This window comes from Gavia stellata, unplaced genomic scaffold, assembly GCF_030936135.1.
Source record: "Gavia stellata isolate bGavSte3 unplaced genomic scaffold, bGavSte3.hap2 HAP2_SCAFFOLD_200, whole genome shotgun sequence".
NCBI classification, from domain to species: domain Eukaryota; kingdom Metazoa; phylum Chordata; class Aves; order Gaviiformes; family Gaviidae; genus Gavia; species Gavia stellata.
In genome coordinates, this window is record NW_026776480.1 from 31835 (window position 1) to 102054 (window position 70220).

Here is a 70220-nt window from a genome sequence, read left to right on the forward strand (position 1 = left end):
TTGGTCGCCTTCAGTGAGAACCATTATGGCTAGATTAATGAAAAGTGTAGTTTACTAAAGGAACAGATGCACAAGTTCTTTTGGATTGCTGAAGATGAGCCAGCAGTGTGCCCAGGTGGCCAAGAAGGCCAACGGCACCCTGGCCTGGATCAGAAATGGTGTGGCCAGCAGGAGTAGGGAAGTGATCGTGCCCCTGTACTCGGCGCTGGTGAGGCCGCACCTCGAATCCTGTGTTCAGTTTTGGGCCCCTCACTACAAGAAAGATATTAAGGTGCTGGAGTGTGTCCAGAGAAGGGCGACGAAGCTGGTGAGGACAATCCACCTCTCTGCCTTCCAGGAGCTGCTGTGCCCTTCAGAGGGGATGGGGCTGTGATGTGAGTGCCCAGAGCTTTGCAGCACCCTGGGGTGGGCATTGCCATGGGGCCAGCCCACACTGGGCTGCTGGGCTGGGCTGGGCTGGGGAGAGGTTGGTGGGGAGAGCCATGGGGGAGCAGGGCTGGGCTAGAAAGTGCTCGGGAGAGGAATATGCCAAAGCTAATGGGTGAGTTTTGTCTGTGCAGCCATCTCCATCCTCCTGCTGGCTCGGTGTCTGTATCGGGGGAACGGCCAGGCCTCCCGGCTTCTCTCCTGTCCCAGGCCCCAGCAGATCCCGGAGCTGACTGTCTGCCAAGCCCCATGTGGGGCATGTCCTGGGGAAGGCAGGGACCGGGAGCTGGGAGAGGCTGCCTAACAGGAGATCCATGGGGAACGGGGCATTGAGGGCTGTCCTGGGCATCGTGCAGGGGGGACCGTTCCCCACCCCAAACACACCCTGTCCCATGCTGGGCCTGCACAGCGGGGCCGTGGGACCATGCGTAGGGCAGCGGGGCTGGGCCAGCACAGGGACAGGGCAATGAGAGGGGCCATGAAGCAGCTGCCAGGGAGTGACGGCAAAGACAGGTACAAAGAAGGGATTTATCTGCATTGCATTTGTTGTGCGGCTACGATATTGGGAAAGCTTGAGATTGCTGCTGGTTGCAAGGGGAGTCAAGAGCAAAAAGGATTCTTGATCGTTGTGTCAGAGACCAAGGCTGAAGAAGGAAAATGCAGGGCTGCTGCTGAATGGGGAGGGTCATTTAGATGGGGCTGAGGGACTCAATTCCTTCTTTGCTTGAGTCTTTACTGAAAAGGTCGCCAGGACTCTGTGCTCAGGGAGCGGGTTCAAGGAGGAGGAGGGCACGTATTGGCAGGAACCTCTTGAGGCCCTGCATCAAATCCGCTTCAATAAAGGAAAAAAAGATGGGTCACTGTCATAGGAGACTCTTTCTTTCTTTCTTAGGGCAGCCTGCTGCCTCCCTGGGGCCGGGTTAAAGATGTGAAGAGAAAACTCCCTAACCTGGTATGGCCCTCAGATTATTCTCCATTATTGACTTTTTCAGGCAGGCAGCGGTGAAGTTGCAATAAGAAGTCCAAGGGCAATCAATAGAGACTTCAGGACCTTGGGACAATGGATTAAGATCTCAGGAGCATAAGTAGTGTTCTCCTCTACCCTTCCAGTTACAGGGAATGATGAGGGAAGGAACAGGAAGAGCCAGCAGATCAATCCCTGGCTCCAAGCCTGGTGTCCCTGGCAGAATTTTGGGGGTTTCGCTCATGGGTCAGTCTACACGACACCAGGCCTGCTGGCGACAGACGGGGTACACCTGTCTCAAAGGGGGAAAGGGATCTTTGCGCAGGAGTTAGCAGGGCTCGTTGAAAGAGCTTTAAACCAGATTTGAAGGGGGAAAGGGATAAAACCAGGCTCGCTAGAGATAAGCCTGGGGGCAGCATGCCAATGCTTGAGGGACGGCGAGCAACCGAGGTCCTTCAGTCTGCCATCTCAATGGAGGTACGGAATGGAGATCCATGTGACAGCAAAGACGCAAGGGTTGTTGAAGTATTAGAAGCCACGGGAGTGCCTGAGAACAGTTATAGAGGAATTAGGGCTTCTCCCCAAAAAATGGCGGCAGGATCGATAGCCCAACTGAAGTGCTTCTATACCAATGCACATGGAATGGGCAACAAACAGGAGGAGTTGGAAGCCATTGCGCAGCTGGAAAGCTATGATATAGTTGCAATCACGGAAGCATGGTGGGATGACTCACACAACTGGAGTGCTGCAATGGAAGGGTAGAAACCCTTCAGAAGGGACAGGCAAGGAAGGAGAGGTGGTGGGGTAGCCCTGTACGTTAGGGAGTGTTTTGACTGTCTAGAGCCTGTTCATGGTGATGAAAGGCTCGAGTGTTTATGGATAAGAATCAGGGGAAAGGCCAACAAGGCAGATATCATGGTGGGAGTCTGTTATAGACCACCCAACCAGGATGAAGAGACAGATGAAATATTCTACAAGCTGCTGGGAGAAGTCTCACGATCACTAGCCCTTGTTCTCGTGGTGGACTTCAGCTTACCAGATGTCTGCTGGAAATATAATAGAGCGGAGAGGAAACAGTCTGGGAGGTTCCTGGAGTGTGTGGAAGAGAACTTCCTGACACAGCTGGTGAGTGAGCCAACTAGGGAAGGCGCCCCGCTGGACCTGTTGTTTGCGAACAGAGAAGGACTGGTGGGGGATGTGACGGTGGGAGGCCGTCTTGGGCAGCGCAATCATGAAATGACAGTTTTCAGTTCTCAGAGAAGTAAGGAGGGGAGTTAGCAGAACTGCTACCTTGGACTTCCGGAGGGCAGACTTTGGCCTGTTTAGGGTCCTGGTTGACAGAGTCCTTTGGGAGGCAGTTCTGAAGGGCAAAGGAGTCCAGGAAGGCTGGACATTCTTCAAGAAGGAAATCTTAAGGCTGGCCCTACGTGCTGAAAGACGAGCCGGCGGGGAAGAAGACTGGTCTGGATGAACAGAGAGCTTTGGATGGAAGTCAGGAAAAAGAAAAGAGTTTATGACCTTTGGAAGAAGGGGCAGGCAACTCAGGAGGACTACAAAGATGTCATGAGGTTATGCAGGGAGAAAACTAGAAGGGCCAAAGTTAGAACTTAATCTGGCTTTTACTTCCGTAAAAGACAATTAAAAAATGTTTCTATAAATACATTAGCAACAAAAGGAGGACTAAGGAGAATCTCCATCCTGTATTGGGTGCGGGAGGAAACGTAGTGACAAAGGATGACGAAAAAGCTAAGGTACTTAATGCCTTCTTTGCCTCAGTCTTTAGTAGTAAGACCAGTTGTTTTTGGGGTACCCAGCCCCCTGAGCTGGAAGGCAGAGATGGAGAGCGTTTCCTCACAATCCAAGGGGAAATGGTTAGTCGCCTGCTGCACCACTTAGACACCCACAAGTCTATGGGGCTGGATGGGATTCACCCAAGAGTACTGAGGGAGCTGGCAGAAATGCTCACCAAGCCATGTTCAATCATTTATCAGCAGTCCTGGCTAACCAAGGAGGTCCCAGTTGATTGGAGGCTGGTAAATATGACGCCCATCTACAAGAAGGGATGGAAGGAGGATCTGGGGAACTACAGGCCTGTCAGCCTGACCTCAGTGCCAGGGAAGGTTATGGAGCAGATGATCTTGAGTGCCATCACACAACACGTACAGGACAAACAGGTGATCGGCCCAGTCAGCGTGGGTTTATGAAAGGCAGGTCCTGCTTGACCAACCTGATCTCCTTCTATGACCAGGTGACCCACCTAGTGGATGAGGGAAAGGCTGTGCATGTTGTCTACCTGGACTTTAGTAAAGCCTTCGACTCTGTCTCCCACAGCATTCTCCTGGAGAAACTGGCTGCTCATGGCTTTGATGTAATCATTGCTGGGTAAAAAAGTGTCTGGGCCGCCTAGCCCAGAGAGTTGTGGTGAATGGAGTTAAATCCAGTTGGTGGCCAGTTACAAGCGGAGTCCCCCAGGGCTCAGTTTTGGGACTGATCTTGTTTAATACCTTTAAAGGTGATCTGGATGAGCGGTTTCAGTGCTCCCTCAGTAAGTTTGGAGATGACACCAAGTTGGGCGGGAGTGTTGATCTGCTCGAGGGTAGGAAGGCTCTGCAGAGGGATCTGGACAGGCTGGATCGATGGGCCCAGGCCAATTGTATGAGGTTCAACAAGGCCAAGTGCCAGGTCCTGCACTTGGGTCGCAACAACCCCATGCAATGCTACAGGCTTGGGGACGAGTGGCTGGAACGCTGCCCGGCAGAAAAGGCCCTGGGGGTGTTAGTCGACAGCCAGCTGAATATGAGCCAGCAGTGTGCCCAGGTGGCCAAGAAGGCCAACAGCATCCTGGCCTGTATCAGAAATAGTGTGGCCAGCGGGAGTAGGTACTTGATCGTGCCCCTGTACTCGGCCCTGGTGAGGCCGCACCTCAAATATCATGTTCACTTTTGAGCTCCTCACTGCAAGAAGGACATTGAGGTGCTGGAGCGTGTCCAGAGAAGGGCGACGAAGCTGGTGAGGGGTCTGGAGCCCAAGCCTTATGAAGAGCGGCTGAGGGAACTGGGGTTGTTTAGGCTGGAGAAGAGGAAGCTGAGGGGAGACCTTATGGCTCTCTACAATTACCAAAAAGGAAGTTGTAAAAAGCTGGGTGTCGGTCTCCTCTCCCAAGTAACAAGTGATAGGACGAGAGGAAATGACCTCAAGTTGTGACAGGGGAGATTTAGACTGGATATTAGGAAAAACTTCTTCACTGAAAGTGTTGTGAATACGTAGGTTGGTAAAAAGTGGTTAGAGAGTTGTGCTCAGAAAGTCAGTTAATGGGAAATATTCCACCTGGAGGCTGGTGACAAAGGGAGTCCTGAAGGGTCCTGGGACCGGTCCTGTTTAACATCTTTCTAATGGCCTGGGGGAGCCGGTGGAGGACTTGTTTGTGAAGTTTGAAGATGCTACCCAGTTGGTGGGACTGGATGGCACACAAGGGCAAGGCTGCCATGCAGAGGGACCTAGGTAGGCTCGAAGGAATGGGCCAACAGGAGCCTCGTGAAAATGTGCGGTCCTGCACCTGGAATGGACTAAGTCCCTGCTGGAGACTGCCTGGCTTGGGAGCAGCTCTGCAGAAAAGGTCCTGGAGCTCCTGAGTGCCATTAGCAAAACACAAGTCAACAGTGAGGAAGACTAGCAGCATGGTACGCTGTGTGAAGAAGGGCATAAACAGGACATTAGGGATGTGTTGATCCTCCTCCACTCAGCCCTCATTAGACTCCTTTTAGGGACTGCATCCAGTTTTGTGGCCCTTGATAAAAGAGAGAGAGAGGTCAGAAAAGGGGAGTGGGGTCAGCAGAGGCTCACCAAGGTGGTCTAGGGCTGGAGAGACCAGGCGAGGGCTGTGCTCTGCCGCAGCTGGGCACCATCTCCCCAGCCAGGCTAGCCCAGGACGAGTGGAGATGGCCACTCACACAGAGCTTCCTCTCAGGGAAGCTGCTGTCCAGGTGGAAGGCTGTAAGGTCTGCAGCCCACAGTCCTGGGTGGAGGAGGGTGCAAGCTCCACCTGCGCAAGGTGTGTGCAAGGCGGGTGGAGGAGCTGCAGGAGGAAGTCAGCAGGTGACCCTGTATTAGATAGAGATGGGGAACAAGAAATAGATAAAGTGTTATTGGAGGCATTGCAAGAAGAACAACTCCTCCTGGCTGTGCGCATTTAGGCTTCAGCACCTCAGCTGTGGCAAGAGATGGTGCTGGCTGCCCAAAGCACCTCTCACAGCACTAGTGGCCTTTGTTAGGCATTAAAATGAGAGCCTGGAATTACAGAATCACAGAATGACAGGGGTTGGAAGGGACTTCTGGAGGTCACCTAGACCAACCCCCCCCCCACCACCACCAGAGCAGGTTCACCTAGAAGAGATTGCATAGGAATGCATCCAGGAGAGTTTTGAATATCTCCAGAGAAGGAGACTCCACAGCCTCTCTGGGCAGCTTATTCCAGTGCTCTGCCACCAGCAAAGTAAAGAGCTTCCTCCTCATTTTGAGGTGGAACTTCCTATGATCAAGCTTGTGCCCATTATCTCTTGTCCTATCATTGGGCACCACTAAAAAAAGACTGGCCCCCATCCTCCTGGCACCCACCCCTTAACTATTTATAAGCATTAAGAAGATCCCCCCTCAGTCTTCTCTTCTCCAGGCTAAAGAGGCCCAAGTCCCTCAGCCTTTCCTCATAAGAAAGAGGTTCCAGTGCCCTACTCATCTTTGTAGCCCTTTGCTGCACCCTCTCCTCAGTTTAGGGATTTGGACACGTCGATGTTTTGCAGTGACTGGTGCTCTCATAAACACACTGGATGGAGCCTAGAGAGAGACTGTGCGTGGTATTGATGTTCAGGCGATGGCACACAGGCACCAGACCCCTTTGGCAGGCCCTGGGCTGTCTGCCCCACACCAGCTCCAACAGGGCATGGCTCTCCTGGGGGTCCTGTGCTGTCTTTGCCTGCTGAGGGCAGCTGTATTTGGCACTCCAGGCATGTGGCATGGCTTTTTTGTAATGCTGTTAAAGAAGTGAAAATAAATAAGGTGTCTCCAGTGCAGGGCTGTGGACATGTCTCAGCCTTGCAGTGTCTGGGGCTGTAGTAAATGCAGTGGAGAGAGAGAGACGCCGTTCTCCTTCTGGGGCACTCCTCTGCTTGGTCATCTCCAGAGCTCTGCGTGCTCCAGAGCTGTATGTGACAAGGTGCATTCGGGTGCCCTAAACATACAGGTCCGGTGTCACTTAGGATGGCCAAGGAAATCCCCTTCCCCCTCTGGAGCTCAGCTGATGCTTGGGAAGGATGTGGGTATTCTCAGGGATTTTCCATCGGAGCTTGCAAACCCTTGCGCACGTCTCGGACCACCGCTGGCCCCTCAGTCATCACCAAGTGTCTGTGGGTGAGCAATGAGAGCCCACAGAACACAGACCAGGGGCTCAGAGCAGGGCCTCACCTCCAGGCAACGCTTGTGTGCAGCCCTGAACTGAAGCAAGAGGAATCCCAGGTCCTGTGGCTGTGTGGGGAGCATGGGGGGAGCTGAATCCTGCTTCTTCCAGCTGGGAATGACACGCCTGCATTGCCTCAGCCGAAGCGCTGCCAGGCACAGGGGAGGGCAACCCCTCCCTGTCCCTGTCCGTGTGTCCTTTCTGTTATGGGACAGGAACGGTGGTGTCCAGAGGGGAACAATTACACCTCTCACGGACAACCACGCTCTGGTAGGACAACTGCTGCTGCAGGAATCACTCCCTCTCCGCTGCTTAGAGAGGGACCATTAGTGATGACTTTTGTGGACTCCAAGCACATTCCCCAGGGCTGACCACGCTGCCTTCCAGGAGCTGTCAACATCCCAAGGGAGCCCCGAGGGGGCAGAGAAAGAGACGCCTCGGGCTGGTCCTCTGCTGCTGAGCTGGGCTGGGCTCTGGGACAGAGGGAGCTCATGGGAAGTGGGCAGTGCTTGGGAGAGACAGCTCTGCCCAGGAGCAGCTCCTCTGCAAGGCGCAGCACTGCCTGCAGGCAGTGAGGGGAGAGGAGAGAAGCAAGAGAGGTTAGAGGCAGCGTAGGCTGGGAGGATGCTGAGAGCTCGCTGGAGGAGAAATCGCTGCAGTCCTTCATGAAGTAAGTCTGTGGATACAGGGCAATGTCCATGAGTGTGCTGGAGGGGTCTCCTAGAGCTGGCACATCCCAGAGCAGATAGGATCGGGCAGGCTGGCTCTCAGGGTTTCTTCCCCATGGAGAAGGTCATGCTGCAGAGCAGGGCTTCCCTGCTGCAGCCTCAGAGGGACAGGGCATCACAGCTCCTGTGTTCCAGGGATGGATGCAGGGGTGTGAAGCCGGCTGTGCACCCCGGGGTGCCCAGGGCTGTCCTTCCGAGAAGGGTCCCTGCACCCCAGGGGGCTGTGTGCCAGAGCAGGGACTCTGCCGCCTGCCAGGCTCAGCACTCAGCCTGCCCGGGGAGCTCCCCACAGCGCTGTGGGGAGAAGCTGTGGGTGGAAGGGGAGACCCCCAGCAGGGCAGGGTCCTTCTGCTGCTGAGAGGGTGCGGTGTGGTTCAGGGCTGTTCACAGCTCCACATCCCCCCCAGGACATTTCTGAGGGCAGTTTTGAAGCGGAAGATCAAGGTGGGGGTTACCTGAAAGGGAAGGTGTCTGTGCTTTGAGGTTTTTCCTCTTGGTTGTCTGGTTGGGCAGTGGGAGATGGGGATTTATTTCTCTATACTGGAGAGGGCAGAGACGGCCCTGGGCAGTGCCCTGCTGCCAGGAGGTGTCTGCAGCGCAGAGCTGAGTACCCAGTGGGAGGGATGGAGTCTGTGAGCATGGGAATGGAGGAGACCCGGTGTCATAGAAGCAGCTGCTGGCAGGTACAGCTCCAGGTAGATGAGACATGGGCAGGCAAAGGGAGGACAGTGCTAACAGAATAGCCTGGTAGGGCAATGGGAGTACCTCCCTGAACAGCTTTTTCATGCCATGTTTTCAGGCCATGTGTCCCCCCTTGTCAGCCAGACCTCCAGCAGAGCAGATGCTCCTCAGTGTCCGTCTCTCCCTCCCTGGCCATCCCACCCCTGGCAGAAGCACTGACCTATTTCTCCTTGTGTCTCCACCGGTCTGTGCTGCTGCTGTTCTGGTTTTGAGGCTCACTGGGGCTGGGGGTTTCAGCTGCAGCTCAGACACTTGCCCTGTGGGTCCTGCCATCCCTTGTAGGAAGATGTCCAAGCCCCCTTCTAACCAGTGGGGCTCTGGGCAATGCAGTGCATGGGGTGGGAAAAAGCGGAGTCTCCCTTGAGGACACCCCACCCTTTAGGACATCCTAATGGAAGCTCAAAGCTCTCCATCAAGGTCTTTGTTGTATCTGGGAAGCTAACAGAGAAAACGGGGAGTTCTTAGCTGAATAAAGGCTTTAATTTTGTTCAGAGAAGTCTCCCCTAATTTGTCACTGCCTTTTCCTCCTTGGACAGGTGTCCTTGCCCTGAGGCAGCAAATGTCCAACAGCAGCTCCATCACCCAGTTCCTCCTCCTGGCGTTCGCAGACACGCGGGAGCTGCAGCTCTTGCACTTCTGGCTCTTCCTGGGCATCTACCTGGCTGCCCTCCTGGGCAATGGCCTCATCATCACCGCCGTAGCCTGCGACCACCACCTCCACACCCCCATGTACTTCTTCCTCCTCAACCTCTCCCTCCTCGACCTGGGCTCCATCTCCACCACTCTCCCCAAATCCATGGCCAATTCCCTCTGGGACACCAGGGATATTTCCTACAACGGATGTGCTGCCCAGGTCTCTATGTTTGTCTTGTTTGTTACAGGAGAGTTCTATCTTCTCACCATCATGGCCTATGACCGCTACGTTGCCATCTGTAAACCCCTGCAGTATGTGACCGTCATGGACAGCAGAGCTTGTGTCCACATGGCAGCAGCTGCCTGGGGCAGTGGGTTTCTCAGTGCTGTGCTGCACACTGCCAATACATTTTCACTACCCCTCTGCCAAGGCAATGCTCTGGATCAGTTCTTCTGTGAACTTCCCCAAATCCTCAAGCTCACCTGCTCCAATTCCTACCTCAGGGAAGTTGGGCTTCTTGTGTTTGGCGTTTGTTCCGGTATTGCTTGTTTTGTTTTCATTGTGCTGTCCTATGTGCAGATCTTCAGGGCCGTGCTGAGGATCCCCTCTGAGCAAGGACGCCACAAAGCCTTTTCCACATGCCTCCCTCACCTGGCCGTGGTCTCCCTGTTTCTCAGCACTGTCATGTTTGCCTACCTGAAGCCCCCTTCCATCTCTTCCCCATCCCTGGATCTGGTGGTGGCAGTTCTGTACTCGGTGGTGCCCCCAGCAGTGAACCCCCTCATCTACAGCATGAGGAACCAGGAGCTCAAGGATGCCCTGAGGAAAATTCTTTCATGGACATTTTGCTGCAGTCATAAAGTTCCCATTACTCTCCACAAATGACCCCCAATGCATCCTATTCCAGGCTTGTGTTTTCATTGTCATGATACTTTTTGATGGAATTATTTTATTGTTTGTGTTCCTTATGTGCCTACAGAAATATTTGGATTCACCCACTGCTAATGAGGAATGAACCTTTTCTGTCTCACATGGGGCCCCTGTAAATCTACGTCTGAGAGTGGGTCAGCGCAGACTCTCTTATAGCATCTCTGCAATAAAATGCGATCTCCGCAGTGCCCTGCCTGAAGGCTGGGCTCTTCTTCCAAATCTGGTGCCTACAAGAGTCCCAAAGAACTGCTCCCCACGAGGGACTGTTTCTCCTTGGTTTCAGGAGCAAAAAGCTCATTGTGACAGTGTGACCTGTCAGAGAGCAAGGCCTGGCTGGTCAATGGTCACTCCATTCCATACCCAGGGCTGTCCCACAGGTGACATGCAGATGACGTCCATAAGGAGGTGAATGTCAAGCTGCCTGGAGAGCTTAGGGGATCTGCAGGGACAGCATGTGCTTGGGCTGTGAAGGGACTGGAGCCCTACAGAGTGAGAGCCCTCTCCAGATGGAATCCCCCAAAGGAAAAGCATTAAATCCAGGTACCTGCAGGCAAACAAGCACTCTGCAATACCAGGGGAGGCAGTGGGAACCTGTGTGGCACAGCGAAGGGAAGCTGGGGAGTGATTCATGTCCCCGTTAGTGAAGTTAGCTGGATCTAGAGGTACACCTGGACACATCTACAGTCCCGGGAAATGCACCACCATCCCTTCCAACACCTGCCACATCCACAGACCCCGGGGAGGGCGATTAGCAGCAGTGATCCCCAGCTGTCTGGGTCCACTTCCCACCCTGACCAGTATGGCCACGTGGAGTCACCCCACGGGCACCACAGCCCACTGCTCTGCAGAGCAGCACCACCAGCTCAGGGCCTGTGGGGAGCACAGGGAGGGCCATTCAGCACTGTCTAGGTGGGAGCTGACCTTTGAAATTCCACCAGCTCTATCCTCCTGTCGTGGTTTGACCCCAGCCAGACACTAAGCACCCCACAGCCACTCACTCACTCCCCCCATGGTGGGATGGGGGAGACAATTGGAAGAGTAAAAGTGAGAATACTCATGGGTTGTGTTAAAGACAGTTTAACAGGTAAAGCAAAACCCATGTGCGCAAGCAAAGGAAAACAAGGAATTCATTCACCACTTCCCATTGGCAGGCAGGTGTTCAGCCATCTCCAGGAAAGAAGGGCTCCCTCACGCACAACGGTTACTTGGGAAGACAAATGCCATAAATCCAAATGTCCCCCATTTCCTTCTTCTTACCCCACCCTTATATGCTGAAGCATGACATCATATGGTTTGGGATACCCCTTTGGTCAATTGGAGTCAGCTGTCCCAGCTGTGTCCTCTCCCAACTTCTCATGCACCCTCAGCCTACTTGCTGGTAGGGTGGGGTGAGAAGCAGAAAAGGCCCTGGCTCTGTGTAAGCACTGCTCAGCGATACAGAAAACAGCCCTGTATCATCAACACTGTTTCCACACAAATCCAAAATGTAGCCCCAGACTCACTACTATGGAGAAAATCAACTCTAGCCCAGCCAAAACCAGCACACGTCCTGCTGGAATCAGTGTCTATACTGGGGGAATCACAGAATCATGGAATTTTGTGGCTTGGAAAGCACCTTTAAAGATCATCTAGTTCCATCACTCCTGCCATGGGCACGGACATCTCTCACCAGATCAGGTGCCCAAGGCCCCATCCAACCTCAGCTTGAACACTTCCAGGGACAGCGTGTCCACAGTTTCTGTGGGTAACCTGTTCCCGTTTCTCACCACCCTCATCGTAAAGGATTTCCTCCTTATGTCCAATCTAAAGCGACCCTCTTTCAGTTTAAAACTATTGCCCCTTGTCCTGTCACTACAGGCCTTGGTAAAAAGTCTCTTTCCTTCTTTTTTATAAGCCCCCTTTATGCATTGAAAGATTGCAAAAACGTCTCCCTGGAGCCTCCACTATTGCAGGCTGAGCAACCCCAACTCTCTCAGCCTTTCTCCACAGGAGAGGTGCTCCAGCCCTCGGATCATTTTCATGGCCCTCCTCTGGACCCGCTCCAACAGGTCCACATCTTTCTTGTGCTGGGGGCCAACAGGTGGAAGCAGTGCTCCAGCTGGGGTCTCTTGAGGGTGGAGTAGAGGGCGAGAATCACCTTCCTCAACCCGCTGGTTGGATGCAGCCCAGGATACGATTGGCTTTCTGGACTGCGAGCTCACATTGTCAGCTCATGTCCAATTTTTCATCCACCAGCACCCTCAAGTCTTTCTCCACAGGGCTGTTCTCCATCCATTCATCCCCCAATCTTCATTTATATTAGGGACTGCCCCGACCCAGGTGCAGGTCCTCACACGTGGCCTTGTTGAACTTCAGGAGGTCCACACCAGCCAGACCCAAGCAGACCCCAGCGCAGGGCTCTCTGCGAACCCCTGCGTGGACAAAGCCAGGGCTGGTAAGGGGCCGTGTTCTGGGGGGTGCCAAGGCAGGAGGGCTGTGGGAGGATGGGGCATCAAGGCCTGTGATGGGGACGGTGCCAGGGGGACTTTTCCCCACCCCTCAGTCACAGCGATGTCTCTGGGGACCCAAGAGACGCCTGGGGTAGGATTTGCCAGCTGGACAGCTGTGGTGGCTTGACCTTGGCTGGCTGCAGGTACCACCCAGCGTCTCTGTCACTATTACCAATGGCACTGACGAGCCATCTGCCAGACCAATGTGGGCACCCAACGAGCTCCACCCACCCGAGCCTTGCACAAGGACCTGGATTCAAGGAGGACGGCTGTGCCTCAGGGACGCCTTCCCCTCACATACAAGTATTTCCTAAATTGGAATTTTGGGGTCCATGAATGCTGAATGGAGAGACACGGCCATTTCTGGAAAGGGGGGATGGAAAGCTCTGCTGGGAAACCTGGCTGCTGCCTGGTGCAGGTCAGGGAGTAATCCTCCACGGATGTACGTGCTGTTCAGGAAGCTGTCCCAAACCAGATAGTAACCCCGAGAACTTGGGGTATATTTCACGCAGGAACCCAACCTTTCCTTTTTGCTCTTCCCAAGAAGTTCTCAGTCCATACCCTTGGCTTTCCTCATTGGTCTCCATTGGGTTCCATTTTCGTTATTAAAGGCATCACCCATCCATCTGGAAGTTGTATTTAGGTGGCCTTGCTCCTCTTGTGGGATTCATCATGCAGACCTAAGACATTATAACAGCTTTTCACAGAATCCCAGAATGACCTTTGGGACCTTTCAAGATCATCTGGTCCAACCCCCTGCTCAGGCAAGGCCACCTAGAGCGCTTGCCCAGGACCATGTCCAGATGACTTTCAAATATCTCCAAGGGTGAAGACTCCACAACGTCCTGGGGAAACCTGTGCCAGTGCTCGGTCACCATCAGCATCACAGCCCAGAAATGGACTCCAGCCGTGGCCTCACCAGCACTGAGGAGAGGGGAAGGATCACCTCCTTTGACCTGCTGACAATACTTTACTTACTGCAGCCCAGGGTAACAGTCACCGTCTTTCCCACAAGGGCACATTGCTGCCTCATGTTCAACGTGGTGTCCACCAGGACCCCCAGGGCCTTTTCTGCCAAGCTGCTTTCCAGACAGGAGACCCAGCACAGACTGCTGCATGGGGTTGTTCCTCCCCAGGGGCAGGACTTGGCAATTGTCCTTGTTGAACTCCATGAGGTTCCTGGCAGCCCATTTCTCCAGCCTGTTATGGTCCCTCTGGATGGCAGCAGAACCCGATGGTGTATCAGCCACTCCTCCCAGTTTGGTATCATCAACTAACCTGCTGAGGGTAAACTCTGCCCCATCATCCAGATCATCCATGAAGATTTTGAGCAGGATTAGACCCAGGGTACCTTAGAGTATACTGCTAGTTAGTGGCTTCCAACTAGACTTCGTGTCACTGATCACCACTCTTTGGGCCCAGCCGTTCAGCCGCTTTTCAATCCACCTCACAATGCTCATCCGGCCCAGACGTCAACAGCTTCTCTATGAGGATCATATGGCAGACAGCATCAAAAGCCTTGCAGAAAGCAAGGCAGACAGTAAGCACTGCTCTCCCCTTGTCTACGAAGGCCACCATTGAATTGGAGAAGGTTATCAGGTCAGTCAAGCCTGACTTCCCCTTGGTGAATCCATGCTGACAACGCCTGAAGATTTTCTTGCTGTTCACGTGCCTGGAAATGCTTTCCAGGATTAGCAGCTCCATTCTGCTCCCAGGCATAAAGATGAGGATGACCAGTCTGTATCTCCCTTGGTCCCCCTTCTAGCCCTTCTTCAAGATCGGACTGATTTCCTCCGGCCTTCAGGCTCTTCTCCCTGTCACCATGAGTGATGAAAGACAATGTCTCTCTATTCCTCCCAGGTCACCTGTCCCTGCTTCCACCCTCAAGATGGTTGGGGGCTGGAGCACTTGGCCTGTGAGGAGAGGCTGAGGGAGCTGGGCTTGCCCAGCCCGGAGAAGGGAAGGCTGAGGGGACCTCATAGCAGCCTGCCAGCACCTACAAGGAGGTTATGAAGAGTACAGAGCCAGGGTGCCCACCATGGTGTGTCATAAGAGGGCAAAAAGCAATGAGCGTAAGGTGAATGAGAAGAGCTTCAGCCTGGAGATAAGAAAAACCTCTTTTCTGCATGAACTCCATCCAGCATTGAAAGAGGCCACCCAGAGAGGCTGTGCAGTATCTGTCCCTGGAGTTTTCAAACTACGACTGGCTCAAGCCTTCACCAACTTGGTCTGACCCTGGTTCTGAGAGGTTCGACTGCAGACCTCCCGAGGTCCCTCCAACCAGAGTTCTCTTATGATCCTATGGCCTCAAGCCCTGTTTCTGATGTTTATGGGGCATGAAGCCTCCTGTACTGTATGTGACCGTCTAATGCAAGGCATGTGAACTCTTCCTCCTCTCTCTTGACTGCGACTGAAACCTGGGAGGCACTGCCTCCGACCTCTGTGTGTTACGCTTGAAAATCACTGCAGTCAGCTTTGACCACCTAAAAGTCCCTTGTCTGGATACGCACTGAGGTGCAGGGAGGAAACCTGGGCTTTGCTGGGGTGCGAGTTCTCCTCCTCTGCAGTCCGCTTCTCTACGTCTTCGCTTTCTTTCCTACTTGAAGTTCAGACATGTATGTTTTGGGAATTAGGGGAATGAACCCCATGCAGGACTGCTCAATACAGGTTTTGCCCTCATGGTGAGGTCCTTGTGCCAGCTTCCACCTGCAGCTCCTCAGGGCTCTGCTCTCCCACAGGTCCTCTGGGATATCTGCCAGTCCCAGGCAAAACACCTCAGGTACCTCCAAAAGGGGCACTGGATGTTTATGGTCAGTCAACTGAGCTCTGCCTGGATAGGTGAATGACTTTTTTCCATATTTTATTTCAAATATAAGCACGTTTTCATCAGTCGAAACAATGGAGTACTTTAATAAAATGGCAACGTTATCCCATCATGCCAAAATGGGAATCTCCAGGAAGTGCATTAATCATGGGAGAAGAAGTGTTGATCTTCCCCTCTACCTGCGTTGCCCGTTGCCACTACTCTGTCTATTACAATGTGTGCTTAATCTCCCTCACCTTTCAGGTGTTCCCACCTCTCCTGATTCAGTGACCATGTCTGAGGGCATCTGCTCGGCAGAATGTCTGCACATACGCCCTTCCCACTGCTCTCCAGATTTCCCCCTCCCCTTGCTCTTTGTCCCTTCAGATACCTCCAAACTATCTCGTTGCTGCTTTGAGCTTCAGGGACTTAGAAACTTGCCCATCTCTCTGAAGCCTCCTTAACTCTTGAGTCAACTCCTTCATTGAGTTTGTATCTACCCTTCCCTAGCTCTCTGTCTAAAACAGTTGCTGTACAGCTATCCCTTGTGGAAGGTGGTCTCATTAGATGCAGCTTGGACTTGGCATATAGTCGAGGAGAGTGTTTCAAAGCTTGTTAAATAACATCATGTGTAACTCTTGAGTTTTGGCAACGAGGAGAAGTCCTCCTGCGCCTGTGTGCAGCCCCTTCTCTGAGGAGAGCAGGTGGGAATTGGTGCAACGGAGCTGTACCATCCAGCTGCAGCCTTCAGTGGAGAAGTCTGATGTGAGGAAAAGTGATGCAAGGCCCAGGGGGCCCATCAGAGCAATGGTGGGGTTGGGGAGGTGAGGCACAAGGTTGTCCATAGAGTGTCTGGCCTCCAGGGACTGCTTTTCCTTAATGCCCATGTCTGCCCAGGTGACCCTCGGGAGCAATATCAACTGGACAATGCTGCTATCACTTCCTCAGTACACTGAAAAACAAATTTTAAAAAAAGCCTATAAACTGCAGAACCCCTTGAGAATGAGTAAAACTTAAGCACTCATTGAAGTCTTCCTCTTTAACTGCCATCCTGGAACCTCTCCAATTAGCTGTAGAAGTCTTGAAGACTTGAAGAAGATTATGGGAAGAGACGAGGCACCTGAGGGCTCTCTGCCTTGTAATGAGCCCCATGGTGTATTTGGTGCTGAGGCCATGGACCTGCAATGCTGAGAAGAGATTGCACAAAGTGCTCAAGGAGTCAGAGTCAGAAGAATACGCTGAAGTTTCTTGGAGTATTAATGAGCCCCGCTGAGGGCCATTGCCAAGACAGCCTCCCCATGGACTCGTTAGAGCAGAGAATTGGAGGCAGTGGTGACAAGCAGGCAAAGGCACAGTGCTGTGGCTCTGATGCTGAGTGAAGCCTTGGTGTGTTTTATCAAGCCGAATGCCAAGCCCTGAGCCCATCCCCTCAGAAGAGAGACCCTGTCCATCACGCATGGCTCAGGGCTCGTCCTGGGACGTGGCGGTGGCTGATGCCAAGGGAAGGACAACGGTACGACAGCTCCCAGCCTGCCCAGGGAGGTGCAAGGAGGCAACACGGCCTCATTGCCATGAGGACAATGTGTCTCCTCGTAGGCCTTGGTGGCAGAGACATCAGCCATAGCCAAGGGGACAAAGACGTGGGTTCTGTCAGGCCCTTTCAGCCTTGCCAGCAACTTGGCCATCTCCATCTCCAAGATGCCTGCGCCTCTTTCCCTGCCGGCTGTAGACACCCCACCCACCTCCCCACCTTGTTCTTTCCCCGCATGTCCCTACCTTTACAGACGTCTCTCCATCCTCACTGCCTGTTCCTTCAAACACAAAATCAAGGGCTAACCCAGAATCCCTCTGAGTGACCTGTGCGCCAAATCACTACCCTTCTTCAAGTGACATTTCTGTCTCCTCACGTCCATCTGGACCTCCAGAACTGCAGTTCCTTGTCATTTTCCTTTCTCATGCTCTTTCCCACTACCAAAGGACATGCAATCATCTCTGAAAGTAACCGCCAAGTTTTCTCAAGCTGCATGCTTTCCCAAACCTCCACTTCACCAGGCCAATGAAGCCCCCACCTCTCAGACTTTCCACACATGGCCCCTAACCCCATCTTGGCAGAACTCCTGTGGGCCCACTCCACTTCCTCCCCACTCCTCCAGAACAGGGAGCCCCACACAGGGACACCCTATTCTAGATGAGGCCACACCGGTGCTGAGTCAGGAGGGGGTCATAACTCACCTTGTCTGACTGGTCACGCTCCTCCCAGTGCAGCCCAATATGCACATGGCCGTAGGCATGTTTCGCACCACCGCCCCATACGGCATCCCTCGTAATGCCCAGGCCCTTCTCCTCGAGATTGTTCCTCACCCAGCTCAGGTCTGAGTCTGCCTGGAGGTACAGGGTGGTTTTGCCCCCCAATGTAGAAAATCAAAGATCAGAAGTTCAGAAGGAGAAGATCCCTTCTCCTTGGAGAAGTTGGTGAGATTTCTGTTGGCCAAATCCCTGAGTTTCTCAAGGTCTGCTTGGACTGAAGCTCCGTTGTGTCAGCTGTTAGCATGTGCATGCAGATGGCTCACCTGACTTGTGGTGCCTCTAACAAGATTGTGAGGAATTTCGAGGACAGCACAGATTATAAAGTAAAAGAGGAGATACTAGTTAAATGAAATTGCAAGCCAAGGTAGGTATTACCATTGTGACCATCCCAGGAACACCAAATGAGTACAAAACCAGCAAAACCATGGCCAATGAAGAAAGGGGAAGCCGAGGTGGGTTGTTTGTATGGGAGGGCATGAGGATGATCAAAGGGAAGAACTTGGAGGGGGAAAAGAGGAAAAAAGAAAATACAAGGGGAAGACAAGGATAAGGACAGGGCTTTTGGGGGGTATCTGCCGATGAGCCCTTTACCTGAGAAAGACTGAGTGGAGTGGGACACAAAGCTGCAGCTGATGTGACCATACTTAGTTCTGACTTACTTCCATGGTCACAGGGAACCTGAGTGCTTTCCCTATCGTCATCAAGCAAAACACCCTGTAGGTGACCCTGGAGGTCTCCAGTCCAACCTGCTGCTCACAGCAGGGTCAGCTGTCAGGTCACAGTAGCGTGCACAGGACTTTATTCATTTTGGGCATGAAAACCTCCAGAGATGGACATGGCACCAGCTCTCTGGGAAGAATTCTCCTTGCTCATTGGGTCTCATCCTCCCATCATGCACCCCAGCGAAGAGCCTGACTCTCTGCTTACCTCCTGGAAGGTGTGCGAAGACTGTTCTGTGGTCTCCCCAAAGCCTGCTTTTCTTCTGATGGAACAAATCCAGCTCTCTCAGCCTCCCATAGTGAGGTACTTGGCCTTACAAATGCACGCCTGAGATGTTTAAGGCTCTTCCAATCCCGTTGGTATCTCTTGGATCTGCAAAGGACTTGAGGCTTCTGAGGCTATCAGCACCCTCCTGCCATGGCTTTCTGCATGTGTCACTCTTACTCGCCATCCTGATGTCGTGCACAGGTGTTGCAGGCTGTGAGAGGGCCCAATCTGAACAAGTAGTCATTCACAGTTAAACTTTCTACTTAAAAAGTTTCAGGCCCAAGAGGCAACATCACACCACTGGGAGAGGCTGGTGCTGGGGGTGTCCTGCTTGGTGCTAACCCACATGCAGAGGAGGAATTCCTGACTCCAAGAATGACAGGAGCTACCATCAGCAGTGAGAGAAACACCAAAACATTGGTGTCAGAAGTGACCTTGGAGGTCCTAGACCAACCTTCCGCTCACATCAGGTTGAGCACTGAATTCCCACCAAGTTCCTCAGGGTTTTGACCAACAGTGGCCTGAAACTGGTTTGAAATGGGGGCTTTGCCCAAGGTTGTCAGGGGAATCCTGCGTACCCTCTGAGGGAGCTGAGGGTGCTAGATAAGCAGAGCCACAGGATTCCTTGACTCCCAACAAGATGATAGCAACCTCTAGTATCTTCTAAAAAACCCTTCAGCTCTCCTTGATCAAAAGGTGCATTGCTGAGAGCCTGCTGAAGCTATTCCAGCCCTTGGACTGTTACTCCCCACTGCGCTTCCAAGGAGGCACCAACAACACAGCCAAACTTTGAGCTACAGGCCAGTCAGCCTCATCTTGATCCCAATGGAGCAGCTAATCCTGGAAAGCATTTCCAGGCACATGAAGAGCCAGAAAATCTTCAGGCATGGTCAGCATGGATTCACCAAGGGGAAGTCAGGCTTGACTGACCTGATAACCTTCTCCAATTCAATGGTGGCCTTCGTAGACAAGGGGAGAGCAGTGGTTACTGTGAGGTGGATTGAAAAGTGCGAGAATGGTTGGGCCCAAAGGGTGGTTATCAGTGACACGAAGTCTAGTTGGAAGCCACTAAGTAGCAGTGTACCCTGAGGTTCAATACTGGGTCCAATCCTGCTCAAAATCTTCATGGATGATCTGGATGATGGGGCAGAGTTTACCCTCAGCAGGTTAGGGGAAGGCCTCCCTGAGGCACAGCCGTCCTCCTTGAATCCAGGTCCTTGTGCAAGGCTCGGGTGGGTGGAGCTCGTTGGGTGCCCACACTGGTCTTGTTTGGAGAAAAGGAGGCCGAGGTGCCACCTCATTGCTCTCTACAGCTTCCTGAGGAGGGGAAGTGGAGAGGGAGGTGCTGCTCTCTTCTGCCTCGTATCCAGTGATAGGACACATGGGAATGGTTCGAAGCTGCACCAGGGGAGGTTTGGACTGGACATTAGGAAGCATTTCTTTACCAAGAGGGTGGTCAAAGACTGGAACAGGCTTGCTAGAGAGGTGGTTGATGCCCCAAGCCTGTCAGTGTTTAAGAGGCGATTGGACAGTGCCCTTAATAACATGCTTTAACTTGGTCAGCCCTGAATTAGTCAGGCAGTTGGACTAGATGATCGCTGTAGGTCGTCCTCTCCTGGGCCTCACTGGAAGAGACAACAGCCATAGCTGATAGGACAAGGACCTCAGTTATTTTGGGGGTGGGTCTGAGCCCCACCAAGTCCCTCGGCCATCCCCACCAGGCTGTCCTACACTGTCCTTTGCCTCCTGTTTCCCTGAGGACTCTAACCACCCACCCTTCTTCCCCCACCTTACTGTGACACCGTGATGTCCCAAGCTTTACTGATGTCCTGCTGTCCTCACTGGCTGTTGCTTCCAACACAAAGCTGTGTTTTCTTGAGGATTTTCCAAGGCCTGTGAGGTCCCCACAACCCACCCAGCTTCTGTCAAATTCCTGCTAATGCTCCTCTATCACCCAAGATGTCGCAGCCTTTGATTTGTTTGAATCCTCACTATGTTTGAACCAGGCCCTGAAATGCGCATCCTCCTGCTGCTGCAGCCTCCAGCTGCTGCTGCTGAACCATTTCTGGGCTCAGACGTGGTTCTAAGGACTTGTTAAGCCATCAGCCATCACCTTGTTTCTCACTGACAGCCCCCGACCCTCTCCCCCAGATCTGCACATGGCCAATCACTGCTTCTCAGGGCCACTCATTCTTCAAAAGAGACCTTGATCACAGAATCACAGAATCACAGAATCACTAAGGTTGGAAAAGACCTGTAAGATCATCAAGTCCAACCTGGAAAAAAAACAACAACCAAAAAAAAAAAAAAAACAAAACACAAACCACAACACACCAAAAAGCAACCCACCCAACACCACACAGCACCATGCCCATCAAGCTACATCCCACAATGCCACATCCACACGCTCCTTGAATACCTCCAGGGAGGGTGACTCTACCACCTCCCTGGGCAGCCTATTCCAATGTTTCACTACTCTCTCAGTAAAGAACTTTTTCCTAATATCTAGCCTGAACCTCCCCTGGCGCAACTTGAGGCCATTTCCTCTAGTCCTGTCACTAGTCACTTGGGAGAAGAGACCAACACCCACCTCTCTGCTACCTCCTTTCAGGGAGTTGTGGAGAGCGATAAGGTCTCCCCTCAGCCTCCTCTTCTCCAGGCTAAACAACCCCAGCTCCCTCAGCCGCTCCTCATAAGACTTGTGTTCCAGACCCCTCACCAGCTTCGTCGCCCTTCTCTGGACACGCTCCAGCACCTCAATGTCTTTCTTGTAGTGAGGGGCCCAAAACTGAACACAGTATTCGAGGTGCGGCCTCACCAGAGCCGAGTACAGAGGCATGATCACCTCCCTGTTCCTGCTGGCCACACCATTTCTGATACAGGCCAGGATGCCGTTGGCCTTCTTGGCCACCTGGGCACACTGCTGGCTCATCTTCAGCCGGCTGTCAATCAACACCCCCAGGTCCTTTTCTGCGGGGGAGCTTTCCAGCCACTCGTCCCCAAGCCTGTAGCGTTGCCTGGGGTTGTTGTGGCCAAAGTGTAGAACCCGGCACTTGGCCTTATTGAACTTCATCCGGTTGGCCTCAGCCCATCAATCCAGCCTGTCCAGATCCCTCTGCAGAGCCTTCCTACCCTCAAGCAGATCAACACTCCCTCCCAACTTGGTCTCATCTGCAAACTTGCTGAGGGTGCACTCGTTCCCCTCATCCAGTTCATCAATAAAGACATTAAACAAGACCGGTCCCAAAACTGAGCCCTGGGGGACTCCGCTTGTGACCGGCCGCCAAATGGATTTCACTCCATTCACCACAACTCTCTGGGCTCGGCCATCCAGCCAGTTTTTTACCCAGCGAAGATTATACCTGTCTAAACCACGGGCTGCCAGCTTCTCTAGGAGAATACTGTGGGGAACAGTGTCAAAGGCTTTGCTGAAGTCCAGCTAGACAACATCAACAGCCTTCCCCTCATCCACTAGGCGGGTCACCTGGTCATAGAAGGAGATCAGGTTGGTCAAGCAGGACCTGCCTTTCATGAACCTGTGCTGGCTGGGCCTGATCCCTTGGGTGTCCTGCACGTGTCCCGTGAGCGCCCTCGAGATGAGCCTCTCCATAACTTTCCCCGGCACCGAGGTCAGGCTGACAGGCCTGTAGTTCCCCGGATCCTCCTTCCGGCCCTTCTTGTAGATGGGCGTCACGTTGGCAAGCCTCCAGTCATCCGGGACCTCCCCCGTTGACCAGGACTGTTGATAAATGATGGAGAGCGGCTTGGCAAGCTCCTCCGCCAGCTCCCTCAGCACCCTTGGGTGGATGCCATCAGGCCCCATAGACTTGTGAGTGTCCAGGTGGCATAGCAGGTCGTTAACTGCTTCCTCCTGGATCGTGGGGAGCCTATTTTGCTCTCCATCCCTGTCATCCAGCTCAGGGAGACGGATACCCTGAGGATACCTGGTGTGGCTGTTAAAGACTGAGGCAAAGAAGGCATTAAGTACCTCAGCCTTTTCCTCATCCTTCGTGACGATGTTCCCCACCGCATCCAGTAGAGGATGGAGATCCTCCTTGGCTCTCTTTTTGTTGTTAATGTATTTATAGAAGCTTTTTTTGTTGTCCCTCACAACCGTGGCCAGGTTGAGCTCTAGCTGGGCTTTTCCCTTCCTAATTCCCTCCCTGCATGACCTAACGAGGTCCTTGTATTCTTCTTCACTTGCCTGCCCCTTCTTCCAGAGGTGGTAAGTTCTCTTTTTTCCCCCGAGCCTCAACATAAGCTCCTTGTTCAGCCAGACCGGTCGTCTTCCCCGCCGGCTCTTCTTACGGCACATGGGCACTGCCTGATCCTGTGCCTTCAAGATTTCCTTCTTGAAGAAGGTCCAGCCTTCCTGGGCCCCTTTGCCCTTCAGGACCGTCTCCCAAGGGACCCTCCCAACCAGTGTCCTGAACAGGCCAAAGTCTGCCCTTCGGAAGTCCATGGATCTTCTTGGATCTTCCTCGTACTTAGTAATAACCTTGTGGGCTCCGTTCAGAGCTGATGGTGAGACTGCTTGCCTGTAGCAGGGTGTCGTGGTTTAATCCCAGCCGGCAACTAATCACCACACAGCCCCTCGCTCACTCCCCTTCCTCAGCTGGAAAGGAGACAGAAAAAAATGACGAAAGGCTCGGAGGTCGAGACAAGGACATAGGGAGATCACTCACAAATTACCATCATGGGCAAAACAGACTTGACTTGGGGGAATTAGTTTAATTTATCACCAATCAAAATCAGAGTAGGATAATGAGAAATAAAACCAAATCTTAAAAAAACCACCTTCCCCCCACCCCTCCCTTCTTCCCGGGCTCAACTTCACTCCCGATTCTCTCTACCTCTTCCCCTCGAGTGGCGCAGGGGGATGGGGAATGGGGGTTACAGTCATTTCATCACACATTCTTTCTGCCACTCCTTCCTCCTCACACTCTTCCCCTGCTCCAGCGTGGGGTCCCTCTCACAGGAGACAGTTCTCCACGAACTTCTCCAACGTGGGTCCTTCCCATGGGCTGCAGTTCTTCATGAACTGCTCCAGCATGGGTCCTTTCCATGGGGTGCAGTCCTTCAGGAACAGACTGCTCCAGCGTGGGTCCCCCGCGGGGTCACAAGTCCTGCCAGCAAACCTGCTCCAGCGTGGGCTCCTCTCTCCACGGGGCCACAGGTCCTGCCAGGAGCCTGCTCCAGCGTGGGCTTCCCACAGGGTCACAGCCTCCTTTGGGCATCCGCCTGCTCCTGCATGGGGTCCTCCATGGGCTGCAGGTGGATATCTGCTCCACCGTGGACCTCCATGGGCTGCAGGTGGACAGCCTGCCTCACCATGGTCTTCACCACGGGCTGCAGGGGAATCTCTGCTCCGGCGCCTGGCGCACCTCCTCCCCCTCCTTCTTCACTGACCTTGGTGTCTGCAGAGCTGTTTCTCTCACATATTCTCACTCCTCTCTTCCACAGCTGCCGTTTCCCAGTTTTTCCACCCCCTTCCTAAATATCTTATCACAGAGGCACTACCACTGTTGCTGATTAGCTCGGCCTTAGCCAGTGGCAGGTCCGTCTTGGAGCCGGCTGGCATTGGCTCTATCAGACATAGGGGAAGTTTCTAGCAGCTTCTCACAGAAGCCACCCCTGTAGCCCCCCCTGCTACCAAAACATTGCCATGCAAACCCAATACACAGGGCCTTTATGACCATCTCTTGGGAAATGGTTGTCCTTTTAGGCTCTCCTGCGCAGAAAGAGTAGCCCCCGAAAAGCACCAAATACACCAAAAGAGATGCCGAGTGAAGTGCCAACAAGAAGCGGGTGAGCTAGCCCCATGCCTGGGCAGGGAGTCTGTGCTGAGGAGGGGATTCAGCCTCTGCCACTCTCTGGAGAGGGAAAGCAGCAGTGCCCGTGCCACCTGGGGACACAAAGGGCCACTTTTGCAAGGCCTCCCTGCATCTGAACTGCGTGAGGTGTGCACTTGAGGATGGGCGATCACGCCTTATATTGCAAACTCTGGATTCAATGGGCATTGCCCAGAGGGGCTAGCACAGACGGAGGCGGACTGCTGCTACATTGCAGCTATTTAGGTTTAGCCAGATAAATGCTATTTCTGTTTTTACTTTTTTTTTAGCTACTGGTACTCATAGAAAAATCGCATAAACACCTGAAGGATGGCTGAAGGCTTTTTGACAGAAGCTCCAGCAGGTTTGCATCCCAAGAATCGGGATGCCGAGGCCAAGGGCAGGATGGATGGTTTGGTCACGGTGCTGGGCTTTGAAAATCTCAAGCGTCCTCCTCTCTCCCTGACACCCTGCCCTCCTCAGTGACGTGTGTGAGCACCCACAGCTGAATCAGGTAACATGCCTAATTGCAGCCGCTTTGCAACTGTCTTTGGAAAACTATCCCAGCATGGCTTTTTTTTTTTACCCCTAATGAACATGCAGCATTGAAGTGGGCTTCCATACATGGAGCAGCTTTGCCCAATGGCTGCTCCAAGAGGGGAAATATCTCACCTTGCATTTGGAAATGGGTGAAGCTGTTGTTTCAGATAAATGTGTTGTTGCAGACAGTAAGAGATAAGGCTGGCGAGATCTGGGTTGCAGAGATTTGAGGTAGTTCTTTCCAGAGTGGAGCAGGCACAGCTTTGGAGCCAAGGTAAAATAAAGCAGCTCTCCACCATGTGCTGGAAGCAGTGGCACTATCGCTAATAACAGTAACAGGGCAGTGCCGTAAGGGAATTCCTTTTTCTTCTTGATGGGCACTTTAATTTCCTTCCTGACAGTCATTCTTACCTGTCAAAATAGCCATAATTTCTCAGTCGTTTGCCTCTGGCATGAAGTTTTTGAAGAGTGCTTTTTCCTCTCACTGCTAACTCTTTGTTATCATTTAAAGCCTATACTTCTTAGAGAGTAAGAACCTTACCTGCCCCATATCTTCCCTCCCTATTTTTGGGAGCACAGGGAGGTGGAATAGGGGAGTTTTTAGCCAAAGAAGGCCAGGGCACAGATGCCAGATTGGTGAAAGCTGGAAGCTCGGAGCTCCCTTCATCTGCCCTGCATTTCAGCATGTCAACCTAGTCAAAATGTTTGCTTTGATTCTCTTTAAAGCACCACATGGGCCAGGAGACAACAGGCCCGGACACCTCAAGAGAATCACACTTCTCTGGACCAAAAGAATCTCAGGTGGCACAGCATGCCAGTTCCTGGGATCAACGACTTGGTCCAATGACTCGTCTCCTTTTCTGCCATGGTGGCTTCGATGCCTGGTTTGTGTGCAGGCTCTGTACGTGGATGCTGGCATTTATCGAGCAACCTGCTCTGACCTCAGAGCTGGCCCTGCTTGGAACCAAAGGTAGGACTAGAGACCTCCTGAGCACAGGACAGTTCCACCCTGAATTGTCCCACGAGCCTATGCTGTAGAGACCCTCACCTCCTGGTGGAGCCGAACCCCCAAAACCTCCAAAGATGGAGATCACAGAGAGTCTCTGGTTGTGCTGATGCAGTGCAGCACCACGCCCCTACTCAGGTTGTCCTGATGGCCAAGCTCTCAAGAGGCACTTGGTGGCTGTTGCCTCTGCCATGCAATCTGCCACTGCAGGCGTGACCAGGTGGACCATCTGCTCAGCCTGGTGGCAGAGCTGCGAGAGGAAGTAGAAATGCTGAGGAGCATCAGGGAGTCTGAGGAAGAGATGGCCTGGTGGAACCGTGCTCTGCCCTCCCTGAGACAGAAAGAGGAGCATCCACCAGAAAAACCCCGTGTCACCTTAAAGGACTGAGCAATTTGGCAGAAAATAAACCTTGTGGCATTCCAGCTTCTCCTCAGATATCAGAGGGGCTGGGGGCGGCTAGGCTTAGATTCTGAGTGATGCCCAATTTCCTGTATTACAAGTCCGATTGTGTTCAATATATACATATATATATATATTTATGTAGATTGAATCCCAATGATTACAGATGCACTTGTAACTCCATACACTTTCAGTCTAGCCATGTTGCATGAATGAGCACGGCCACTCTTAAGGAATTTCGTCGCCTGAGAACCGTTATGGCTAGATTAATGAAAAGTGTAGTTTCTAAAGGAACAGATGCACAAGTTCTTTTGGATTGCTGAAGATGAGCCAGCAGTGTGCCCAGGTGGCCAAGAAGGCCAACGGCATCCTGGCTTGTATCAGAAATGGTGTGGCCAGCAGGAACAGGGAGGTGATCATGCCTCTGTACTCGGCTCTGGTGAGGCCGCACCTCGAATACTGTGTTCAGTTTTGGGCCCCTCACTACAAGAAAGACATTGAGGTGCTGGAGCGTGTCCAGAGAAGGGCGACGAAGCTGGTGAGGGGTCTGGAACACAAGTCTTATGAGGAGCGGCTGAGGGAGCTGGGGTTGTTTAGCCTGGAGAAGAGGAGGCTGAGGGGAGACCTTATCGCTCTCTACAACTACCTTAAAGGGGGTTGCAGAGAGGTGGGTGCTGGTCTCTTCTCCCAAGTGACTAGTGACAGGACTAGAGGAAATGGCCTCAAGTTGCGCCAGGGGAGGTTCAGGCTAGACATTAGGAAAAAGTTCTTTACTGAGAGAGTAGTGAAACATTGGAATAGGCTGCCCAGGGAGGTGGTAGAGTCACCCTCCCTGGAGGTATTCAAGGAGGGTGTGGATGTGGCATTGTGGGATGTAGCTTGATGGGCATGGTGCTGTGTGGTGTTGGGTGGGTTGCTTTTTGGTGTGTTGTGGTTTGTGGTTTTTTTTTTTGTTGTTTTTTTTTGTTGTTGTTGTTTTTTTTTAAGTTGGACTTGATGATCTTACAGGTCTTTTCCAACCTTAGTGATTCTGTGATTCTGTGATTCTGTGATCAAGGTCTCTTTTGAAGAATGAGTGGCCCTGAGAAGCAGTGATTGGCCATGTGCAGATCTGGGGGAGAGGGTCGGGGGCTGTCAGTGAGAAACAAGGTGATGGCTGATGGCTTAACAAGTCCTTAGAACCACGTCTGAGCCCAGAAATGGTTCAGCAGCAGCAGCTGGAGGCTGCAGCAGCAGGAGGATGCGCATTTCAGGGCCTGGTTCAAACATAGTGAGGATTCAAACAAATCAAAGGCTGCGACATCTTGGGTGATAGAGGAGCATTAGCAGGAATTTGAAAGAAGCTGGGTGGGTTGTGGGGACCTCACAGGCCTTGGAAAATCCTCAAGAAAACACAGCTTTGTGTTGGAAGCAACAGCCAGTGAGGACAGCAGGACATCAGTAAAGCTTGGGACATCACGGTGTCACAGTAAGGTAGGGGAAGAAGGGTGGGTGGTTAGAGTCCTCAGGGAAACAGGAGGCAAAGGACAGTGTAGGACAGCCTGGTGGGGATGGCCGAGGGACTTGGTGGGGCTCAGACCCACCCCCAAAATAACTGAGGTCCTTGTCCTATCAGCTATGGCTGTTGTCTCTTCCAGTGAGGCCCAGGAGAGGATGACCTACAGCGATCATCTAGTCCAACTGCCTGACTAATTCAGGGCTGACCAAGTTAAAGCATGTTATTAAGGGCACTGTCCAATCGCCTCTTAAACACTGACAGGCTTGGGGCATCAACCACCTCTCTAGCAAGCCTGTTCCAGTCTTTGACCACCCTCTTGGTAAAGAAATGCTTCCTAATGTCCAGTCCAAACCTCCCCTGGTGCAGCTTCGAACCATTCCCATGTGTCCTATCACTGGATACGAGGCAGAAGAGAGCAGCACCTCCCTCTCCACTTCCCCTCCTCAGGAAGCTGTAGAGAGCAATGAGGTGGCACCTCAGCCTCCTTTTCTCCAAACAATACCAGTGTGGGCACCCAACGAGCTCCACCCACCCGAGCCTTGCACAAGGACCTGGATTCAAGGAGGACGGCTGTGCCTCAGGGAGGCCTTCCCCTAACTTGCTGAGGGTAAACTCTGCCCCATCATCCAGATCATCCATGAAGATTTTGAGCAGGATTGGACCCAGTATTGAACCTCAGGGTACACTGCTACTTAGTGGCTTCCAACTAGACTTCGTGTCACTGATAACGACCCTTTGGGCCCAGCCATTCTCGCACTTTTCAATCCACCTCACAGTAACCACTGCTCTCCCCTCGTCTACGAAGGCCACCATTGAATTGGAGAAGGTTATCAGGTCAGTCAAGCCTGACTTCCCCTTGGTGAATCCATGCTGACCATGCCTGAAGATTTTCTGGCTCTTCATGTGCCTGGAAATGCTTTCCAGGATTAGCTGCTCCATTGGGATCAAGATGAGGCTGACTGGCCTGTAGCTCAAAGTTTGGCTGTGTTGTTGGTGCCTCCTTGGAAGCGCAGCGGGGAGTAACAGTCCAAGGGCTGGAATAGCTTCAGCAGGCTCTCAGCAATGCACCTTTTGATCAAGGAGAGCTGAAGGGTTTTTTAGAAGATACTAGAGGTTGCTATCATCTTGTTGGGAGTCAAGGAATCCTGTGGCTCTGCTTATCTAGCACCCTCAGCTCCCTCAGAGGGTACGCAGGATTCCCCTGACAACCTTGGGCAAAATCCCCATTTCAAACCAGTTTCAGGCCACTGTTGGTCAAAGCCCTGAGGAACTTGGTGGGAATTCAGTGCTCGTCCTGATGTGAGCGGAAGGTTGGTCTAGGACCTCCAAGGTCACTTCTGACACCAATGTTTTGGTGTTTCTCTCACTGCTGATGGTAGCTCCTGTCATTCTTGGAGTCAGGAATTCCTCCTCTGCATGTGGGTTAGCACCAAGCACGACACCCCCAGCACCGGCCTCTCCCAGTGGTGTGATGTTGCCTCTTGGGCCTGAAACTTTTTAAGTAGAAAGTTTAACTGTGAATGACTACTTGTTCAGATTGGGCCCTCTCACAGCCTGCAACACCTGTGCACGACATCAGGATGGTAAGAGTGACACATGCAGAAAGCCATGGCAGGAGGGTGGTGATAGCCTCAGAAGCCTCAAGTCCTTTGCAGATCCAAGAGATACCAACGGGACTGTAAGAGCCTTAAACATCTCAGGCGTGCATTTGTAAGGCCAAGTACCTCACTATGGGAGGCTGAGAGAGCTGGATTTGTTCCATCAGAAGAAAAGCAGGCTTTGGGGAGACCACAGAACCGTCTTCCCACACCTTCCAGGAGGTAATCGGAGAGTCAGGCTTTTCGCTGGGGTGCATGATGGGAGGATGAGGGCCAATGAGAGCAAGGAGAAGGCTTCCCAGAGAGCTGGTGCCATGTGTATCTCTGGAGCTTTTCAGGCCCAAAATGAATAAAGTCCTGTGCACGCTACTGTGACCTGACAGCTGACCCTGCTGTGAGCAGCAGGTTGGACTGGAGACCTCCAAGGTCACCTACAGGGTGTTTTGCTTGATGACGATAGGGAAAGCACTCAGGTTCCCTGTGACCATGGAAGTAAGTCAGACCTAAGTATGGTCAGATCAGCTGCAGCTTTGTGTCCCACTCCACTCAGTGTTTCTCAGGTGAAGGGCTCATCGGCAGATACCCCCCAAAAGCCCTGTCCTTAGACAGGTCTTCCCCTTGTATTTTCTATTTTCCTCTTTTCCCCCTCCAAGTTCTTCCCTTTGATCATCCTCATGCCCTCCCATACAAACAACCCACCTCGGCTTCCCCTTTCTTCATTGGCCATGGTTTTGCTGGTTTTGTACTCATTTGGTGTTCCTGGGATGGTCACCATGGTAATACCTACCTTGGCTTGCAATTTCATTTAACTAGTATCTCCTCTTTTACTTTATAATCTGTCCTGTCCTCGAAATTCCTCACAATCTTGTTAGAGGCACCACAAGTCAGGTGAGCCATCTGCATGCACATGCTAACAGCTGACACAACGGAGCTTCAGTCCAAGCGGACCTTGAGAAACTCAGGGATTTGGCCAACAGAAATCTCACCAACTTCTCCAAGGAGAAGGGATCTTCTCCTTCTGAACTTCTGATCTTTGATTTTCTACATTAGGGGGCAAAACCACCCTGTACCTCCAGGCACACTCAGACCTGAGCTGGGTGAGGAACAATCTCGAGGAGAAGGGCCTGGGCATTACGAGGGATGCCGTATGGGGCAGTGGTGCGAAACATGCCTATGGCCATGTGCATATTGGGCTGCACTGGGAGGAGCGTGACCAGTCAGACAAGGTGAGTTATGACCCCCTCCTGACTCAGCACCGGTGTGGCCTCATCTAGAATAGGGTGTCCCTGTGTGGGGCTCCCTGTTCTGGAGGAGTGGGGAGGAAGTGGAGTGGGCCCACAGGAGGTCTGCCAAGATGGGGTTAGGGGCCATGTGTGGAAAGGCTGAGAGGTGGGGGCTTCATTGGCCTGGTGAAGTGGAGGCTCAGGAAAGTGTAGTAGCAGCTTGAGAAAGCTTGACGGTTACTTTCAGAGATGATTGCATGTCCTTTGGTAGTGGGAAAGAGCATGAGAAAGGAAAATGACAAGGAACTGCAGTTCTGGAGGTCCAGATGGACGTGAGGAGACAGAAATGTCACTTGAAGGAGGGTAGTGCTTTGGCGCACAGGTCACTCAGAGGGACTCTGGGTTAGCCCTTGATTTTGTGTTTGAAGGAACAGGCAGTGAGGATGGAGAGACGTCCGTAAAGGTAGGGACATGGCGGGGTGAGAAAAAGGTGGGGAGGTGGGTGGGGTGTCTACAGCCGGCAGGGAAAGAGGCGCAGGCATGGGAGAGTGTAGGACAGCCGACGGTGGAGATGGCCAAGGTGCGTGCAAGGCTGAAAGGGCCTGACAGAACCCAGGTCTTTGTCCCCTTGGCTATGGCTGATGCCTCTGCCACCAAGGCCTACGAGGAGACACATTGTGCTCATGGCACTGAGGCCATGTTGCCTCCTTGCACCTCCCTGGGCAGGCTGGGAGCTGTTGTACCATTGTCCTTCCCTTGGCATCAGCCACCCCCACGTCCCAGGACGAGCCCTGAGCCATGTGTGATGGACAGGGTCTCTCTTCTGAGGGGATGGGCTCAGGGCTTGGCATTCGGCTTGATAAAACACACCAAGGCTTTACTCAGCATCAGAGCCACGGCACTTTGTCTTTGCCTGCCTGTCATCACTGCCTCCAATTCTCTGCTCTAACGAGTCCATGGGGAGGCTGTCTTGGCAATGGCCCTCAGCGGGGCTCATTAATACTCCAAGAAACTTCAGCGTATTCTTCTGACTCTGACTCCTTGAGCACTTTGTGCAATCTCTTCTCAGCATTGCAGGTCCATGGCCTCAGCACCAAATACACCATGGGGCTCATTACAAGGCAGAGAGCCCTCGGGTGCCTCGTCTCTTCCCATAATCTTCTTCAAATCTTCAAGACTTCTACAGCTAATTGGAGAGGTTCCAGGATGGCAGTTAAAGAGGAAGACTTCAATGAGTGCTTAAGTTTTACTCATTCTCAAGGGGTTCTGCAGTTTATAGGCTTTTTTTAAAATTTGTTTTTCAGTGTACTGAGGAAGTGATAGCAGCATTGTCCAATTGATATTGCTCCCGAGGGTCACCTGAGCAGACATGGGCATTAAGGAAAAGCGGTCCCTGGAGGCCAGACACGCTATGGACAACCTTGTGCCTCACCTCCCCAACCCCACCATTGCTCTGATGGGCCCCCTGGGCCTTGCGTCACTTTTCCTCACATCAGACTTCTCCACTGAAGGCTGCAGCTGGATGATACAGCTCCGTTGCACCAATTCCCACCTGCTCTCCTCAGAGAAGGGGCTGCACACAGGCGCAGGAGGACTTCTCCTCGTTGCCAAAACTCAAGAGTTACACATGATTCTCTTTAATAAGCTCTGAAACACTCTCCCCGACTATATGCCAAGTCCAAGCTGCATCTAATGAGGTCACCTTCCACAAGGGATAGCTGTACAGCAACACTTTTAGACAGAGAGCTAGGGAAGGGTAGTTACAAACATAATGAAGGAGTTGACTCAAGAGTTAAGGAGGCTTCAGAGAGATGGGCAAGTTTCTAAGTCCCTGAAGCTCAAAGCAGCAACGAGATAGTTTGGAGGTATCTGAAGGGACAAAGAGCAAGGGGAGGGGGAAATCTGGAGAGCAGTGGGAAGGGCGTATGTGCAGACATTCTGCCGAGAAGATGCCCTCAGACATGGTCACTGAATCAGGAGAGGTGGGAACACCTGAAAGGTGAGGGAGATTAAGCACACATTGTAATAGACAGAGTAGTGGCAACGGGCAACGCAAGTAGAGGGGAAGATCAACACTTCTTCTCCCATGATTAATGCACTTCCTGGAGATTCCCATTTTGGCATCGTGGGATAACGTTGCCATTTTATTAAAGTACTCCATTGTTTCGACTGATGACAACGTGCTTATATTTGAAATAAAATATTGAAAAAAGTCATTCACCTTTCCAGGCAGAGCTCAGTTGACTGACCATAAACATCCAGTGCCCCTTTTGGAGGTACCTGAGGTGTTTTGCCTGGGACTGGCAGATATCCCAGAGGACCTGTGGGAGAGCAGAGCCCCTGAGGAGCTGCAGGTGGAGGCTGGCACGGGGTCCTCACCATGAGGGCAAAGCCTGTATTGAGCAGTCCTGCGTGGGATTCATTCCCCTAATTCCCAAAACATACATGTCTGAACTTCAAGTAGGAAAGAAAGCGAAGACGTAGAGAAGCGGACTGCAGAGAAGGAGAGCTCATACCCCAGCAAAGCCCAGGTTTCCTCCCTGCACCTCAGTGCATATCCAGACAAGGGACTTTTAGGTGGTCAAAGCTGACTGCAGTGATTTTCAAGCCTAACTCACAGAGGTCGGAGGCAGTGCCTCCCAGACTTCAGTTGCAGTCAAGAGAGAGGAGGAGGAGTTCACATGCCTTGCATCAGACGGTCACATACAGCACAGGAGGCTTCATGCCCCATAAACATCAGAAACAGGGCTTGAGGCCATAGGATCATAAGAGAACTCTGGTTGGAAGGGACCTCGGGAGGTCTGCAGTCGAACCTCTCAGAACCAGGGTCAGACCAGGTTGGTGAAGGCTTGAGCCAGTCATAGTTTGAAAACCTCCACGGACAGAGACTGCACAGCCTCTCTGGGTGGCCTCTTTCAATGCTGGACTGAGTTCATGCAGAAAAGAGGTTTTTCTTATCTCCAGGCTGAAGCTCTTCTCATTCACCTTACGCTCATTGCTTTTTGCCCTCTCAGCACACACCATGGTGGGCACCCTGGCTCTGTACTCTTCATAACCTCCTTGTAGGTGCTGGCAGGCTGCTATGAGGTCCCCTCAGCCTTCCCTTCTCCGGGCTGGGCAAGCCCAGCTCCCTCAGCCTCTCCTCACAGGCCAAGTGCTCCAGCCCCCAACCATCTTGGGGGCCCTTTGCTAAACCCACTCTAGCTTGCCAACATCTTTCCTGTAGTGGGGATCTGAAATCTGGAGGCACTATTGTGGCTAATCCCTTTCCTTGATCTCCTGGTCATACAGAGGAGGACGCTGCTGGCCTTCCTTGCTGCCAGGGCACATGGCTGCCTCCTGTCCCCATGGCTGAGCACCAAGACCTTCTCCACAGGGCTGCTGCTAGCCCAGCAGCCCCCCAGCCTGTGCCATTGCCAGGGTTAGTCCCCTGCAGGGGCAGAAACTGGCATCTGCCCTTGTGGGAATTCCTGAGCTTCCTGCCAACACATGTTCTCCTCCTCCTTGAGCCCTCTGCTTGAGCACGGAGGCCTGGAGACCTTTTCAGTAAAGACTAAGGCAAATGGAGTCCCTCAGCCCCACCCGTGGCTGCTGTTATTAAATCAGCCTCCCCATGCAGTAACAGCCCTGCATTTTCCTGGTTCAGCCTTGGTCTCCAATGATCGAAGCTCTTTGTGGAGGAATGGCTTAGTAACAAGGGACACAATCTGATTCACATGAGCAACCCAGTCTCTGATGAGAGGGAAGGCTCGCAGGAAACTGCTAACTGTCCTTGAAAGCCTGTTGTGATAAGAGACAGTGGAATGGTAAACAAGAAGAAGGAGCTACATCCACAAAGAGGAGAAGTGCTCCTGTGCGTGTACAAGAGCACTGTACCAATCACACTCGCTGTCCTGGCGCGTGAACAGAGGCTGTAAGCCAATTATACAACTGTTGCGGACGCGTGTTCGTGGCATCTGTCTATATATACTCTGTAAGCTTGAATAAAGGGGAGAACGACTATACTCATATTGAGATTTCATCGTTACTCCGGGTGGTTCTCCCTCTCCAACAGCTCTTCATTTTCCTCTTGACTTGCCTTGCAACCAACTCCAGGTGAGCTTTGCCTTTCCCAAAATCATAACTGCACAATGAAGGCAATGCACATAAATTCCTTGTTTGTACCTGTCTTTGCTGTCACCCTCTGGACACTGCTTGGTGGCCCCGTCAGCACCCTTTCACACGGATGGCCAAGCAACGGAGCACCAAATGCTGTTCAGAGCAGCCTCCTCTCTGCTGTGCCTGCACGTCTCAACTCCCTTCCACGAGCCCTGGCTCTGCAGCACAAACCCCCTTGGTGTGAGCCCTCACCCTGCATGGTCACACAGCTCAGCTACCTTTGGTGTTCTCCTCTCCCAGGCACTTTCCAGCCCGGCCCAGCCACATCTCGGCTCTTCTCATCGCGCCAGCAAAAAAGCCGTCTGCCCCGAGCTGGTGCATGCAGAAATGCATTTCTCTTGTTCATTTATTCCGCCCTGGCAGCACAGAGTTGCTCCTCTGCCCATCTCCGGGGACATCCCTGCCCCATAGAGCCTTTCCCCATCGGAATGTGTCCATGCTGACCTGGCAGGCCACTCCTGCCCCCTCCCCACGCTCCCCACCAAGCCCCGAGCTTGTGGTGCTGCTCTGCAGAGCGAGCAGGCTGTGGCACCGGGAAGCCACAGGGAGCCAGTCCCAGGCAGATCCCTTCTGATCATTCTCCATCTCCACGGGAACTGGTCATCCAGCCCAGGCCTCCTTCCCCAACACATCGCCCCATGCCCTCCTCCCCGCAGCCCATGGGGAAGCCAGGAACAGCAGCAAGGCCTTGTAGGGGCAACCTCTTCAGCCTGTTCTTGACTTCAGCTTTGGAAGAAGAGCGCAACCTCCAGACGATGGCACTGAGCAAATCCCCTTTTATTACAGACATGCGACACAGGCGACCATCTGTACCATCATGCCAGAGACACATACAAAGGCCTCTGGGTCAGACAGACTGGCTTCATGTCTCTGGAGAAGTGGAGTGGATGTAGACATTATCACAAACCAAATGTCCAAAGCAGAAGAGGAGCAGTTCCTGAGATGACCTGGAAATCACTTGTGAAGAGACGTGGGCAGCTTATTGCTGCTGAGAGACCAGTGGGAGTCATTTGTGGAGAGTAATGGGAACTTCATGACTGCAGGAAAATGTGCATAAAATAATTTTCCTCAGGGCATCCTTGAGCTCCTGGTTCCTCATGCTGTAGATGAGGGGGTTCAACGCTGGGGGCACCACCGAGTACAGAACTGCCATCATCAGATCCAGGGATGGGGAAGAGATGGAAGGGGGCTTCAGGTAGGCAAACATGGCAGTGCTGACAAACAGGGAGACCACGGCCAGGTGAGGGAGGCACGTGGAAAAGGCTTTGTGGCGTCCTTGCTCAGAGGGGATCCTCAGCACGGCCCTGAAGATCTGCACGTAGGACAGCACAATGAAAACAAAACACCCAAAAGCAAGAGAGACGCTAAGCACAATAAGCCCAACCTCGCTGAGGTAGGCGTCTGAGCAGGAGTGCTTGAGGATCTGGGGGATTTCACAGAAGAACTGGTCCACTGCATTGCCTTGGCAGAGGGGTATGGAAAACGTATTGGCAGTGTGCAGCACAGCATAGAGGAAACCACTGCCCCAGGCAGCTGCTGCCATGTGGACACAAGCTCTGCTGCCCAGGAGGGTCCCGTAGTGCAGGGGTTTGCAGATGGCAACGTAGCGGTCATAGGCCATGATGGTGAGAAGAAAATATTCCCCTTCAACCAAGAAGAGAAAGAAAAAGACCTGGGCAGCACATCCATAGTAGGAAATATCCCTGGTGTCCCAAAAGGAATTGGCCATGGATTTGGGCAGAGTGGTGGAGATGGAGCCCAGGTCGAGGACGGAGAGGTTGAGGAGGAAGAAGTACATGGGGGTGTGGAGGTGGTGGTCGCAGACTATGGTGGTGATGATGAGGCCGTTGCCCAGGAGGGCAGCCAGGTAGATGCCCAGGAAGAGCCAGAAGTGAAAGAGCTGCAGCTCCCGTGCATCTGCAAACGCCAGGAGGAGGAAGTGGGTGATGGAGCTGCCGTTGGACATCTGCTGCCTCTGGGCATGGGGCACTATCCATGGAGGAAAAGACAGTGAGAAGTTATAGCAGGCTTCTCTGAGCAAAATCAAAGCAATTTCTTCTGGATCCTCCCCGTGCTACACTCACGCCCTTTTCCTTTCCCAGGAGACCTTCCTTTAGCTCCACCGCTGGAGCTCTGGATTGTGCTGGCTCAGTGTGCCATGAGGAGCAGAGCCTCTGCTGGCTGGGTGCCCAGGAGTCAGCCCTGCTCTGCAGCAGTGGGTTCATGGGAATGGTAGGGGCAGGTGCCAGACCTGAGACGGGGGGAGATCACACTCATGGGTTACTCTGAAAAGGCACCAGGCAGTGCTGAGAGCAGAGGCATCCACTGCAGACCGCTCAATGTCTCACCTCATCTCAAGGTGAAGAACCCCACTTCTAGCCAAGGCCACACGTGGCTCGTTTCAGCAACCCAACAGCATTTCACCAGTCATAGCATCTCTGCTCTTCTCTATGGGGTTTTCAGATAACACAAAGGTGCTATGGGGCAGATTTCCATCCTGAAGGGCAGCTCACAGCTTGGAAGGACACCTCAAGGAGACAGCTAAGTCTCCTAATGATGGTATCTCATTAAGGGATGACATCAACGTTGCTGGGCAGCTGCCCTCAGCCTCTGTGCTCTGCAGAGGGAAATGGGCAAGATGCTGGAGAGCTGCACCACGGCTCTGCTGGAGCTCTGGCTGCAGAGGAGGTGCTTCATGCTTTGGACACCACGGCCCTCAGGGCAGAGGCTGTGCTGGGTGGGGGAGAGGCAAGGGGGCTTGCTCAGAGGAAAGGGTCTGCATTGGAGGGGATGAGACGGAGTTTTCTGAATTCTCCCTCCCACAACATTTCTGGGTTTAGTTTCCTCTCCTTCCCTGATCATATCCCTGCTGCCTGGAGATTTTCCTCCTGGGACGTGTTTCTCTGTCCCATGCCTTTACCATGTCAGTGCTCCCAGCCCCATCTCAGCCTCTGTGCATTCATCTCTGCTCTACAGAAACCTGCCTGTTTGCAGGGCACTGGCTGGGCGCAGGTTCATGCTTGCAGGTGGGAAAGGGCAGGTCAGAACAACCCTGATGGGTCCAGCAAAGGTGATGCTGGTGCTGTCCATAGGCAGGGAGGTGGCTCAAGGCACTTCAGGAGGCTCCCAGCAGACCTACTGCTCACTCAAAGTTACAGTCCAGGACTCTCAGTGACTTGTGCAAACTTGAGAGCTCCTCTTCCATTTCTTCCTCTCCCCCCACCTCCCAACAGGAGGAAACTAAAGAAAACCCAGACCCTGAGAAGCTCTTTATCTTTACGGTAATCCCTGTCTTGACCTTCCTCTTGAAAAGTCCCCCAGGCAGTGTCCTGGGGGGGACTTGGAGCTGTGAGCCACCCTGACCCACACAAGCACCCTCTTGGCAGCAGAAAGGTCGCTGCATCCACCCACAGCTTCTCCCCGCAGCGCTGTGGGGAGCTCCCCGGGCAGGCTGAGTGCTGAGCCTGGCAGGCAGCAGAGTCCCTGCTCTGGCACACAGCCCCCTGGGGTGCAGGGACCCTGCTCTGAAGGACAGCCCTGGGCACCCCGGGGTGCACACCTGCATTCGCAGCCCTGCGGCTGTCCCTGAGAGAAGGGAGCCGTCATGCTCTGTCCCTCTGAGGGTGCAGCAGCGACTCACTGCTCCGGAGCACGTCCTCCTCCTCCGCACTACAGAAACTGTGAGAGTCCTCTTGAAAGATCCCCCAGGCTCTGGGATGTGCCAGCTTTAGGAGATCCCTCCAGGAACCGCAGCTTCATTGCCCTGCACTCACAGACTCACCGTCTAGAGGGCAAGTGAAGATTTCTCTCCCAGTGACCTATCCTCTTCCCTCCCACACCAAACTGCCTTTAAGCTCGCCCTGCCTTGCTCCTCTCCCCTGGCTGCCTGCAGTCCTGCTGCACTTTGCAGAGGAGCTGCTCCTGGGCAGAGCCGTCTCTCTGCAGCGCTGCCCACTTGCCAGGAGCTCCCTCCATCCCAGGAGCCCAGCCCAGCTCAGCAGCAGAGGACCAGCCCAAGGCGTCACTTTCTCTGTCCCCTCCGGGCTCCCTCCAGGTGTCCCTGGGGCTCCAGGGGAACCAGCTGTGAATCAGGCTGAAGGAATCACTGATGTTCCCTCCCTCAGCTGGGGACAGATGCTTATTTCCAGCAGTGTCATTTCTCCTATCAGAGACAGAGTTGGGCATGAGAATCAACTTTTATTTTCCCAGGATTAGGTAGGAAACCAGGAAGGTTACAAGGAGGGACATAATTTATGCAAAGTGAGGGAAGTGATTCAGCTGAGTCAATCAAGGCATGACCTTCTGCTTTGTAGTCCTGGGGCTAGAAGGGGACTCAGCTCCCTGCCATGCCTGCCACAAAGCCTCAGCAGCTGGGATTCCTCTCTCCTCAATTCAGGTGGCCACAAAAGAGGCACCTGCAGGTGAGGTGCTTGTCTCACCTGCCCTGCTAATTAATGGAGATGGAGTCCAGGGATGAGCTGTCCAGATGAAACACCTGGTCACATTTGAGGTGCTGGAGGTGGTCTGAGAGTAAGAGTTGCAGGCAACTGCAAGCTCTGCTGGAGGAGTTCTTAGAGACAGGACATCATCTGGGGGCATCTTCTGGGAGGCTGGTGGGGCATTCCTTTGGCCAACCTAAAGGTACTTAAAGGGTGTCTACAAAGAGAACTGCTGCTCTCTCTTCACAAGGAGCCCATGAGGAAGACAAGGGGCAATGGGTACAAGTTGTACCAGGAGAAGTTTCAGCTCGACCTAAGAAAGACATTTTTGAGAGTGAGAACAATCATTCAGTGGAACAACCTCCACAGGAAGGTGGTCGAGTCCCCACCACTGGAGGTTTTCAAGATGCGATTGGACAGGGTGATAGACATCTCCCCTAGGGTCCCTTTCCAATGAAAGACTGGACCAGATGGTCTTTCAAAGTCCCTTCCAACCTGGGCTCTTCTATGATTCTGGGATGCTAACTGAAATGACAGCAGAGGACCAATTTAATTGGCAATGGAATCTGTTCCTATTCTTTGTGTTCAGGGCAGCCTCCTGAAGGATTCAGCTGACCACATGGAGTGAAGTGCCATGGGGAGAGCCCAGTCTCTCTCCTTATATTCTCCATCAGCTGTATTTTCTAGAACTCCATTGGCTGTGGTGGCATTTTTCTCATGGACATCCCTACAATGCCAAAGCTAATTCACAGCAGCTACATCATTTTACATACAGCAGATCAGGCAAAAATGCTTGCAGGGATGAGCGAGGATCCCCCAGTAAATCGAAACAGAACAAGGAAGCATCCAGAGGGTGGAAGCAGGGACAGGTGACCTGGGAGGAATAGAGACACATTGTCTTTGATCACTCATGGTGACTGGGAGAAGTGCCTGAAGGCTGGAGGAAATCAAATGTCAGTCCAATCTTGAAGAAGGGCAAGAAGGAGGACCAAGGAAGATACAGACCGGTCATCCTCAACTTGATCCCTGGGAGCACAATGGAGCAGCTAATCCTGGAAAGCATTTCCAGGCACATGAAGAGCAAGAAAATCTTCAGGCGAGGTCAGCATGGATTCACCAAGGGGAAGTCAGGCTTGACTGACCTGATAACCTTCTCCAATTCAATGGTGGCCTTCACAGACAAGGGGAGAGCAGTGGTTACTGTCTGCCTTCCTTTCTGCAAGGCTTTTGATGCTGTCTGCCATACGATCCTCATAGAGAAGCTGTTGAATTCTGGGCCGGATGAGCATTGTGAGGTGGATTGAAAAGTGGCTGAACAGCTGGGCCCAAAGAGTGGTGATCAGTGACACAAAGTCTAGTTGGAGGCCACTAACTAGCAGTGTACCCTGACGTTCAGTACTGGGTCCAATCCTGCTCAAAATCTTCATGAATGATGTAGATGATGGGGCAGAGTTTACCCTCAGCAGGTTAGTTGATGACACCAAACTGGGAGGAGTAGCTGTTACTCTCCATCTTTTATCACCACTCTCCATCATTTATCACCACTCTCCATCATTTATTAACAGTTCTGGTTAACAGGGGAGGTCCCAGACAACTGGAGGCTTGCCAATGTGACACCCATCTGCAAGAATGGCTGGAAGGAGGATCCAGGGAACTACAGGCCTGTCAGCCTGAGCTCTTGTGCCGCGGGACGTTATGGAGAGCTTCATCTTGAGGGCGCTCACAGGGCTTGTGCAGGAGAAGAAAGGGATCAGGCCCAGCCAGCCACGGGTTTATGAAAGGCAGGTCCTGCTTGACCAACCTGACCTCCTTCTATGACCAGGTGACCCACCTAGTGGATGAGGGAAAGGCTGTTGACATTGTCTACCTGGACTTCAGTAAAGCCTTCGACACTGTCCCCCACAGTATTCTCCTGGAGAAGCTGGCAGCTCATGGCTTAGACAGGTGCACTCTTTGCTGGGTGTAAAACTGGGTGGGCGGCCGAGCCCAGAGAGTTGTGATGAATGGAGTTAAATCCCATTGGTGGCTGGTCACAAGCGGAGTCCCCCAGGGCTCATTTTCGGGGCGGTCTTGTTTAATACCTTTATCGATGATCTGGGTGAGCGCATTGAGTGCTCCCTCAGTAAGTTTGCAGATGACACCAAGTTGGGCGGGAGTGTTGATCTGCTTGAGGGTAGGAAGGCTCTGCAGAGGGATCTGGACAGGCTGGGTGGATGGACCAAGGCCAATTGTATGAGGTTCAATAAGGCCAAGTGCCGGGTCCTGCACTTGGGTCACAACAACCCCATGCAGTGCTACAGGCTTGGGGAAGAGTGTCTGGAAAGCTGCCTGGTGGAAAAGGCCCTGGGGGTGTTGATCGACAGCCGGCTGAATATGAGCCAGCCGTGTGCCCAGGTGGCCAAGAAGGCCAACGGCATCCTGGCCTGGATCAGATATAGTGTGGCCAGCAGGAGGAGGGAAGTGATCGTGCCCCTGTACTCAGCGCTAGTGAGGCCACACCTCGAATACTGTGTTCAGTTTTGGGCCACTCACTACAAGAAAGACATTGAGGTGCTGGAGCATGTCCAGAGAAGGACAACGAAGCTGGTGAGGGGTCTGGAGCACAAGTCTGATGAGGAGCAACTGAGGGAACTGGGGTTGTTCAGTCTGGAGAAGAGGAGGCTGAGGGGAGACCATATCACTCTCTACAATTACCGAAAAGGACGTTGTGGTGAGGTGGGTGTTGGTCTCTTCTCCCATTGAACTAGCAATAGAATGAGAGGAGATGGCCTCAAGTTGCACCAGGGTTGGTTTAGGCTGGATATTTAGAAAAACTTCTTCGCTGAGAGAGTGGTCAAACATTGGAACAGGCTGCCCAGGGAGGTGGTGGATTCACCATCACTGGAGGTGTTCAAAAAACATGTAGACAATGCATTGTAGGACATGGTTTAGTGGGCATGGTGGTGTTGGGTTGATGGTTGGACTTGATGATCTTATAGGTCTTTTCCAAACTTAATGATTCTGTGGTTCTGTGATTCTGTGATACACCGGGGGGTTGTGCTGCCATCCAGAGGAACCTCCACAGGCTGGATAAATGGGCTGCCAGGAACCTCATGGAGTTCAACAAGGACAATTGCCAAGTCCTGCCCCTGGCAAGGAAGAACCCCATGCACCAGTCTGTGCTGGGTCTGCCATCTGGAAAGCAGCTTGGCAGAAAAGGCCCTGGGGGTCCTGGTGGACACCACATTGAACATGAGCCAGCAATGTGCCCTTGTGGGAAAGATGGTGACTGTTATCCTGGGCTGCAGTAGGTAAAGTATTGTCAGCAGGTCAAAGGAGGTGATCCTTCCCCTCTCCTCAGTGCTGGTGAGGCCACGCCTGGAGACCATTTCTGGGCTCCTCAGTACAGGAGAGACATGGACATACTGGAGAGAGTCCAACAAAGGGCCACAATGCTGATGAAGGGACCGGAGCATCTCTCCTAGGGGAAGAGGCTGAGAGAGCTGGGCCTGTTCATCCTGGGGAAGAGAAGGCTCAGGGAGGATCTTACCAAGTACATAAATACCTGAAGGGAGGGTGGAGAGAGTCTGGAGCCAGGCTCTTCCCAGTGGTGCCCAGTGACATGACCAGAGACAATGGGCACAAACTGAAACACAGGGGCTCCATATGAATGTCAGGAAACACATTTTTTTTATTTATTTAAGTGTAAGTTTGACCAAGCACTGGCACAGGTTTCCCCCAGGAGGTTGTGGAGTCTTCACCTGTGGAGATATTTAAAAGGCTTCTGAACATGTTCCTAGACCACCGGTTCGGTGATTCTCTGAAAAGCTGTTATGATGTCTTGCATCTGTAATGATGCCATTAATAATAAAAATCAAGCACCATTGGAGACCAATGAGGAAAGCCAATGTTCTGGTTTGAGAACTTCCTGGAAAAGCAAAAAGGAAAGGTTGGGTTCCTGGGTGAGATGTACCCCATGTTCTCGGGGTTAGTATCTGGTTCAGGACAGCTTCCTGAACAACACATGTATCCGTGGAGGATTAGACCCTGGACCTGCACCAGGCAGCAGACAGGTTTCCCAGCAGAGCTTTCCATCCCCCCTTTCCAGAAATGGCCATGTCTCTCCATTCAGCATCCATGGATCCCAAAATTCCAATTTAGGAAAGACTTGCATGTGAGGGGAAGGCCTCCCTCAGGCACAGCCGTCCTCCTTGAATCCAGGTCCTTGTGCAAGGCTCGGGTGGGTGGAGCTCGCTGGGAGCCCACATCTGCCTGGCAGATGGCTGGTCAGTGCTATTACCAAGCAGGGAGCAAGAAATTTGGTCCCAGGACAAGTTCTGCCCAAGGCAGTTGCAGCTCACAGCTGTCGTGTCTCAAGACACTGACCCATGGATGGGGTCTTTGATAAATAAAGCCCCATACATGTAAATCACTCCAATTTATGTGGGTGACATGATGCCATGATGCCAACAGGGACATTTCCAGCCCCTATAGTACGTTCAGGAGAAGAAATACTGATCCCCCTCTGCATTGACTCTCACTACTCTTTCACATCTTTCCACATGTCCCGCTTAAACTGACCCCTTCTCACCTTTCTGCAGCCTGCCTGATGGTCCCTTTAGCCAAGTCCTGAATTATGTTCCTACCTGTCCTTTCCTATGTATCTCACTGAAGGTGTTCCACTCAGGTTACCCACTGTGGGAAGTGGACTTCAGTGGAGGCCACTGCGACTTCCTATGCAGCTGAGGAATGCGTTTTATTTTTTTATTGAGCTATTCCTTTCTTTTCTTTCCTTTTTTTTTTTTTCTTGGCAAGTACGAAACATCCTTCTGAGACTTCGCACAGCTGGTTCTCCAAATGAAGCAGGTGGGAACTGGTGCAAAGGCACCTTCAGCTGCAGAATTTAGTGGGAAGAGCTTAGATTTGAGAAAGCATGATGCAAGTCCCAGGTGGTTGGTGACAGAAATGCAGGGTGTGTGGGAGGTGGGGGGACAGCATTTGCCCACAGAGTGTGGTACAGAAAGCATCTTACTTTTTCCTCCATATTCAGACTCCATCAGGAGACACTCGGGATCATTGGGAATTGAGGAAGGCTGATATCACTTGTGCTGTAAGCAGAAAAAGAAAGAAAACTGGTAGGAGAAGAAATCCTGTTTTTTTGATATTTATTACTGAAATCTTCCCAGTTTGGCTACATTCCCAGAACCTCTCAAATCAGCCACACAAGACTTGAAGCCTTAGGGAGAATTATGCAGGGAGACTTGGTTCCTCAGGGCATTTTGCATGTTAATGAGCCCTCTGGTGCCAAGTTCCTGAACTGCAGATACTGAAAGAATGAACCAGCCTCTGAAGAAACAAAAGGCTTCCTGAGGTCCATCCGAGTGTGGGGAGTGAAGGAGAGGAAGAGAGGAAGGTCATCTCATGGGGCTTGGTGGGCACTGCCCAGCCACCCACCAGCAGCGGGCATTCCCCATCTCCCAGGTTGAGGCACGCACACGTGATGGAAACCTCTCCTCTGTGCAGGGACCTTCGGCCACATTCCCAGGGCAGGGCTATTTTCCCTCCACCCACAGGCATCAACCAACAGCTTTTGACTTCTGGGCTCACACACGCTTGGAAGGATTTGCTAAAGCCCTCAACCATCACCTTGCTTCTTGCCGAGTTCCCTCCACCCTCTCTTGCATCCCTACACACCGTCAATCACGACCTAATCACTAACTGAGGAGCTAAGAATCTCTCAAGGCTTTCTGTCTCATCCTCAGGGGATGACTGTTTCTCCAGTCACCATTCACCCATCCTAAACACACCGGTTGAGGATGCACACCTTGGTAAGGGAAGGACCTCCCCGAGGCACCTCTGTGCTCTTGGAGGTCTAAGCGCTTGTGCAATGCTCCAGGAGGAGTTCCTCTGGTGCCCACCTTTGTGTTGCGGATGGATGGTCTGCCGCGGGCAGGGAATGAGACAGGGCTGCTGCCAGAAATGCTGTTGGAGGGGAGGTCCGGTGCTCAGGGAAAGAAGGACGAAGGAAGGACCTTCAGGGTTATGGTGTTTCTCTTCCCAAGCCACCATTAAGCGTGATGAAGCTCAGCTTCCCTGGAAACGGCCAAACATCTGCCTGCCGATGGGCAGCACTAGGTAGCTCACTTTGGGAGTCTCTGTGGCGCAATCGGGGAGCGCGTTCGGCTGTTAACCGAAAGGCTGGTGGTTCGAGCCCACCCAGGGACGGGTTCCCCTTTCCCTGCCCATGTCGAGGGGGTTGGAACTAGATGACCTTTAAGGTGCCTTCCAACCCAAACCGTGCTATGCTGCTATACAAAGAGGAGGCTATTCAGCCCCTCAGCAAAGGCAGAGGAAGGAAAGCAAACTGATGGGAATTCCTTATTCTGCCTTGCTTGCGCACGCAGCTTTGCTTCACCTCTTAAATTGTCTTTGTCTTGACCCATGAGTGTTTTCTCACTTTGCCCTTCCACCTCAGAGTGGGGGGGGTGTGAGCGAGGAGCGGGGTGGGGGCTTAGCTGCCAGCTGGGCTCCACCCACCCAGTAATTTGCCTTATTTCTACTTTCACTAAATCCAGTAACAGTAACATGCTCTAAACCAATTTCTTCTTCTTCTTGATGATGATGGTAAACTTTATTGCTTTAATGTCATTCCTGCCATTCATTCTTCCCTTACAAGATAGTTATCGTTTCTCACCATTATATTCTGGCAAGAAGTTTTTAGAATGATACTTTTTCTCTCCTTTCTGAGTGTTATCATTTAATGGCAACACCCCTTAGGCAGTATTGCCCCGAAATCATTTCTGCTCTCTACCTCTTATTCCCATTTCCAGTGTGTGTATATGGGAGTTGTTTATCCTGCTTATCACATCCCCGACCAGCTCTTCCTTGTTTGCCAGTACCGGATCCAGGTGAGCATCCAGGGCCCTTGTTGGCCCATGGGGCAGCTGCGTTAAGAAGTTGTCCCGAGATCCTCCAGACTGCTTGCACCTCGTTTTGCCTGGTGCGTGAATGCCAGGGCAATTATAGTCCCCCACAGGAACTGGCTCATTGACCTGCAGACTTCCTTGGGTTGCTGACAGAAGACTTTTCCTGCTTCCTCACCGCTACCGAGTGGTTCATGACTGCAACCACAACATCGCCCTTATTGACTCATCTAATCCTCAATGCCAGAAGCTAACCCATTGTTGTGGTTTAACCCCAGCTGGCAACTAAGCACCCCACAACCGCTCACTCACTCCCCCCATGGTGGGATGGGGGAGAGAATCGGAAGGAAAACAAATAGTGAGACAACTCGTGGGTTCAGATAAAGACAGTTCAATAGGTAAAGCAAAAACTATGTACGCAAGCAAAGCAAAACAAGGAATTCATTCACCACTTCCCATCATCAGGCAGGTGTTCAGCCCTCTCCAGGAAAGCAGGGCTCCATCATGCGTAACGGTTACTTGGGAAGATAAATGCCATTGCTCCGAATGTCCCCCCTCTTCCTTCTTCTTCCCCCAGCTTTGTATGCTAAGTATGACGTCATAGGGTATGGGATATCCTATTGGTCCGTTGGGACCAGCTGTCCCGGCTATGTCCACTTCCAACATTTTGTGCACCCCCAGCCTTCTTGCTGCTGGGGCGGTCTGAGAAGCAGAAAAGGCCTTGGCTCTGTGTCAGCACTGCTCAGCAGTAACTAAAACATCCCTGCTTCAGCAACGCTGTTTCCAGCACAAATCCAAAACATGCACCCAGACTAGCTGCTATGAACAAAATTATCTCTACCCCAGCCAAAACCAGCACGCCCATCCCGGAAGGGCTCCATACATCTGAGCTGCCCCTTCACACTGGGGGCATCCCCCACCCTCACTTTCCCTGCCACTCTCTTCTGCAGAGCCTGTATCCCTCCACAGCAGCACCCCAGGTGAACAAGCTGTCCCGCTACATCTCATTTCATCCAAAAACTCACAGGGCTGTGAGGTTCCAGCTCCTCCTGTCTGTTCTCCAGCTCCTCCTGCCTGTGCACGTTTGGGCGGCAGCATCTCATCTGTGGCACCGAGGCTGAGCACAGACTCGTTACAGGCAGATATGGTAACAGGGACCGTGGAGCCCACGCTGCTTGACATGCTGGAGTGTTTGACAGATGTTAACGTAACAAGGACATGAGGTGCCCACAGACTGCCCTGCAGTCTCCAAGGCCAGAGAAACACGTCTGGGCAATCATACCTTGTCCAGGGAGACGTCTGGTGACTCTGCAGAAACTCTGCAGAGCTCTGGGGCTTGCCAGACAAACTCCAGGAAGGACAGGGTAATGCAGAGAATGTTTCTGGGGGTGGGCAGACTTTGGTCCACCCACACTGTGGACGTTACCATCATCATCTTCCCTCTCCATATCATCAGGCAGGTGAGTAGAGGTTCAGAGAGAGGAGAATAGTCAAGGGTGGAAAACACCAGTACAGGGCTGTGCACCCTGGTGTGACCGGCCTCCCAGCCCTATGGCACGGCCAAGGGATGGGCCCTGTGTCTGTGCCGTGGTATTGATGTTCAGGCGATGGCACACAGGCACCAGACCCCTTTGGCAGGCCCTGGGCTGTCTGCCCCACACCAGCTCCAACAGGGCACGGCTCTCCTGGGGGTCCTGTGCTGTCTTTGCCTGCTGAGGGCAGCTGTATTTGGCACTCCAGGCATGTGGCATGGCTTTTTTGTAATGCTGTTAAAGAAGTGAAAATAAATAAGGTGTCTCCAGTGCAGGGCTGTGGACATGTCTTAGCCTTGCAGTGTCTGGGGCTGTAGTAAATGCAGTGGAGAGAGAGAGACGCGGGTCTCCTTCTGGGGCACTCCTCTGCTTGGTCAGCTCCAGAGCTCAGCATGCTCCAGAGCTGTATGTGACAAGGTGCATTCGGGTGCCCTAAACATACAGGTCTGGTGTCATTTAGGATGGCCAAGGAAATCCCCTTCCCCCTCTGGAGCTCAGCTGATGCTTGGGAAGGATGAGGGTATTCTCAGGGATTTTCCATCAGAGCTTGCAAACCCTTGGCTTCACTTAATGAGTTTCCTTTATGTCAAGCCATGAGTTTTCTCAGTTTTGCTCTCCTGATTCTCTCCACCATCCCTCTGGAAGAGAACGAGCTAGCGGCTGTGCGGGTGCTTATGTGCGTGCTGGGGTCAACCCACCGCCCCTGTGTTGCAGTGCTGGAGTAAAAATTCTCCTTTTGGGGAGTTTTCATACTGCCACTTGCTTCACAGAGTGGAAGATGTTCTTGTTTGTACGGTGGTTCAGACTGATCCAGGGTTGACCAGATCATTGGATTTACGTCTCAAGCATTATTTATGTGCCAGGAAAACTGACAACTGCTGCGTTAGAGCTGTGGTTTTGAGTAGTGGTCTTAACCCCTCGGCCTCTGGTTTCCTCAAGACCCAGCCCAAATATGTCATCCCGGGATGAGGGTCTAGGTCATTGGTTGGTTTTAAGCTCCTGGACGGACTGCAGTAAATCAGTAGTGTGGAATTCCCCTTGTAAGGTGTCCCACACCTATAGTGTAAAGGTACTGCACTGTTGGAGTGAGGGAAGCCTTTGCTCCCACCCACAGACATCCCTCGACAAATAATATATGATCACCTCAGGCTGAAAAATTGAAGTGGCTGCGGTGGAGCTCATCAGCTTGCCCCAGTTTGAGAAAACAGCCCCTTCGAACAAGGGAAATGAAGGGGAGTAATGTGAAAGACCCCTCAGGTCAATCTGCATCTTAAGGGAAAATAATATTTATTATGCCACAGATGCAAAAGGCAATAAGCATTGGATGGTTCCTTGGAATACTTGAGGAGATCTAATGTGGTTTATCCATGAGCTAAGGCAAACACTCTGAGCACAGTGAAGGACACTGAGTGGTGGCCTAACATGAAGAAGGATGTAGATCGCTGCTGTAAGAACCGCCTAATGCAGATTACGCTGGAGTAAAAGCCCCAGTCCAGCACCAACGTATTGAAAACCCATGGGCACGACTGCAGACTGACTTTGAAGGACCTGTGCCAGTGGCAGCTTGAAACACGAAATATGTCTTGGTAGGAACAGATCCTTTCAGTAAACGGACAGGAGCCCTCCAGTGCAAAACCAACACGGTGGCCACCACTGCAAATCTGCTGTTTAACAACGTCTTTTCTCGGTGGGGTCATCTCCACGCCGTAGCATCCAATCTCAGCACCCACGTTGTTGCATGAGGACAACGTAATGTGACCCACCCTGGCTCTGTCACTCCATGGGTCAGGGGAGATGGCGATGCCGGTAAAACTGATGCATTTGGCTGTTGAATGTGGGGTCCAATGTGGGGTGATGCAGGTGAAAGAGATCCACCTGGGTGCTGATTCAGGGGGCACCTCTGTTACAGCCACCCATGCCAGGCAGGGGGACAGACAGGGCGCATGGCCACCCTGCCCCGGACCAGCCCTGAGCTTGGTGAAAAATCTTTTCCTTATCTCCACATTGAACATCTCCTCTTTCACCCAACACCCATTGTTTTACTCCAGCCCCCGACCATCTCGGGGGCCCTTTGCTAAAGCTCCTCCAGCTTGCCAACATTTTCCCTGTACAAGGGATCCCCAAACTGGACACAGTGTTCTGCGTAATCCCTTTCCTTCATCTCCTGGTCATACCGACCAGGACACTGTTGGCCCCCCTTGCTTCAGGGCACACGGCTGCCTCCTGTCCAGATCCCTGACCATCAAAGACCTTTTGCACAGACCTTTGCTCTCCAGCCAGGCAGCCCCCAGCCTGTGCCATTGCCAGGGTTAGTTCCTTGCAGGGGCCAAAACTGAACCTGCATGTCCTCCATCCCCTCCATGAGACCACGCACTGCAGCACACACCCACTGGGGTGTGCCCTCACCCGGCATGGTGACGAGCTATACACTGATGGTTTCCTCTCCTGGGCACGTTCTAGCCAAGCCCAGCTGAGTCCAAGCTCTCCCACCTCCCCTGCACAGGGAAACAGAGGTCAGTGGCACCCTGGCTCCTCTGCTCTCCTCTCCGGGAGATCCTAAGAGGTCTGCAGCCCCTCCATGCCATCCCCTCTCCCCAGGCCAGCACAACAGCCCTGGCTCCGGGGGTCCTCAGGCTGCTCCTGCTGCCCCAGGGACAGAGCAGCCTGCCCCGAGCTGGTGCAGCCAGAAACGGGTGTTCATTTCCCACTCAATCCTGCTCCGCTGGCGATGGATCTTAGAGAGAGACGTTGCTGCAGGTTCATTTAGTTTGCTCAAAAACAGAGAGAGCCTGGCTCCTCGTTTACACAAAGCCTCTGGGTCACACAAGGCAGGTGTATACGTCGGTAGGAGGTGATGAATGATGACATTTGCTTGTAGACAATGTCATCACAAGTGGAAAAGAAAAAGAAAAAAGCACCAAAGGAAAGACTTGGCCTGTCACAACACACATAGGGAGCGATTTACACAGAAAGGGAAGCAGTCCCTGGCTGCTAAAATAAATCCAATGAGGTTCCTCAGGGCAACTTGAGCTCCTTGTTCCTCAGGCTGTAGATGAGGGGGTTCAATGCTGGAGGCACCACTGAGTCCAGAAAGCCAATCGTATCCTGGGCTGCATCCAAAGCAGCGCGGCCAGCGGGTTGAGGAAGGTGATTCTCACCCTCTACTCCACCCTCAAGAGACCCCAGCTGGAGCACTGCTTCCACCTGTTGGCCCCCAGCACAAGAAAGATGTGGACCTGTTGGAGCGGGTCCAGAGGAGGGCCACGAAAAAGATGAGAGGGCTGGAACACCTCTCCTGTGGAGAAAGGCTGAGAGAGTTGGGGTTGCTCAGCCTGCAAAAGTGAAGACTCCAGGGAGACGTTTTTGCAATCTTTCGATGCATAAAGGGGGCTTATAAAAAAGAAGGAAAGAGACTTTTTACCAAGGCCTGTAGTGACAGGACAAGGGGCAATAGTTTTAAACTGAAAGAGGGTCGCTTTAGATTGGACATAAGGAGGAAATTCTTTACGGTGAGGGTGGTGAGAAACTGCAACAGGTTACCCACAGAAACTGTGGACACGCTGTCCCTGGAAGTGTTCAAGCTGAGGTTGGATGGGGCCTTGGGCACCTGATCTGGTGAGAGATGTCCGTGCCCATGGCAGGAGTGATGGAACTAGATGATCTTTAAAGGTGCTTTCCAAGCCAAAAAATTCCATGATTCTGTGATTCCCCCAGTATAGACACTGATTCCAGGAGGAGGTGTGCTGGTTTTGGCTGGGCTAGAGTTGATTTTCTCCATAGTAGCGAGTCTGGGGCTACATTTTGGATTTGTGTGGAAACAGTGTTGATGATACAGGGCTGTTTTCTGTATCGCTGAGCAGTGCTTACACAGAGCCAGGGCCTTTTCTGCTCCTCACACCACCCCACCAGCAAGTAGGCTGAGGGTGCATGAGAAGTTGGGAGAGGACACAGCTGGGACAGCTGACTCCAACTGACCAAAGGGGTATCCCAAACCATATGATGTCATGCTTCAGCATATAAGGGTGGGGGAAGAAGAAGGAAAGGGGGGACATTTGGAGTTATGGCATTTGTCTTCCCAAGTAACCGTTATGTGTGAGGGAGCCCTTTTTCCTGGAGATGGCTGAACACCTGCCTGCCAATGGGAAGTGGTGAATGAATTCCTTGTTTTCCTTTGCTTGCGTACATGGGTTTTGCTTTACCTGTTAAACTGTCTTTAACACAACCCATGAGTATTCTCACTTTTACTCTTCCAATTGTCTCCCCCATCCCACCATGGGGGGAGTGAGTGAGTGGCTGTGGGGTGCTTAGTGTCTGGCTAGGGTCAAACCACAACAGGAGGATAGAGCTGGTGGAATTTCAAAGGTCATCTCCCACCTAGAGAGTGCTGAATGGCCCTCCCTGTGCTCCCCACAGGCCCTGAGCTGGTGGTGCTGCTCTGCAGAGCAGTGGGCTGTGGTGCCTGTGGGGTGACTCCACGTGGCCATACTGGTCAGGGTGGGAAGTGGACCCAGACAGCTGGGGATCACTGCTGCTAATCGCCCTCCCCGGGGTCTGTGGATGTGGCAGGTGTTGGAAGGGATGGTGGTGCATTTCCAGGGACTGTAGATGTGTCCAGGTGTACCTCTAGATCCAGCTAACTTCACTAACGGGGACATGAATCACTCCCCAGCTTCCCTTTGCTGTGCCGCACAGGTTCCCACTGCCTCCCCTGGTATTGCAGAGTCCTTGTTTGCCTGCAGGTACCTGGATTTAATGCTTTTCCTTTGGGGGATTCCATCTGCAGAGAGCTCTCACTTTGTGGGGCTCCAGTCCCTTCACAGCCCAAGCACATGCTGTCCCTGCAGATCCCCTGGGCTCTCCAGGCAGCTTGACATTCAGCCTCCTTACGGACTTCATCTGCATGTCACCTGTGGGACAGCCCTGGGTATGGAATGGAGTGACCATTGACCAGCCAGGCCTTGCTCTCTCACAGGTCACACTGTCACAATGAGCTTTTTGCTCCTGAAACCAAGGAGAAACAGTCCCTCGTGGGGAGCAGTTCTTTGGGACTCTTGTAGGCACCAGATTTGGAAGAAGAGCCCAGCGTTCAGGCAGGGCACTGCGGAGATTGCATTTTATTGCAGAGATGCTATAAGAGAGAGTCTGCGCTGACTCACTCTCAGACGTATATTTACAGGGGCCCCATGTGACACAAAAAAAGGTTCATTCCTCATTAGCAGTGGATAAGTCCAAATATTTCTGTAGGCACATGAGGAACACAAGCAGTAAAATCATGCCATCAAAAAAAAAAATCATGACAATGAAAACACAAGCCTGGAATAGGATGCCTTGGGAGTCATTTGTGGAGAGTAATGGGAACTTTATGACTGCAGCAAAATGTCCATGAAAGAATTTTCCTCAGGGCATCCTTGAGCTCCTGGTTCCTCATGCTGTAGATGAGGGGGTTCAACACTGGGGGCACCACCGAGTACAGAACTGCCATCACCAGATCCAGGGATGGGGAAGAGATGGAAGGGGGCTTCAGGTAGGCAAACATGACAGTGCTGACAAACAGGGAGACCACGGCCAGGTGAGGGATGCACGTGGAAAAGGCTTTGTGGCATCCTTGCTCAGAGGGGATCCTCAGCACGGCCCTGAAGATCTGCACGTAGGACAGCACAATGAAAACAAAACACCCAAATCCTACTAAGAGACTAACCGCAAGAAGCCCAACCTCACTGAGGTAGGATTCTGAGCAGGAGAGCTTGAGGATCTGGGGGATTTCACAGAAGAACTGGTCCACTGCATTGCCTTGGCAGAGGGGTATGGAAAATGTATTGGCAGTGTGCAGCACAGCATAGAGGAAACAACTGCCCCAGGCAGCTGCTGCCATGTGGACACAAGCTCTGCTGCCCAGGAGGGTCCCGTAGTGCAGGGGTTTGCAGATGGCAACGTAGCGGTCATAGGCCATGATGGTGAGGAGATAAAACTCTGAGGACATCAAGAAGACATACAGAAAGACCTGGGCAGCACATGCTGCATAGGAAATGGCCCTGGTATCCAAAAGGGAATTGGCCATGGATTTGGGGAGAGTGGTGGAGATGGAGCCCAGGTCGAGGAGGGAGAGGTTGAGGAGGAAGAAGTACATGGGGGTGTGGAGGTGGTGGTCGCAGACTATGGCGGTGATGATGAGGCCGTTGCCCAGGAGGGCAGCCAGGTAGATGCCCAGGAAGAGCCAGAAGTGCAAGAGCTGCAGCTCCCGTGTGTCTGCGAATGCCAGGAGGAGGAACTGGGTGATGGAGCTGCTGTTGGACATTTGCTGCCTCAGGGCCAGGAGACCTGTCCAAGGAGGAAAAGGCAGTGACAAATTAGGGGAGACTTCTCTGAACAAAATTAAAGCCTTTATTCAGCTAAGAACTCCCCGTTTTCTCTGTTAGCTTCCCAGATACAACAAAGACCTTGATGGAGAGCTTTGAGCTTCCATTCAGATGTCCTAAAGGGTGGGGTGTACTCAAGGGAGAGTCAGCTTTTTCCCACCCCATGCACTGCATTGCCCAGAGCCCCACTGGTTAGAAGGGGGCTTGGACATCTTCCTACAAGGGATGGCAGGACCCACAGGGCAAGTGTCTGAGCTGCAGTTGAAACCCCCAGCCCCAGTGAGCCTCAAAACCAGAACAGCAGCAGCACAGACCAGTGGAGACACAAGGAGAAATAGGTCAGTGCTTCTGCCAGGGGTGGGATGGCCAGGGAGGGAGAGACGGAGACTGAGGAGCATCTGCTCTGCTGGAGGTCTGGCTGACAAGGGGGGACTCATGGCCTGAAAACATGGCATGAAAAAGCTGTTCAGGGAGGTACTCCCATTGCCCTACCAGGCTATTCTGTTAGCACTGTCCTCCCTTTGCCTGCCCATGTCTCATCTACCTGGAGCTGTACCTGCCAGCAGCTGCTTCTATGACACCGGGTCTCCTCCATTCCCATGCTCACAGACTCCATCCCTCCCACTGGGTACTCAGCTCTGCGCTGCAGACACCTCCTGGCAGCAGGGCACTGCCCAGGGACGTCTCTGCCCTCTCCAGTATAGAGAAATAAATCCTCATCTCCCACTGCCCAACCAGACAACCAAGAGGAAAAACCTCAAAGCACAGACACCTTCCCTTTCAGGTAACCCCCACCTTGATCTTCTGCTTCAAAACTGCCCTCAGAAATGTCCTGGGGGGGATGTGGAGCTGTGAACAGCCCTGAACCACACCGCACCCTCTCAACAGCAGAAGGACCCTGCCCTGCTGGGGGTCTCCCCTTCCACCCACAGCTTCTCCCCACGGCGCTGTGGGGAGCTCCCCGGGCAGGCTGAGTGCTGAGCCTGGCAGGCGGCAGAGTCCCTGCTCTGGCACACAGCCCCCTGGGGTGCAGGGACCCTGCTCTGAAGGACAGCCCTGGGCACCCCGGGGTGCACACCCGGCTTCACACCCCTGCATCCATCCCTGGAACACAGGAGCTGTGATGCCCTGTCCCTCTGAGGGTGCAGCAGGGAAGCCCTGCTCTGCAGCATGACCTTCTCCATGGGGAAGAAACCCTGAGAGCCAGCCTGCCCGATCCTATCTGCTCTGGGATGTGCCAGCTCTAGGAGACCCCTCCAGCACACTCATGGACATTGCCCTGTATCCACAGACTTACTTCAGGAAGGACTGCGACGATTTCTCCTCCAGCGAGCTCTCAGCATCCTCCCAGCCTACGCTGCCTTTAACCTCTCTTGCTTCTCTCCTCTCCCCTCACTGCCCGCAGGCAGTGCTGCGCCTTGCAGAGGAGCTGCTCCTGGGCAGAGCTGTCTCTCCCAAGCACTGCCCACTTCCCATGAGCTCCCTCTGTCCCAGAGCCCAGCCCAGCTCAGCAGCAGAGGACCAGCCCGAGGCGTCTCTTTCTCTGCCCCCTCGGGGCTCCCTTGGGGTGTTGACAGCTCCTGGAAGGCAGCGTGGTCAGCCCTGGGGAATGTGCTTGGAGTCCACAAAAGTCATCACTAATGGTCCCTCTCTAAACAGCGGAGAGGGAGTGATTCCTGCAGCAGCAGTTGTCCTACCAGAGCGTGGTTGTCCGTGAGAGGTGTAATTGTTCCCCTCTGGACACCACCGTTCCTGTCCCATAACAGAAAGGACACACGGACAGGGACAGGGAGGGGTTGCCTTCCCCTGTGCCTGGCAGCGCTTCGGCTGAGGCAATGCAGGCATGTCATTCCCAGCTGGAAGAAGCAGGATTCAGCTCCCCCCATGCTCCCCACACAGCCACAGGACCTGGGATTCCTCTTGCTTCAGTTCAGGGCTGCACACAAGCGTTGCCTGGAGGTGAGGCCCTGCTCTGAGCCCCTGGTCTGTGTTCTGTGGGCTCTCATTGCTCACCCACAGACACTTGGTGATGACTGAGGGGCCAGCGGTGGTCCGAGACGTGCGCAAGAGTTTGCAAGCTCTGATGGAAAATCCCTGAGAATACCCACATCCTTCCCAAGCATCAGCTGAGCTCCAGAGGGGGAAGGGGATTTCCTTGGCCATCCTAAGTGACACCAGACCTGTATGTTTAGGGCACCCGAATGCACCTTGTCACATACAGCTCTGGAGCATGCAGAGCTCTGGAGCTGACCAAGCAGAGGAGTGCCCCAGAAGGAGAACGGCATCTCTCTCTCTCCACTGCATTTACTACAGCCCCAGACACTGCAAGGCTGAGACATGTCCACAGCCCTGCACTGGAGACACCTTATTTATTTTCACTTCTTTAACGGCATTTAAAAAAAAGCCATGCCACATGCCTGGAGTGCCAAATACAGCTGCCCTCAGCAGGCAAAGACAGCACAGGACCCCCAGGAGAGCCGTGCCCTGTTGGAGCTGGTGTGGGGCAGACAGCCCAGGGCCTGCCAAAGGGGTCTGGTGCCTGTGTGCCATCGCCTGAACATCAATACCATGGCACAGTCTCTCTCTAGGCTCCATCCAGTGTGTTTATGAGAGCACCAGTCACTGCAAAACATCGACGTGTCCAAATCCCTAAACTGAGGAGAGGGTGCAGCAAAGGGCTACAAAGATGAGTAGGGCACTGGAACCTCTTTCTTATGAGGAAAGGCTGAGGGACTTGGGCCTCTTTAGCCTGGAGAAGAGAAGACTGAGGGGGGATCTTCTTAATGCTTATAAATAGTTAAGGGGTGGGTGCCAGAAGGATGGGGGCCAGTCTTTTTTTAGTGGTGCCCAATGATAGGACAAGAGATAATGGGCACAAGCTTGATCATAGGAAGTTCCACCTCAAAATGAGGAGGAAGCTTTTTACTTTGCTGGTGGCAGAGCACTGGAATAAGCTGCCCAGAGAGGCTGTGGAGTCTCCTTCTCTGGAGATATTCAAAACTCTCCTGGATGCATTCCTATGCAATCTCTTCTAGGTGAACCTGCTCTGGTGGTGGGGGGGGGGGGGTGGTCTAGGTGACCTCCAGAAGTCCCTTCCAACCCCTGTCATTCTGTGATTCTGTAATTCCAGGCTCTCATTTTAATGCCTAACAAAGGCCACTAGTGCTGTGAGAGGTGCTTTGGGCAGCCAGCACCATCTCTTGCCACAGCTGAGGTGCTGAAGCCTAAATGCGCACAGCCAGGAGGAGTTGTTCTTCTTGCAATGCCTCCAATAACACTTTATCTATTTCTTGTTCCCCATCTCTATCTAATACAGGGTCACCTGCTGACTTCCTCCTGCAGCTCCTCCACCCGCCTTGCACACACCTTGCGCAGGTGGAGCTTGCACCCTCCTCCACCCAGGACTGTGGGCTGCAGACCTTACAGCCTTCCACCTGGACAGCAGCTTCCCTGAGAGGAAGCTCTGTGTGAGTGGCCATCTCCACTCGTCCTGGGCTAGCCTGGCTGGGGAGATGGTGCCCAGCTGCGGCAGAGCACAGCCCTCGCCTGGTCTCTCCAGCCCTAGACCACCTTGGTGAGCCTCTGCTGACCCCACTCCCCTTTTCTGACCTCTCTCTCTCTCTTTTATCGAGGGCCACAAAACTGGATGCAGTCCCTAAAAGAAGTCTAATGAGGGCTGAGTGGAGGAGGATCAACACATCCCTAATGTCCTGTTTATGCCCTTCTTCACACAGCGTACCATGCTGCTAGTCTTCCTCACTGTTGACTTGTGTTTTGCTAATGGCACTCAGGAGCTCCAGGACCTTTTCTGCAGAGCTGCTCCCAAGCCAGGCAGTCTCCAGCAGGGACTTAGTCCATTCCAGGTGCAGGACCGCACATTTTCACGAGGCTCCTGTTGGCCCATTCCTTCGAGCCTACCTAGGTCCCTCTGCATGGCAGCCTTGCCCTTGTGTGCCATCCAGTCCCACCAACTGGGTAGCATCTTCAAACTTCACAAACAAGTCCTCCACCGGCTCCCCCAGGCCATTAGAAAGATGTTAAAAAGGACCGGTCCCAGGACCCTTCAGGACTCCCTTTGTCACCAGCCTCCAGGTGGAATATTTCCCATTAACTGACTTCCTGAGCACGACTCTCTAACAACTTTTTACCAATCTACGTATTCACAACACTTTCAGTGAAGAAGTTTTTCCTAATATCCAGTCTAAACCTCCCCTGTCACAACTTGAGGTCATTTCCTCTCGTCCTATCACTTGTTACTTGGGAGAGGAGACCGACACCCAGGTTGTTACAACTTCCTTTTTGGTAATTGTAGAGAGCCATAAGGTCTCCCCTCAGCTTCCTCTTCTCCAGCCTAAACAATCCCAGTTCCCTCAGCCGCTCTTCATAAGGCTTGGGCTCCAGACCCCTCACCAGCTTCGTCGCCCTTCTCTGGACACGCTCCAGCACCTCAATGTCCTTCTTGCAGTGAGGAGCTCAAAACTGAACATGATATTTGAGGTGCGGCCTCACCAGGGCCGAGTACAGGGGCACGATCAAGTAACTACTCCCGCTGGCCACAATATTTCTGATACAGGCCAGAATGCCGTTGGCCTTCTTGGCCACCTGGGCACACGGCTGGCTCATATGCAGCCAGCTGTAGATCAACAGCCCCAGGGCCTTTTCTGCCAGGCAGCGTTCCAGCCACTCATCCCCAAGCCTGTAGCATTGCATGGGGTTGTTGCGACCCAAGTGCAGGACCCGGCACTTGGCCTTGTTGAACCTCATACAATTGGCCTTGGTCCATCGATCCAGCCTGTCCAGATCCCTCTGCAGAGCCTTCCTACCCTCGAGCAGATCAACGCTCCCGCCCAACTTGGTGTCATCTCCAAACTTACTGAGGGAGCACTCAAACCGCTCATCCAGATCACCTTTCAATGTATTAAACAAGACCAGTCCCAAAACTGAGCCCTGCGGGACTCCGCTTGTAACTGGCCACCAACTGCATTTAACTCCATCCACCACAACTCTCTGGGCTAGGCGGCCCAGACACTTTTTTACCCAGCAATGAGTACGTCCAAGCCATGAGCCGCCAGTTTCTCCAGGAGAACGCTGCGGGAGACAGAGTCAAAGGCTTTACTAAAGTCCAGGTAGACAACATGCACAGCCCTTCCCTCATCCACTAGGTGGGTCACCTGGTCATAGAAGGAGATCAGGTTGGTCAAGCAGGACCTGCCTTTCATAAACCCATGCTGACTGGGCCGATCACCTGTTTGTCCTGTACGTGTTGTGTGATGGCACTCAAGATCATCTGCTCCATAACCTTCCCTGGCACTGAGGTCAGGCTGACAGGCCTGTAGTTCCCCAGATCCTCCTTCCATCCCATCTTATAGATGGGCGTCATATTTACCAGCCTCCAGTCAACTGGGACCTCCCTGCTTAGCCAGGACTGCTGATAAATGATTGAACATGGCTTGGTGAGCATTTCTGCCAGCTCCCTCAGTACTCTTGGGTGAATCCCATCCAGCCCCATAGACTTGTGGGTGTCTAAGTGGTGCAGCAGGCCACTAACCATTTCCCCTTGGATTGTGAGGAAACGCTCCCCATCCCTGTCTTCCAGCTCAGGGGGCTGGGTACCCCAAAAACAACTGGTCTTACTACTAAAGACTGAGGCAAAGAAGGCATTAAGTACCTCAGCTTTTTTGTCATCCTTTGGCACTACGTTACCTCCTGCACCCAATACAGGATGGAGATTCTCCTTAGTCCTCCTTTTGCTGCTAATGTATTTATAGAAACATTTTTTAATTGTCTTTTACGGAAGTAAAAGCCAGATTAAGTTCTAACTTTGGCCCTTCTAGTTTTCTCCCTGCATAACCTCACGACATCTTTGTAGTCGTCCTGAGTTGCCTGCCCCTTCTTCCAAAGATCATATGTTGGAGAGGGAGAACCACCCGGAGTAACGATGAAATCTCAATATGAGTATAGTCGTTCTCCCCTTTATTCAAGCTTACAGAGTATATATAGACAGATGCCAAGAACACGCGTCCGCAACAGTTGTATAATTGGCTTACAGCCTCTGTTCACGCGCCAGGGCGGCGAGTGTGATTGGTACAGTGCTCTTGTGCACGCACAGGAGCACTTCTCCTCTTTGTGGATGTAGCTCCTTCTTCTTGTTTACCATTCCACTGTCTCTTATCACAACAGGCTTTCAAGGACAGTTAGCGGTTCCCTCTGAGCCTTTCCTCTCATCAGAGACTGAGTTGCTCATGGGAACCAGATCGTGTCCCTTGTTACTAAGCCATTCCTCCACAATTCCCCCTTCTTGTTTTTGAGCAATCCAGGCTTGGTGAGCGAGCTGCAAAATTAACCTTTTTATACAAGATATAGTACAGCTTAAGCATACTAAAACAGTAATTATAACTATCATAATTAAGAGATTATATTTAAACAAATCAGCACACTTTGATTTAGTTTGTTCCCATTCATGCACAACCAAATGACCATACTAACCAAATGATCAATACAAATCATGCAACGTAGTAACCAAGTGATTAATACAAATCATACATGCAATTGTATGTCACCAGGCGGGGTTCTCACAAACCACAAGTTATGAGCAGCTTCAAATAACCGGTCCCTAACAAAAATGAATGCCTTATTCTTACCAGAGATCCTTGTCTGTCCCCGCGAGGATCCGCTGAATCAGTGAGTCCCTCCAGAGAAATCTCCGGGGCCGGCCTAGAGAGTCGCCGATTCAGAGGTTCCTGCAGCCAGACAGAGATTGTCCCATCTAAAACTGAAACAACAAAGTCGGTACCGAGCCCGCAATCAGGACGGTTTTCCGAGATGAATAACTTAATAACAACTAGTTTGTTATTAAGCAGGCATTCTTTAATACAGCGCTGGGCAGCACTGGGGATTTGTCCACCATGAGTGCTCCAACGGGTTAGCAAAACACCTCAGTTCATATACAGAAACAAATCATACATATTCATCAGGATTCTCAAAAGGGCAGTCTTATGTGGATGAGTTCCCGGAACTCTTTTACTACCAGATCCACGTATACCATAACCAAGACTGCTGGAGCAGTCTGTCAGAGTTGGCCTCAGGCTCATGACCTGTTGCTACCATGATGCGAGAAGCATTGTGAACCGAATTTGGTATTGTCCTTCTAAACAGTCATGACACCAATGTCCCGCTAATCCTCGACAACGAAATTCTTGTTGTCCGCAGGTGGCACAGTGCACGTATTCAGTTGTCATTCAACTGGATGGGGTCAATCGAAGGAGGAGGTTCTCTCCATGGTCTAATCCACCACGCTGGGACCCACTGTGGACCCTGATCTGTTAAGATACAAGCATAACCTCTCCCAGTCATTTTAACTTCAGCAGGACCTTTCCATTCCCTGGAAATTGGGTCCTTGAACCGTACCCACACAGGTGTCGAGGGCTGCAGGCTAGATTTCAGCGATAAATGATGTATCACTATTGGGGGGGACTCGCGGTCGCCCGTTAAGCATAAAAAATTTAACACATACAGCGCTTTTGCAAGCCGTTCAGCTGGACACAGGGATGAGTCTCCCCCTTTTTGTTTTTGCAAAAGCGATTTCAGCGTAGCATGAGCACGTTCTACTATGGTCTGTTCCGTCAGGGAATGTGGAATACCCGTAGACCTACGGATACCCCACTGGGTACAAACATGTGCAAAGCGTTGCGAAACATAAGCAGGACTGTTATCGGTTTTAATTTCATTAGGTACACCTAACACAGCGACGGATGTGCACATATGTCTAATCACATGTCTTGCCATTTCACCTGTCTGAACCGTTGCCCACATAGCCAGAGAATATGTGTCAATGCTTACATGAACATATTTTTGATGCCCAAATTCAGGAATATGAGTGACGTCCATGTGCCACAATTGTAAAGCATGCAATCCACAAGGATTGACTCTTAAACCCAATCCCAGACCTGTAATTTGGCAGTTCGGACATGATTGTACAATGCCACGGGCATCAGAAATAGAAAGAATAAATTGTCTCGCTAAAACTTTAGCCGATTGGTGAAAAAATTCATGGGAACTCCGGGCTTGCTCAAACAGGTTAGTTTGGCGATTTCCCAAGTGGTGGCAACTAAGTTATCTGCTCTGTTATTGCCAATGGCCAGACCAGAGTCAAACTGATGGCTGCGAATATGCGTAATAAAATAAGGATTGGTTTGCTGATTTAACAAATGCAACATCTGTAACAACAACTGATATAATATTGGGTTTTTCACCTCACGTACCATAGATCACTCAATCCGTTTAAACAGTACCCACTACATACAAGGAATCAGAGACGATGTTAACAGGTTGAGTTGTCCAATTCTGAAAAGCCCAAACCTCGGCCTTCAGCTCCAACGTTTGCAACGAATCTTGCGGATAACCTGTAAGCAATTGGGAATGCCATTGTCCCTGAACACACCAAGTAATAGTGGCTCGTTTTGACTTTTTTTCTGCATCGGTAAAAACAGTAAGCCCTGGGACAGGCGTTTCTGATAATTGCGGAGATTCTTCAAACGCTTGGTCCTGTAACAATGGTAAAAGTCTTGTAGGTGGGTAAGCATTAGTAATCTGACCAGTATATTCAGCAAAAGCGTGTTGTAAAATATCAGAAGAGGACAAAAGCCAATCTAAATAGGATTGCTTAATAAGAATACAAATTCGTTCTGGATCCTGCCCTCTTAAATCAATACTGCGATGCCTTCCCTTTATGATGATATTTGCAAGCAGTTCTATTCTAGTACACACTGTTGTCTTAGGCTGATACGACAAGAAAAGCCATTCTAATAGTATGACACTTTTTGGTGATTGCTGGATTAGGAGAGCTAAAACATGGTTCCTACTTTTACTGGAATTAACAATAAATAAGTGTATAGGTAGGTCTGTAATGAATCGTTGTGACATCCTGCCGACTAATTTCTCAGTTATCTTTTGCAAAGCTTGCTGTTGCTGCATTGATAAAGTTCTTGATGCATCAGCAGATGCAGAAGTCCCTAACAGAGGCATTAAAGCAAAAGCCGTGCAGGCAAGCAAAGCAAAACAAGGAATTCATTCACCACTTCCCGTCGGCAGGCAGGTGTTCAGCCATCTCCAGGAAAGCAGGGCTCCATCACGCGTAACTATTACTTGGGAAGACAAAAGCCATTACTCCGAATGTCCCCCAATAATTTCTGCACATCTGTTAATGTTGTTATCTGCGTGGTCAGCTGTATTTTCTGTGGCCCCACAATACTTTGTGCGATGATCCAACCCAAATAATGCCATGGAGGACCCTTTTGAACCTTTTCAGGTGCAATTTTTAAACCTTTTCTCTCTACCGTAACTGTCAAATCTTGCAATGTTTTTCCAACATCTAAATCTTTCCCCGCAACTAAAACATCATCCATGTAATGATACACGAGCAGGAACTGTCTAAACTTAAGCTTAGAGGATGTGTAGATCCTTGAAACAGGCCAAGCCTGTCCTTCTTACCTGTTGCTGGAAGAAACCAAGATTTGTAATGTATGAAATACGTAGGAAAACTTGAAGTTTGGGATAAATACTTGACAGACTGGTTCATTCTTTGTTTCACATAAGCTCCTGATAGATTTGTTCTTAATTTCTCCTGGAGAAAACACTTCAGTTGCTTTTCAAACCTCTTAATACAAATTGCTTTCTATAAGTCTAATTTGTCAAATAAAATTTTGAGCGGTAAACCCTTTATAACTAACTTTATCTATTGCTTCTGCCTGTTTGTGTTCAGAAGCACTAAGGTGATGCTTTACTTGAGTGCGGAAGAGACTGGGGGGGGTTGAGAATGCTGCAACTTCTGAATTGAGGGTTTTTTTCGGGGGAGGGAGGGCGGGGGCTGGGGGGGGTGGTGGGGGGGAGGAGGGCAGGGGCCGGAGGCAGGGAGGGAGGGCGGGGAGGCAGGGGGCGCCGGGCGCACGCAGCACGGGCGCACGCGCGGCGGCGGCACAGCCGGGCCTGGGCTGCGGCAGACAGATGTTCACCCCCTCCCCGCTCCCCACTTCGCGCCACGTGCTGGCGCGGATTTTTTCTTCCCGAATGCCTAATGTCCCAAATCGATGAGCTCAGTAGGTGGCCCGGGTCCCTCCTCCGTTAGAGTTTTCTGAGGAGGCACTTCCGCATGCGTATTATTTCTCCGTTTTGGCTTAGAACCGCTCACTTCCGCTTTTCCCGCGTCCTGCACAGGGCTCCGCGGCAGGCTTTTTCTTTCCTCAGGAGGGTCAGGGGTCTCATAAGTTTGAATATCAGCAACAGTTTTGCAAACAGTCCCGGACATGCCCTTCACCACAGGCATACCAAAGAACCGCGCAGTAGGTCCCGGCTTACTTGGCGGTTTCAGAGCAGCCGTTCCTGAGCCTAGCATTTAGGCGGCGGCACAGGCTATTTCCCGCTCTGCTTTCATCGCTTTCAATCTTGCTAACATGTCATTCCACAGTCCACGGACAATCTTTATTTCTTTTTCATCTTTTTCATTCCCCTCAATCGTTTTTTGCCACATTGTCCCTCCAAAGTCCCGCCATTCCGAGACAGAAAACAGCACATGCGTGTCAGAAAAATGACCCCATCGCTGTCCCAATCTAATTAACTTAACCAGCCGCTTTACAAGTGCTTCAATCCCTCTCTTAGAGAGGATTCCTGCAAGCAAGGTGGCCGCAGCTTCTATTTCCATAGCTGCGCCTGAGGGGTGAGGAGCGACCTCACACACCGGTGTCTGCCCCACTTCTTGTGCCCGAGCAGCACCTCCCTCAGCCGTGGTTTCCCACTCCCCTCCTCTAGCTGCTTACCGCAGTCTCGGAGACCTCAGTCGAACTGAACCATCCTCTGCTACCAGATGTTGGAGAGGGAGAACCACCCGGAGTAACGATGAAATCTCAATATGAGTATAGTCGTTCTCCCCTTTATTCAAGCTTACAGAGTATATATAGACAGATGCCAAGAACACGCGTCCGCAACAGTTGTATAATTGGCTTACAGCCTCTGTTCACGCGCCAGGGCGGCGAGTGTGATTGGTACAGTGCTCTTGTGCACGCACAGGAGCACTTCTCCTCTTCGTGGATGTAGCTCCTTCTTCTTGTTTACCATTCCACTGTCTCTTATCACAACAGGCTTTCAAGGACAGTTAGCGGTTCCCTCTGAGCCTTCCCTCTCATCAGAGACTGGGTTGCTCATGGGAATCAGATTGTGTCCCTTGTTACTAAGCCATTCCTCCACAATCATAAACTCTCTTCTTTTTCCTGACTTCCATCCAAAGCTCTCTGTTCATCCAGGCCAGTCTTCTTCCCCGCTGGCTCGTCTTTTGGCACGTAGGGCCAGCCTGCTCCTGTGCCCTTAAGATTTCCTTCTTGAAGAACATCCAGCCTTCCTGGACTCCTTTGCCCTTCAGGACTGCCTCCCAAGGGACTCTGTTGACTGGGACCCTAAACAGGCCGAAGTCTGCCCTCCGGAAGTCCAAGGTAGCAGTTCTGCTAACTCCCCTCCTTACTTCTTTTTCGGCGAAGCCACCGAGGCGAAGGGCTCCGGAGCAGAGGATCGCGACGGGGGACCCTTCCTAGGGCGGTTAACGGCGAAGGCGAAAGCTCAGGGAGAGAGAGGGTGCCCCAGCCCGCCCCCACACCGCCCCCCCGAGCCGGCAGCGCGAGCTCCTGACGAGCTCCTGACGAGCTCCTGACGAGCGGCAGCTCTGACTCAGCGTGGGCGGGGACTAGAGCGGCGGGGTTCCAACGCCCTCGCGTACAAGAGCAGCCCCCAGGGAGCGTGAGCGACCCGGAGCGCGGCAAACAGGGCGGGCAAACAGGACGTGGCGCGTCAGAAGGGCGTGGCGCGTCAGTTTGCACGTCAGTTCGCGCAGGCAGGGCGAGCAGGGTAGGCGAGCGGGCAGGTCTCAGTCCTGCCCTCCTGGCTCTGAAGGCTCTCCGGACGAGTGGTCACTGCCCCCCCAGAAGAGGCCCAGCCATGGTCTCCACCCGGCCGAAAGCCATTGCCAGAAGGAATGTGGCGACCCAGACGGAGCTCCCGCCCAAGCACGTGGCTGTCCAGGCCTCCGGCTGCCAGGAGTGCCTGAGCCTGTTGCTGGCGCCGGAGGACCAGAGAGACAACGCCTGCGTGCGGTGCGACCAGGTGAACGATCTGCTCAGCCTGGTGGCAGAGCTGAAGGAGGAGGTGGAGAGGCTGAGAAGTATCAGGGAGTGCGAGAGGGAGATAGACTGGTGGAGCCATGCCCTACCGTCCCTGAGGCAAAGGCAGAGGACGGAGGCTCCACGAGAAGCAGAGGCTCCCTTACCCTCTTGCCGCCGGGCAGAAGGAGGGGACCTAGGAGGCGAAGGGGAATGGAAAAAGGTCCCTGCTTGGGGCCGCAGGCGAATCCCCTCCCGGCCTCCCTCACCCTCACCTTCCCAGCTGCCCCTACATAGCAGATATGGGGCTCTGGAACTTGAGGGCCAGGCTAACGAGGACATGGACGAAAGTCCATCTGCGGGGCTGCCTAGGGCGAGGCAGTCTGCCCCACGCATCACAACCACCTCTACCAAGGCAAAAAGGAGGGTAATTGTTGTAGGCGATTCCCTCCTGAGGGGAACGGAGGGCCCAATATGCCGGCCTGACCCAACCCACAGGGAAGTCTGCTGCCTCCCTGGGGCCCGGGTGAGAGAGGTCACGAGGAAACTCCCCAGTCTGGTACGGCCCACCGATTACTACCCGCTGGTAGTTTTGCAGGTTGGCAGTGAGGAGATAGAGCAAAGAAGCGTGAAAGGGATGAAGAAGGACTTTAAGGCGCTGGGGAGACTGATTGACGGATCGGGTGTGCAGGTGGTGTTTTCTGCAATCCCTTCAGTGGCAGGGAGGAACACTGAAAGGAATAAGAAAGCAAACATGGTCAACGCGTGGCTCAGAGACTGGTGCCACCAGAGGAATTTTGGATTCTTTGACCATGGGGTGGTCTCCATGGCACCGGGCCTGCTGAGTGCAGACGGTGTTCAGCTGTCCCCAAGGGGGAAAAGGATCCTTGCCCGTAAGTTGGCAAACCTCATCAGGAGGGCTTTAAACTAGACTCGAAGGGGGAAGGGGATGAAGCCAGGCTACCCAGAGGTGAGCCTAGGGGTGACATGCCATTGTCGGGGGCAAGACCGATAGCCCAGCTCAAGTGCATCTACTCCAATGCACGCAGCATGGGCGGCAAACAGGAGGAGCTGGAAGCCATCGTGCGGCGAGGCAGCTATGACGTGGTCGCCATCACAGAAACATGGTGGGACAACTCGCATGGCTGGAGTGCTGCGATGGAGGGCTATAAGCTCTTCAGGAGGGATAGGCAAGGAAGGAGAGGCGGTGGGGTAGCTCTGTACGTCAAGGAGTGCTTTGATTGTATAGAGCTGGATGATTGTCACGACGGGGTTGAATGCTTATGGGCAAGGATGAGGGGGAAGGCCAACAAGCCGGATATCCTACTGGGGGTCTGTTATAGACCACCCAACCAGGGCGTAGAAGCTGATGAAGCGTTCTACAAGCGACTGGCAGAAGTCTCACAGTCGCAAGCCCTTGCTCTTGTGGGGGACTTCAACTTACCGGATGTCTGCTGGAAGTATAACACAGCTAAGAGGAAACAGTCCCAGAGGTTCCTGGAGTGTGTGGAAGATAACTTCCTGACGCAGCTGGTAAGCGAGCCTACAAGGGAAGGTGCCCTGCTTGACCTGCTGTTTACGAACAGAGAGGGTCTGGTGGGAGAAGTGAAGGTCGGAGGCCGTCTTGGGCTTAGCGACCATGAAATGATAGAGTTTTCAATTTTTAGCCAAGTAAGGAGGCGGGTGAGCAATACCGCTACCATGGACTTCCGGAGGGCAGACTTTGCCCTGTTCAGGACACTGGTCCCTTGGGAGACAGTCCTGAAGGGCAAAGGGGCCCAGGAAGGCTGGACCTTCTTCAAGAAGGAAATCTTGAAGGCGCAGGAGCAGGCAGTGCCCATGTGCCGTAAGAAGAGCTGGCGGGGAAGACGGCCGGCCTGGCTGAACAAGGAGCTTATGCTGAGGCTCGGGGAAAAAAAGAGAACTTACCACCTCTGGAAAAAGGGGCAGGCAAGTGAAGAAGAATACAAGGACCTCGTTAGGTCATGCAGGGAGGGAATTAGGAAGGCGAAAGCCCAGCTAGAGCTCAACCTGGCCACGGTCGTGAGGGACAACAAAAAAAGCTTCTATAAATACATTAACAACAAAAAGAGAGCCAAGGAGGATCTCCATGCTCTAATGGATGCGGCGGGGAACATTGTCACGAAGGATGAGGAAAAGGCTGAGGTACTTAATGCCTTCTTTGCCTCAATCTTTAACAGCCACACCAGGTATCCTCAGGGTATCCGTCTCCCTGAGCTGGATGTCAGGGATGGAGAGCAAAATAGGCTCCCCACAATCCAGGAGGAAGCAGTTAACGACCTGCTATGCCACCTGGACACCCACAAGTCTATGGGGCCTGATGGCATCCACCCAAGGGTGCTGAGGGAGCTGGCGGAGGAGCTTGCCAAGCCGCTCTCCATCATTTATCAACAGTCCTGGTCAACGGGGGAGGTCCCGGATGACTGGAGGCTTGCCAACGTGACGCCCATCTACAAGAAGGGCCGGAAGGAGGATCCGGGGAACTACAGGCCTGTCAGCCTGACCTCGGTGCCGGGGAAGGTTATGGAGAGGCTCATCTTGAGGGCGCTCACGGGACACGTGCAGGATAACCAAGGGATCAGGCCAAGCCAGCACGGGTTCATGAAAGGCAGGTCCTGCTTGACCAACCTGATCTCCTTCTATGACCAGGTGACCCGCCTAGTGGATGAGGGGAAGGCTGTTGATGTTGTCTACCTGGACTTCAGCAAAGCCTTTGACACTGTTCCCCACAGTATTCTCCTAGAGAAGCTGGCGGCCCGTGGTTTAGACAGGTACACTCTTCGCTGGGTAAAAAACTGGCTGGATGGCCGAGCCCAGAGAGTTGTGGTGAATGGGGTGAAATCCAGCTGGCGGCCGGTCACAAGCGGGGTCCCCCAGGGCTCAGTTTTGGGACCGGTCTTGTTTAATGTCTTTATTGATGATCTGGATGAGGGGATAGAGTGCTCCCTCAGCAAGTTTGCTGACGACACCAAGTTGGGAGGGAAGGAGGGTAGGAAGGCTCTGCAGAGGGATCTGGACAGGCTGGATCGATGGGCTGAGGCCAACCGGATGAAGTTCAATAAGGCCAAGTGCCGGGTTCTACACTTTGGCCACAACAACCCCATGCAACACTACAGGCTTGGGGACGAGTGTCTTGAAAGCTCCCTCGCAGAAAAGGACCTGGGGGTGTTGATCGACAGCCGGCTGAATATGAGCCAGCAGTGTGCCCAGGTGGCCAAGAAGGCCAACGGCATCCTGGCTTGTATCAGAAATGGTGTGGCCAGCAGGAGCAGGGAGGTGATCATGCCTCTGTACTCGGCGCTGGTGAGGCCGCACCTCGAATACTGTGTTCAGTTTTGGGCCCCTCACTACAAGAAAGACATTGAGGTGCTGGAGCGTGTCCAGAGAAGGGCGACGAAGCTGGTGAGGGGTCTGGAACACAAGTCTTATGAGGAGCGGCTGAGGGAGCTGGGGTTGTTTAGCCTGGAGAAGAGGAGGCTGAGGGGAGACCTTATCGCTCTCGACAACTACCTGAAAGGGGGTTGCAGAGAGGTGGGTGCTGGTCTCTTCTCCCAAGTGACTAGTGACAGGACTAGAGGAAATGGCCTCAAGTTGCGCCAGGGGAGGTTCAGGCTAGACATTAGGAAAAAGTTCTTTACTGAGAGAGTAGTGAAACATTGGAATAGGCTGCCCAGGGAGGTGGTAGAGTCACCCTCCCTGGAGATATTCAAGGAGCGTGTGGATGTGGCATTGTGGGATGTAGCTTGATGGACATGGTGCTGTGTGGTGTTGGGTGGGTTGTGGCTTGTTGTTGTTTTGTGGTGGGTTTTGGTTTTTTGTTTTCTTTCTTTTTTTTTTTTTTTTCCCCCAGGTTGGACTTGATGATCTTACAGGTCTTTTCCAACCGTAGTGATTCTGTGATTCTGTGATTCTGTGATTCTGCTCAATCTGGCCAGAGCTCAACACCGAAATTGCGAACAACCAGCGATTGCTCCTACACTAAAGGTGCCAGCCCTGAAAGCTCTTGCTGGTCCTCATCTCCCACTGGTAACCTCTCAAACGAACCACAAACACTTGGCCTCTGAACTTGTTTAGCCTACTAAAACTTCCAACGTACACTGCCTCTCCTGCTCAATCTG

The 70220-nt window shown here is 52.5% G+C and overlaps 3 protein-coding genes and 1 non-coding gene across 4 annotated transcripts; 2 read left to right on the plus strand and 2 right to left on the minus strand.

The window, feature by feature from the left end:
• Positions 1 to 8867: 8867 nt before the first annotated feature.
• LOC132321015 (olfactory receptor 14J1-like) lies at positions 8868 to 9827 on the plus strand. Its single transcript, XM_059834623.1, has one exon. The coding sequence runs from the start codon at positions 8868 to 8870 to the stop codon at positions 9825 to 9827; it is 960 nt and encodes a 319-aa protein (XP_059690606.1).
• Positions 9828 to 35718: 25891 nt separating this feature from the next.
• On the minus strand, positions 35719 to 36693 carry LOC132321016 (olfactory receptor 14C36-like). The gene has a single exon (XM_059834624.1). The coding sequence runs from the start codon at positions 36676 to 36678 to the stop codon at positions 35719 to 35721; it is 960 nt and encodes a 319-aa protein (XP_059690607.1). The 5' UTR covers positions 36679 to 36693.
• An 8588-nt stretch (positions 36694 to 45281) lies between these two features.
• Positions 45282 to 45355, plus strand: TRNAN-GUU (transfer RNA asparagine (anticodon GUU)). The gene has a single exon. It is a non-coding gene; the product is annotated as a tRNA-Asn (tRNA).
• Positions 45356 to 52920: 7565 nt separating this feature from the next.
• Positions 52921 to 53883, minus strand: LOC132321017 (olfactory receptor 14C36-like). The gene has a single exon (XM_059834625.1). The coding sequence runs from the start codon at positions 53878 to 53880 to the stop codon at positions 52921 to 52923; it is 960 nt and encodes a 319-aa protein (XP_059690608.1). The 5' UTR covers positions 53881 to 53883.
• Between the last annotated feature and the right edge of the window lie 16337 nt (positions 53884 to 70220).

Excerpts from the sequence above, each read along its gene's own strand:
- LOC132321015 (XM_059834623.1), top strand. The coding sequence starts at position 8,868 with ATGTCCAACAGCAGCTCCATCACCCAGTTCCTCCTCCTGGCGTTCGCA.
- LOC132321016 (XM_059834624.1), bottom strand. The coding sequence starts at position 36,678 with ATGTCCAACGGCAGCTCCATCACCCACTTCCTCCTCCTGGCGTTTGCA.
- LOC132321017 (XM_059834625.1), bottom strand. The coding sequence starts at position 53,880 with ATGTCCAACAGCAGCTCCATCACCCAGTTCCTCCTCCTGGCATTCGCA.